General features: G+C 39.2%; 12 protein-coding genes across 12 annotated transcripts in view; 6 read left to right on the forward strand and 6 right to left on the reverse strand.

Annotated features, from left to right (window-relative positions):
* Window positions 1-13,287: 13,287 nt before the first annotated feature.
* LOC116205549 (ethylene-responsive transcription factor 3-like) lies at window positions 13,288-14,734 on the forward strand. The gene has a single exon (XM_031538177.1). It carries the CDS (start codon window positions 13,624-13,626, stop codon window positions 14,263-14,265), a length of 642 nt encoding a protein of 213 aa, XP_031394037.1. The 5' UTR covers window positions 13,288-13,623; the 3' UTR covers window positions 14,266-14,734.
* Window positions 14,735-17,737: 3,003 nt separating this feature from the next.
* LOC116204393 (triacylglycerol lipase 2-like) lies at window positions 17,738-20,697 on the forward strand. The gene is made up of 9 exons (XM_031536469.1): window positions 17,738-17,908; window positions 18,004-18,114; window positions 18,204-18,341; window positions 18,431-18,541; window positions 18,639-18,782; window positions 18,868-18,908; window positions 19,021-19,100; window positions 19,182-19,277; window positions 19,989-20,697. The coding sequence occupies exons 1-9, from the start codon at window positions 17,738-17,740 to the stop codon at window positions 20,306-20,308; spliced, it is 1,212 nt and encodes a 403-aa protein (XP_031392329.1). The 3' UTR covers window positions 20,309-20,697.
* Window positions 20,698-22,346: 1,649 nt separating this feature from the next.
* LOC116206067 (triacylglycerol lipase 2-like) lies at window positions 22,347-24,687 on the forward strand. The gene is made up of 9 exons (XM_031538807.1): window positions 22,347-22,504; window positions 22,598-22,708; window positions 22,806-22,946; window positions 23,036-23,146; window positions 23,236-23,379; window positions 23,464-23,504; window positions 23,616-23,695; window positions 23,779-23,874; window positions 24,352-24,687. The coding sequence occupies exons 1-9, from the start codon at window positions 22,403-22,405 to the stop codon at window positions 24,669-24,671; spliced, it is 1,146 nt and encodes a 381-aa protein (XP_031394667.1). The 5' UTR covers window positions 22,347-22,402; the 3' UTR covers window positions 24,672-24,687.
* Window positions 24,688-25,621: 934 nt separating this feature from the next.
* On the forward strand, window positions 25,622-28,402 carry LOC116205542 (triacylglycerol lipase 2-like). The gene is made up of 9 exons (XM_031538167.1): window positions 25,622-25,912; window positions 26,017-26,124; window positions 26,420-26,560; window positions 26,779-26,889; window positions 26,988-27,131; window positions 27,246-27,286; window positions 27,397-27,476; window positions 27,575-27,670; window positions 27,847-28,402. Exons 1-9 carry the CDS (start codon window positions 25,721-25,723, stop codon window positions 28,164-28,166), a joined length of 1,233 nt encoding a protein of 410 aa, XP_031394027.1. The 5' UTR covers window positions 25,622-25,720; the 3' UTR covers window positions 28,167-28,402.
* A 597-nt stretch (window positions 28,403-28,999) lies between these two features.
* Window positions 29,000-34,489, reverse strand: LOC116205541 (centromere/kinetochore protein zw10 homolog). The gene is made up of 14 exons (XM_031538166.1): window positions 33,823-34,489; window positions 33,364-33,501; window positions 32,951-33,124; window positions 32,561-32,722; window positions 31,638-31,871; window positions 31,407-31,556; window positions 31,157-31,249; window positions 30,748-30,843; window positions 30,438-30,566; window positions 30,233-30,310; window positions 29,949-30,107; window positions 29,713-29,863; window positions 29,542-29,624; window positions 29,000-29,465 (listed from the first exon to the last, which is right to left on the reverse strand). Exons 1-14 carry the CDS (start codon window positions 34,381-34,383, stop codon window positions 29,382-29,384), a joined length of 2,292 nt encoding a protein of 763 aa, XP_031394026.1. The 5' UTR covers window positions 34,384-34,489; the 3' UTR covers window positions 29,000-29,381.
* A 2,049-nt stretch (window positions 34,490-36,538) lies between these two features.
* On the reverse strand, window positions 36,539-37,120 carry LOC116204394. The gene has a single exon (XM_031536470.1). The coding sequence runs from the start codon at window positions 37,118-37,120 to the stop codon at window positions 36,539-36,541; it is 582 nt and encodes a 193-aa protein (XP_031392330.1).
* Window positions 37,121-39,370: 2,250 nt separating this feature from the next.
* LOC116202503 (GDSL esterase/lipase At2g04570-like) lies at window positions 39,371-42,271 on the reverse strand. The gene is made up of 3 exons (XM_031534081.1): window positions 41,855-42,271; window positions 41,236-41,728; window positions 39,371-39,836 (listed from the first exon to the last, which is right to left on the reverse strand). The coding sequence occupies exons 1-3, from the start codon at window positions 42,218-42,220 to the stop codon at window positions 39,640-39,642; spliced, it is 1,056 nt and encodes a 351-aa protein (XP_031389941.1). The 5' UTR covers window positions 42,221-42,271; the 3' UTR covers window positions 39,371-39,639.
* Window positions 42,272-49,476: 7,205 nt separating this feature from the next.
* On the reverse strand, window positions 49,477-51,790 carry LOC116202528 (GDSL esterase/lipase At4g26790-like). Its single transcript, XM_031534107.1, has 3 exons — window positions 51,286-51,790; window positions 50,419-50,935; window positions 49,477-49,913 (listed from the first exon to the last, which is right to left on the reverse strand). Exons 1-3 carry the CDS (start codon window positions 51,673-51,675, stop codon window positions 49,717-49,719), a joined length of 1,104 nt encoding a protein of 367 aa, XP_031389967.1. The 5' UTR covers window positions 51,676-51,790; the 3' UTR covers window positions 49,477-49,716.
* A 1,126-nt stretch (window positions 51,791-52,916) lies between these two features.
* Window positions 52,917-56,584, reverse strand: LOC116205840 (protein-tyrosine-phosphatase IBR5-like). The gene is made up of 5 exons (XM_031538516.1): window positions 56,054-56,584; window positions 54,567-54,666; window positions 54,268-54,325; window positions 54,040-54,146; window positions 52,917-53,472 (listed from the first exon to the last, which is right to left on the reverse strand). Exons 1-5 carry the CDS (start codon window positions 56,288-56,290, stop codon window positions 53,174-53,176), a joined length of 801 nt encoding a protein of 266 aa, XP_031394376.1. The 5' UTR covers window positions 56,291-56,584; the 3' UTR covers window positions 52,917-53,173.
* A 3,687-nt stretch (window positions 56,585-60,271) lies between these two features.
* Window positions 60,272-64,232, forward strand: LOC116206362. The gene is made up of 11 exons (XM_031539207.1): window positions 60,272-60,667; window positions 60,995-61,128; window positions 61,270-61,351; window positions 62,330-62,400; window positions 62,513-62,614; window positions 62,716-62,805; window positions 63,058-63,132; window positions 63,236-63,268; window positions 63,375-63,455; window positions 63,652-63,711; window positions 63,799-64,232. Exons 1-11 carry the CDS (start codon window positions 60,613-60,615, stop codon window positions 63,967-63,969), a joined length of 954 nt encoding a protein of 317 aa, XP_031395067.1. The 5' UTR covers window positions 60,272-60,612; the 3' UTR covers window positions 63,970-64,232.
* Window positions 64,233-65,289: 1,057 nt separating this feature from the next.
* Window positions 65,290-66,608, forward strand: LOC116205338 (eukaryotic translation initiation factor 1A). Its single transcript, XM_031537910.1, has 2 exons — window positions 65,290-65,447; window positions 65,944-66,608. The coding sequence occupies exon 2, from the start codon at window positions 65,955-65,957 to the stop codon at window positions 66,390-66,392; it is 438 nt and encodes a 145-aa protein (XP_031393770.1). The 5' UTR covers window positions 65,290-65,447; window positions 65,944-65,954; the 3' UTR covers window positions 66,393-66,608.
* Window positions 66,609-66,750: 142 nt separating this feature from the next.
* The window catches only part of LOC116205336 (protein IQ-DOMAIN 1), a 2,049-nt gene continuing 936 nt past the window's right edge, over window positions 66,751-67,863 (reverse strand). The window contains exons 3-6 of the mRNA XM_031537909.1: window positions 67,805-67,863; window positions 67,606-67,719; window positions 67,190-67,522; window positions 66,751-66,974 (exon numbers count right to left, since the gene is read on the reverse strand). The exon at window positions 67,805-67,863 is cut by the window's right edge and continues 163 nt beyond it. Of these exons, the coding sequence (XP_031393769.1) occupies window positions 66,870-66,974; window positions 67,190-67,522; window positions 67,606-67,719; window positions 67,805-67,863 (611 nt within the window). The 3' untranslated portion in view covers window positions 66,751-66,869. The remainder of the gene's footprint in view (window positions 66,975-67,189; window positions 67,523-67,605; window positions 67,720-67,804) is intronic.

Below are 67,863 nucleotides of genomic sequence, written 5' to 3' on the forward strand. Positions count from 1 at the left end.
TATTATTTACTTAATTGAACTAATAATGGTAATTGCTTGCATCTGATTCAACTATAAGTGACCACCATTGGCTGAAACCAGGCCTTATAATATTCTTTTTAGGTAACATTTTTATTGATGTCTTTACCTTTCCTTTTTTTTTTTTCAGTGAGTGAAATTAACCTTTGTTTTTTTCTTTATTAATATCTGGAATGCTTTTTATGTATTACCTGCTCGATTTAAGTGATAGAGGTGGATCAAGTGATAAGACATATGTTCTACTTTCACATGACAATTTTCGCGTAGTTTAAATTATAAAAGTTCAAATCACAGGCGTAATACAATTAAAAAATTACGTTTTTTATATGTATGGATTTTATATGCAACGTAGGAGTTAGAAGAACCCTCTTGACCTTAGTCACTAATGATCATTCAAAAATTTAAGAATATCTCCCGGTCTATGCGAATGAAATGTCTGGTAAAATTGAGCCAAAATAAAAAATAAAAAATTTGTAACTAAATTAATTAAAAAAGAGGAGACGGAATATATATATCCATTCTGATTCTATCGTCTCATCGAACTAAAAAAGACGGGAGGGGCTGTCGTTGTCAGGAGCACGTGGCGACAAAACTGACGTTACGAAGTCCCACCACCAAAATCTAAGCTGTGGTGTGGAACTATAGAATTCATATGATGTGTGGGGGAGGTCCCGGTATGGTATTGTGGTTTGAAGCATATTTTTAGGTGATTTCGTAATCAGAAGTCGACTTCAATTCTAATCACTTCACGCATTACTATTGTCAGCACCCAATTTCGGTCCATCGGCTCCAGAGGGGTAAAATTGTCATTTTTCTATTTTTCTATTTAATTAAAATTAATTAATTAATTAATAATAATAAAAAATATATATATATATATAATTATAAAAAAAAAAAAAGAAGGAAAGGAAAGAAAAAATCTCGGGCAGGGCCGGGCAAGGCCGGGCAGCGTTGACTGGCTGCCCGTGACCCGTCGGCCCTAATTTAAAAAAAAAAAATTCTGTTCTGGGCAGTCCGGGCAGGCCGGGCAGCGGCAACCGGCTGCCCGCGATCTGGCCGGCCGCCCAGAATAGGAAATCGCGGATTCCGCGATTTCCTCCCCAAATCGGCTGAAATCTCGACCGAAAATGGCAATTAAATGGGGAAAAACCTAATTCGGCGTAGAGACAACGGAACCCAGTGAAAAAAATCGCGAAATTCCTCTCGGATTGGGAGAATTGTGCAAATCGGAGCCCGATTGGAACCGCGCCGGAAAACCGTGAAATCTCCGCAATTCCGACCGTTCCGGCCACCGGTGAAGCCCAGATCGGAACCGGTGTCCCCAGGGCGGCGCTCAGAACACTCACCCGCTCCTCTTCGCGCCGTCGTTGCGGCGCCCAACGGCCAGAACCGCCGCCCTCAGCCGCTCGGCGCCGCCCGTGTTATCGTCCGACGAATCTGTCACTAACGGGCTTCGGCCCATTGCGTTCCCATTGCAGGTCCAGCCCAGCCCGTCATCCACAGCCCAACGCCTTTCGCGGCCCAAGCCTTTATTCGGCCCGAGTTGCTCCAGTCCAGCCCAACGCCCCTCCGGGCGGTTCCCTCCTTCGGATAGGCTGACCGATCCGATCCGACCCGACCCGTCCGTCCGGCAGTTTTCTTATATTACAGAAACGTCCCCAAACTTTCGGATTAGGTAAAAATCTCAACTTAGCGGCATGTTTAGGGCTTTATATTAAATATCATGCCTGCTTGAATGATGATGACATGAAATAATTGCTTGTTGGTTGCATAGATTATCAAAATTATGCCAAATCCGATTATTCTAATTTTCTGATTTGTTCCATTCTAGTCCTGCAACGAATTTTCTTTTTTTTTTTTTCAATCCTGCCCAAATTCCAAATCAATTTTAAACCAGTTCCATGACATTTTCGATATTTCCATCACGTCCATAATTTTTTTTAGAATCAAATACTGCTCCAGCAAACGTTTACATTTGTTTCAATTCAGTCCCTGGAGCATTTATTATTTTTTAAAATCAGCCCTAAATTTCAAAATTCATTTCAAACATACTCTGGGCTATTTCTTTATTTCTAGCACACCCTCCAAATTTTCTCAGGATTTTAAACCACCTCAGAAAAGTGTTTCCATTTGTTTCAATTCAGTCCCTGTGACATATATCCCTTTTAAAAAATCAGTCCAGAGCTCCAAAATTCTTTTCAAACGCATCCCGGGCTATTTCATTCTTTCCAGAACGTTCCCTGATTTTTTTTTTTTTTTTAGAATTTAAAATCGCTCCAGTAAACTTTTCAATTTGTTTCAATTAGTCCCTGCAACATTTATTCATTTTAAAACCAGCCCTGAATTTCAAAAAAAATTAATTTTAAATAAACCCTAGCCCATTTTATACTTTCCCGAACATTCTCCAAATTTTATAGAATTTAGAAAAATCATTCTCCAAATTTTTTGATTTGTTTCAGTTTAGTCCTTGAGACATTTTTCCGTTACTTCATCAGTCTTTATTATTCTACATTATGTTGTTCGATCCTTATGTAAATTTTTCGAGATGACTGGAAATTAGAGTTTATCGAGCGATATATTATTGATCGTTTCGACGGCTCGAAACCCAAAAAATAAAATAAAGCATTCAGCAGATTTTAATTAAACTTAATGATTTCACCAATCGGGTAAACGGGACGTTCATTTGACTGATTAATTCACTCGACCTTAATAATTTTGCATGAATTGGTAATTAATCGGGAATACGCGTCGATAAATTGCAAATACGTGTTGACGCCTTCTTTTCAAAATTCGCAAATTTCATACTAAAATCTGAGACTCGTGATCCGACGTGACATGGACGTCTGGGAAGAACTTGCATGTTTTGACTCGAGGCCTCCTAATTTTAGGTAATTCAAGTCGGGGTGTGGAAGTTCTTTTTAGATCACTTCCGGATAGATTGACTGTTTCTTTGACTTTTTGGGGTTCTCGCATAACCCTAGAAGAATCAGGGAATCAGTCAGCGCCGGTCACAGGCCGAGGTGGCCCGCATTGCGTATTCTCTCTCTTTCAAAAATAAATTTTCTATACAAAGGCAAAAAAGGCGTATTTACAATTTATTGTTATTTATGCATGATCTTGGGTAGTTAGATCGGGAATAACGGTTTAAGATACCAACATTTGACTTAATCGCATATTCGGCCTAATAGAAAACAGAATGGGGATAGCGGGCTAGGCACTAGGCTGTAGGATTCTCGTGTCAAAATCCACATTCTATAATAACCTATCATAATCAAAGTGTCACGATACATAACATTTTAAAATCAACCCACACATTCGAGACTTGATCACGGACACACACAGTCTGTCAGGTCCGGTAAATGATGCTGAATGCTACATGCCATTCCCGTCTTGCCTTTTACTTGTTTTAGGGTAGGATTTGTATGCCAAGATTTCTCGGTTAATAATCAATTAATCCACGTAAATTTGGTGATAATAAAACCCCATTGATTGTTTATTTGAACTTGCTTGTTACATCTTTTGCACTTGATTGTATTGCGGATCGAGCCCGATCCTTTAGGACTCGATTCACATTGGGTCCAACGCCCATAACCGACGATCATGGGGCCCAATGCCCTTATACACCGAGAGCGCATTTTAATTTCAATTTCAGTCTTTTCAAACTACACGGTGAGCATGAGTGGGATAATAACCGAAATGCGAACCGACCGGGATCCAATTGTTATAATTTGTATTTTATTTATTTGAGAGAACAATGTGAGGATTTATGTTGTATGTTTATTAATGTAAAAATCCCGGTCGGAGAGCAGACGGTCGGAGTGTTTCTTCGAATTTACGGTGTCAAAACGCGTGAGATGAGCGGAACTTAATTAAGCGGTAATTAAATAAAATGGCAAGCCTAGACAAGTTAGAGTACCGATAGGGCATGCGAGATATAGGCTCGCATGTAACAGAACCCCCGAATTCGGAACCTCGGGTTTCACAGACCATATGCCTTAGCAATTAGGTGTACCCCGTACCCCTAGACCCGGGTAACTTGCCAGCCCTCGACCTTCGGGTCGTAAAATGGCAAGTGGCGACTCCTTCTCACGTGCGTCCGTTGCGCGTCCCCGGGAAGGTGGATACTCCCAAGCCGCGTTGCATTTAGGCGCGCGCCTGCGTGCCCCGACGAGACGAAATTCGGGTGCGCACAACTATACTTGTTTAGGATTCTCGGGATTTCTGCATTGGATTTGGGCTTGATACAAAGATGGGATTGTTGAGATATTAGATTGCAAATTCAATGGACTTATTTTTTCGATTAATTATTCGTGTAATGGGGTAGTTAATGAATGAAAATCAAAAATTTGAATTTAATATATATATATATATGTTTATGTATAAATAATGGTAAAGTTGTTTTTGCCTTTGCCTAATGCGAAACAGTATCAATGATTGTGAGGAACACAGGCGATTATAATTTTGGGATGAACGGTCATTTGACTGAAATTTAAATTAATTAATTAATTTAAAAGTTTCTTTATGAGACATGTCATAAATAAAAGACACGTCTTTTGTTCCCGATGGTGCCCATTGAACATATATAAATAGAGGCTTTCGTGTCAAAAATCAGTATATTCGATTATTCGTAATATTTACAGAATATTGAGTGAGAGAGAGTTAGGGTGTTCTATGAGTTCGTTAATCCACATACAAATGCTTTATTGTATTCTCGAAGAGCCTTGTCAAAAACTCAATAGCAACTTCGCGGGGGGCGAATTACTCTTTGTGGAAAACGTTAACTCGTGTTTCAAAGTAATTATTCAACATCGAAAATCGTATTTGTCATCTTTTCGACTCCGAGTTCGGGATCAACATCGTCTTCTTCGACCGTCTCCGAAGTTCATTTTCTCCTAATCCGAGTTCGATTCCGTCTTCGTCTCCGAACCATTCGCCTTGAGGTACAAATCCCCAACAGGGTCTATATATATGGTTTTAGGAAATAACCAATACCAGTAACCATCTCCTCCATCATATAATTAAGCGATTGCCTGACTAGCAGACTCCAACAATCTCACTTTTTTCAGTTGCTAGAGAATTAGAATATGAGAAATAATATATATATATATATTTTGAGGTCAAGTTCACGACCATATATATTGTTACAGATCGAACATATGATTTCTGATATCTCGCCGTTGTGCCGAACTCTTAAGGCTGGACCAGATCCTAAATGGAGCGGTGGCCAGGAAAACTAAGGGGTAGGACAGGAGATATGGTATGTTGTCGAGCAATACAAATTGTTCAAAATCCCAAAAATCTTACATCGAAAAAAGTAAGGACCTAGGTTACGACCCTCGTGCCAGCGTACTGCTTAGGCGCCTAGTTTAACTTTGCTCTCACATAGGTCCGTGCGCCGCTTATGCAACACTCTGCGAACCCTACTTCACCCTATGTGAACGTGTTGAACTCACATCTCATATTACTCACGTCCATGTTGTGCGTGAGGGCACATATTGTAGATTCTAGAAATTCCAATCCTCTATCACGACAAGATTTCCTATTCAATATGAGGCTGACTACTTGTAACCGATCCAATGGGAATTTTAATCCAAACAATGATGAAGTGTCAATGGCTCTCTGCTGTATCGGGACAAGTGGCATCGTATGGAGTTAGGCGTGCGTGAAAAATACATCTATTGGCTCTCTTCGCTCCTAGTCATTCTCTTAACATGGTTTTTCAGAAGAAAAATTTTCATACCACTGCATTCATTAGGAAATTTTTTCTTTGACTTTTTTTTTTTGTAATTACCCTCCCTTCTGACATTAAAAGAAGATATCATTATATAAAAAATTTTAAAAATAATACAATAATACATGTCTTCACTCGATAATAAAAAAATTTTAGATTCGTCTCCACCGAAAAAAAAAAGAAAAGATTTCAGATTTGATACTCATTTGTAATATACTTATTTATTAAAACTTTTATTTCATTGAAATATATATATATACTTCTTCACTTGTAATCGAAAGAGAAAAAAAAAAAAAAACACCCATCATCGAGGAATTTAGACAAACAATGCTGTCTCCCTCCATAATTCAGATAAACCTCTGAATCCAAACAAGCCATCCAAGGTGCGGTTTTTTCAATGGGTATATAATTAGCCGCAATCATCTCTCAAAGTCAATCCTAATCTAATCTGCCATAAATGAAAAAAGTCAACCCAAATTTGGTGGGAAGTAAGTATTACCTTGAGCATGCTATTCCTAAGAGCCCCCACGCAAACTCTTATCCCTTTGCCCCCAATAATTGGTGCCAAGAAGACCGACCGTGATGAATATTGTTATCCGGGACGAAGAAGTCCGTCTCAGTAAAACGTAATAAATCTGAATTAAGCGTGTTCGTATATGACGTGCACGTAACCAAAAAGGACAGAAAGCCATAAAATGAATTTTATTGTCAGATTGAGTCATTCATGACCCAACAACTATTGACAAAGTAGGGAAACAGCGTTGTCCATATAATTACAAAATGGGGTTCATTGAAAATTTCCCCTCTTAAATTCCTAATGGTAGAAATAGAGTGAGAGAACTCTTCAAAGAGAAGATATAATGAATGAGACTTGATTCAAATAGTTTAATGTTTATTTTTTGAAATAAAATTTTGAGTTTAAGTTTTGTAAATAAAGAAAATTTACGTTAGGAGAGTTTTAGGAGGCGTTTGATTTCAGAGTTAAAGTAATTTTGATTTTGATTTTAATTTTGATTATGAAAAAAGATAAATGAGATGGTATTATAAATATGACTTGATAAATGTGTATTTTTGTTGTTTAGTTGGTAGAGTTAAAATCAAAATCATGATTCTAAAATCATTTCATGAAACCAAATAAGCCATTATTCTTTATATATATATATATATGTATGTATGTATATGGGCTATTGTATCCGTACAAGCAACAGCTATCATCAAATTCTATATAATATATGTATGTGTGTGTGAGCGCGCGCACACACAAACTTATTCAAGTTATTACGCTTGACGTAGAGTGCATGATTTTGGGAGTTGTCTCCTTGAATTGAACACCAACATTTGAAACTAGCTTAGAAGTGAAAAATAATAATAAAAAAGAAAAGAAAAGAAAACAGCTATGCCATTTTTTTCCCTTTATTTGTGTGTTTTAGGCAAAAAAAAAAAGGCTGAATTAGGATCAACCGTATAGCATTAAGAAAAAAGGTGTATGTGCATTTGGGCTTCGGCACCTAATTTACCCAAAGAAATAAGTATGCTTCTCTTGTTTCTCAAATTTTCTCATGTCTTATTCGATCTAGAATGACTCACCTTCTTCAAAACCGCAAATATCCTAAAACCCGAAAATGACTTGTCCTCAAAAACGATATAATTTAGAGACTGATTATCTCGTGAATATGACCTTTGCTTCCTTCCTTGCTTTCTGTAAGTGCTGTGTGCTCGTCTCGTGAATATGATTGCTTTTGCATTTTCATTTTGTGTTGTTTTGTGTTTTCTTTCTTTTTTTTCTATTTTTCTTTTTTTCGTGGTGTAGAGAAATTCTTGAACATGATTGTTAGTCGATATTATTGAACGTGAATGCATAAGTGCTGGAGCCCCGGAGACTACGGTAAGTTCGTGTGCCTCGGGTTGAGGCCCCGGCAGCCCAAGTTTTAGCCCATATGCGTCTTAAGCGCATGGTCTGGCGAGAAAGACCCAAACAGCCATCTAATTTGTCTGCTCCAATAATACGATTGGAAAAGGAACAAAAAATGTTCATTAAGTGGTCTTAAATCATAGGGATATATGAAAGAACATGACCATATCTAAAGAAATATGTGTTCTTCCAGTAATTTTAAAGGGATATCCGAAATTAGAGCACATGCCAATTTACAAGGTTCAATCATTGTTAGACGAATTCAAGTCAGTATAAAGGGAAAACATTTGGGCCTTCTTTGCCAGGCCGATGTGCTGAGGGCCACGGTCCACTTCATTCTTGGGCCTAGCACTAAAAATTGGAATAAAGTGTGCTTCTGTTTTTTCTTCTAAATAAGGAGATATTCGGATTACGCCTGACTGATCGCCACGGTTCATTGACGCACTTTGCAAGCCACTAAGCAGTAGAGTCCGCAGATAGGTCATGTAGGCGACCCATCATGAATTCTCTTGCATGAATTTACGATGACTCGAACTTAAAGTTTTACTAGGCGAGTCGTATATTCTGTATCAAAAACCAAGAGAGTTAGGGTGTGATTTTTCTTTGTCTTTTTTTTTTTGGTTTTTCCATAATGGAAAAATAGGCTGAGAAAATAATCTTTTCCGAACAAATGTTCATTGTGACTAATTTTTTTAGCCAAATAGCTGAAAATTCGAAAATGATCCGTTTCAATGTCTTTTCACGACAAAAATGGCAACGTGTTCGTCCGGAACCTGAGAATTGCATAAGCTTTTCTTCACATTCCCACAATTTTTTTTGAGGAGATGAAGATTCAACCGTTTGTGCAAAAATAATAATAATAATAATAATCTTTGTTGTATTTGTTTATTTATGTTAGGTTAATAAGGAATAATCAAATGAGATTTTTATTTTTAATAAATTAATTAAATTTAAAATATATAAATTTAAAAAAGCTGCTTAAGAAAAGCCAGCCCATATGGGCCCAAAGCAACACGCGGCGCACGAACCCCATGATGCCTCGAACAATGAACACCCAGTGGTCAAAAGCTTGGTTTTTTGTTTTCCCCTTTTCTTCTTAATAAATCAAAAACATAAATTAAAAAAAGAAAAAAGACACTCTGTAACCAATAAGAGAGGCCCATGGACACGTGGGACGCTATCATTGGTTTCTGGAAACGGTCGATCTACCTTTTGGCGTGGGTAGGAGAAAAGAAAAGCAGGAAGGTTTCCGGTCAGAGACGGCCGCCTTGGTCATGCGGATGCTTTGGACCGTCGATCGCTTTTAGCACTCCGGCCTCCCGGTCACTTTTATCGGGCAACCGGCTTGGTCCTGTAATTCGGACCATGGGCGGTATGCCGATGTTCTGCATAGCTAGTTCATAAGCCGAAACTTACCTTGTCAAGTGATATATTCTCGTCGGAAAAATGTCCGTTAAAAATAAGTCTGAGAATCCTCATCATAGATTGTTACCATAATAAAATAATTTTCGGAATTTGACCGCGAGACTCAATCAGAGATGGTACATGTTGAGGTCATTTCTGTTAATTATGAAAATTTGGGGTATCGACGTAATATTAGTGGAATCCCAAGAGGACGATGTCGTTTAAAGGACAAAACAAGATTCAAATTCTAGCTTGTCGAGAAGTTAGAGTCTCAAAGTGAACATGTGCATGGATATAGATTCTAAACCTGTGCATATTTTAGAATATGGGCCTAGACGACGCCGTCTGTGGATCGTAGTAGTTACGAGTTAAAGAAGAAAAGGATAATCCGACAAGATTGAGTCAAAGTTTTGAACAATCATCACGTGGAGATAAGATTACAGTTAAAGGTAGTTGGATAACTTTTAAATTCACGTTCTCAAAGCTATAGAGAGAGGATTCGTAATCGCCAAAAGGGGAGGAAAATCCATAAATATCAAAAGATCTCGCTGGACAATGAACATCTCTGAACATACAGAATCTCTGCAGATTTTATAGTTTCACTGAGCTACTTATCCTTAGAAGTAGGAAGTATCTCGAGATTGTAGCGGGTAATATGATCCCCTCAATGATTCAAGTTTAAAGTATGTGGCGATAAGATTATATCATTAACACGGCTACAGCTTTATCAGTTTGCTGACGGAAAGTCTCGCCTTAATTCCATAACCATTCACTCCCAGGGTCTCAACGTGATTGCAGTCATTCTTTGGTTTCTTAGGCGACCTCATCAGCCTAAGGGACCTCATCAGCTTCGTCAGTTTGCTTTGGTTTGAGTTTATCTATCTAGTTCTTTCCATTGTACTTTCATCATTTTATCAGACTTCTTCATTTAATGAAATATTCTCAGTTCATTCACTGTTCAATTAGTTTGAGTGAATGCACGTTGTCATTCTAAGGGAGGCATTAGCAAAAGAATCCACAACGGATTTGAAATGAAAAGAGGTTCACTGATTTTCTAGGAGTTGAAAAATTGAAAATGGCCTTTCTCCTTTCACCAAAATCCAAAAACATAGACTTGATTAATGTCTTAATAGTTTTTATAAACCATAAATTTAGGCTCGTAAATCCTTCTAAACACTTATTTGAATTTGGCTTCACAGTGAATCTTATGCTCTTGTAAAATCCTATGAGTACGCTCATGTTAATGTACGGATGTCTTATGTGTAATGTGTGAGTGGCGATAATAACACAAAGTGACTTGCTTATCAAAAGTCGACACGACACTCGTGCACGATGACATGTGAGAATTGTAAACATATTTGCTGATGGAACGATTTATTAGAAATTCTGTGCGTATTTCGGGTATAAACGAGTAAGTTTATATGAAGAACCAGCTATCTTGTATAATAGGGTTATGCATAGAAATAATTGTACCGTGTTCGGTCTAACCTGCTGATGGACACAAAAGTGATGATGGAGAGGGATGACACGCAGGACCGAGTCGCATTCATTCCAGGGGCAATTGCTCCCCTCACTGCCTCATGGATTTTGAGGATTTTTTAATATTTTTTTCCACAAATATAATTTTTTTTAAGACTTTGCTCTCTAAAAAGAATGTCGTATTATTATTTTGCCCCATTTTAAAAATGTATCTATGCGTTATGTATATGTCAAATTATTCCAGAAAGAAAATCCCCATTGCGTTCTTGATAACACAGATATTTAGTCCCGGACTCAAACCAATTATTTCAACTTGATATAAAAAAATCACATATACATATGCATTCATCAATTCTACTTCTTGGTAGTCCTTCACTGTGCTTGAATCTACCCTCCTGTCAACTATGCATTATACTTCATTTCACGTGCATTATGTAAAATATCCACTGGACTTATAATCGACTAAACGGTTCCCGATCTATTATAAGCCATTGTATACATTAATTGTATAGTGTATTTTTACCCAAAAAAAAAAAAGCCTAAACAAAAATATTTGAAATTGGAAGGGAATGACCATAAGAGTACGACTGACATATATATGGCTGAATTCCTCAATGCATACGATTACGATGACGATGAGCTCCAGTTTGTCTTGTCTTTTCCCCTGGCATTGGAACATCTCACTTGTCTTATTTCGCAAGTTAACATCTCAATTCACAATCATGCTATGTTTGAATCGCTCCTAATGATAGAATCAAGGGAAAGGTTGAAGGGGACAGCTTTACTACTCCTTGTTTACAAATTTGTTACAAAGATTAGATGCTCAGGGACAAGTACGAGATGCCGATCCTTAGAGATAATTGTTTCAAAAAGTGATGTTTTCGCGTTATACATGTCCCTTCAAGTACATTGAAAACTATAAGAAAATAGAGAATTACTTGTGTTAAATAAGTGTCAGAAATTACGTGTACAAATGCATGTACGAATATTCGGCAAAAATACTCATTCTTTGAATTGCATCTACATTTTTAAACCAAATTCTAGTAATCATATTATAAGCTTCGCTAGTTTGCCTAATTGGACGAGTTAATCACTTACCTTTCGTTTTTATTTAGTGAATACCGATGGATTTTGGTCCGATTGCATGAGCCATCGTGCGGGGGAAGTACAAGACACTGATCTTCTAGAGATAATCGAGTTGAAGTGATGTTTTGCGTCGTACTTGTCCCTTCAAGTACATTGGAAAACTATAAGAAAATTGAAAACTACTTGCGCTAGACAAGCGTCATAAATTACTTGTACGTAATAAGATATGTGTGCGTATATTCGTGTGAAAATACTTCTTCTTTGATTGCATTTACATTTGAAAACCAAATCTAGTAATCATATTATAAGCTTCGTTAATCTGCCTAATTGTACAAGTCTACTAATTGCTTACCTTTCGTTTTTATTTAGTGAATATCGACGGATTTTGCTCCGATTGCATGAGCCATTGCGTGGGAGAAGTACGAGACGTTGATCCTCTTGAGATAATCGACTCGAAGTGATGTTTTTGTGTCGTACTTGTCCTTTCAAGTACATTGGAAACTATGAGAAAATTGAAAACTAATTGCGCTAGAAAAGCGTCAGAATTTACTCGTACGTAAAAAGATACGCGTGACCAACATGAGTTGGTTCAAACGGTTCGATACTTAATTTGTTTAAGCAAAGTCTTGAGTTCGAATTCTTATGAATGCAAAAAATCTATGCTGGAAGAGTTTTATCTCTTAATAGTCCAACTTGACTAGATTGGATTAGTCGGGGTCCAATTAAACTTTTACATATCGAAAAAAAAGATACGCATACGTATATTTGTGCGAAAATACTTATTCTTTGATTGCATTTACACATTAAAACCAAATTCTAGCAATCATATCATAAGCTTGGTTAGTTTGCCTAATTGGATAAGTTAACTAATCGCTTACCTTTGGTTTCTATTTAGTGAATACCGACGGATTTTGCTCCGATTGCATGAGCCATTGCAGAAAGAGCCGATCATCCGTAATACAATTTTCGATATTCGGTAATTAGATCTTGGATTGGAATAACTCATACGCACATCACCTACGCTCCCTGAGATTGCCTTCAATAGAAGAGCGACCTTCAGGAAAAAGACCGTAGGCACTTGCATCTATTGGATCCCTAAATCAACAGTATCCATAAGACCGAAGAATGAAATATATCTTATGCTGAATTTTACCAAATTCCCTCTATACCCTTTCAAAACATTAGCCTCATTTTTATAATTCCTATTGCGACGGGTGAAATAAAAAAATATATATATTGAGATGAAAAGACATTTATGCCCCGCATTGCCTCCATGATGGTACCGGTTCATGTGTTGGACCGACGGTGATCTGAACGGCACAATGAATGACGATTTGACTGAATTAATCGGGTTCAATTTTGTTATTCCATTAGAGTCTCCATCAATTAATGGGAGGTTTCCTAATCCTTGGGGACTCGATTTATCTCCGTGTGAGTTCTTAAATGGAGATAGTTCATGTTTCATAGCTAGTCGGGGCCTCAATCAGGCCGTCATCCGCTGCGCCGTTCAAATCACCGAAAAGTACAGACCGGTCGGTCCAACACATGAACCGGTACCATCATGGAGGCAACGCGGGGCATAAATGTCTTTTCGTCTCAATATATATATTAATTTTTTTACCTTCTCCTTCGCAATAATACAATAATTCCATATATCGTCGTGGAGTCATTCAATTTCGCCCGTAGCCATAAACCCGAATCTCTCCTCTCTCTCTTATCATCCTCCACAACCCATCACCCAGACATAGAGAGAGCGAGAGGGGGAGGAGAGGGGCCATCGCAGAAGAAGAGGAAGAGGAAGGGGAAAGGGTAAAAAAAAAAAAAAAAAAATTGTAAGGGCAAAAAAATTGACACCACATTCTTTCTCTTTGGGGCGATTCCATTGCCTAATTTATCCCCAAGTTTCCATTTTCCGTTGGTTTCTCGTCCCTGCTGCTGTTGTTGATCTTCGATCTCGATCTTCACCTACCATCGCCCGAATCTCGTTGACCTCATGCCTCGGGGCAGAAGCAACCAGAAATCTGTAAACCCTGCAGCCCTGCCGGATTCCTCCGCAGCCGTCCGACCGCGGGCAGCCCAGATAGAGACCAGGTTCCGGGGCGTGAGGAAGCGGCCGTGGGGGCGGTTCGCGGCGGAGATCCGGGACCCCGGGAAGAAGACCCGGGTCTGGCTCGGGACCTACGACTCTGCCGAGGATGCCGCCCGCGCATACGATGAGGCCGCCCGGTCGCTCCGTGGTCCCAAGGCCAAGACCAACTTCCCCATCGACGGTGAGTCCTCCGGCCTCCTGATCCGGGCTCTCCCCGGGGACCGACTCCCCTACAGCCGCCCCACCAGCAGCAGCCTCAGCTCCACCGTGGAGTCCTTCAGCGGGCCCCGCGTCTCGGACCGCGCCGTCCCCGCCGCCCCGCCTCGAGAGAGCAGCCGCCGGAGTCGGAGACCGCCCCCCGCGAGGGAGATCCGGCCCGAGGATTGCCAGAGCGACTGCGACTCCTCTTCCTCCGTGGTGGATGACGTGGACGACTGCTGCGTCCTCACCTCGTCGTTCCAACAGAACGTCCTGCCGTTCGATCTGAACCTCCCGCCTCCGGATCTCGACGGCTTGGACCTGCCCGACACGGCCCTCCGCCTCTAATGGAATATTAGACAGTCCGACGGCGCTGGTGTCGACGCTGGTCTTGTAATATCTTGTCTTCTTCACCCCAACCCTTTTTTTTTTTTTTTTAATCTCATTTTCCGGGAAAAGAAATGATGAAAAGAGGAAGAATTTCGGGTACCCTTCTTCATGAATTTCCATAAACATAAGCTACTTTGGTCAGATTAATCAAAAGAAAATCATATGTAGATTAGTGTTGTAAGAGGGTTGGTCAGTTTGTCCTTAGGGTTTTCTGCAACCCCTCAAGCCTCAGGATAGACGATGAATGAAGAAAACAAGAAGACGACCATGGCGACGATGATGATGTCCTGTCTTGTGTCGTTGAAACCTAGAAGTTTCAATTTCGAAGAATTTCTGATCTGGGGTTCCTGATGACCCCCCCTTGATATGTATGTACAAAGATTAATTATCATCTTACTGAGAGAATAATTTCTCCAAAGTTTCCATCTTTCTTTTCTTTTTTTGTCACATTTTCTGGATTGCGTGCATGAATCTGAATCAGAACCCGTGTGCTGAGGCTGGCAAGTGTCTGCTCGTGAGGATGGAGCATATTTGGTAGTGTGATGATGTTATAGGAATCTAGAATAGAAACGAGTCTGGCTTTTTTTGGGATGGAGAAGCTGAGTAGGATCAGCATGAAACGATTCTTGGGTTTTATCTCTATATGTGCATTTGCCTTTTCATCTACCGAGCATTAGGCAGTTCTCATTTTCCCAGTCAGAAAATGGGAAGATGGTTTGGTGCTGCGCATCACTCTCGTCTCGGAAGAGCTCTTCCGCGATAGTGTTCAATTATCACCGATTGGACTATCGTATCGGGCTTTTCTTGTAACCGAGAAAACAAGGAAGTAGAAAAGGGAAATTCCTGCTCTTGTTTCTTGTTTTCTTCTTCTTTATTTGATCAAAGATGAATTGCTTTTGGAGATAAAAGCTCCATTGATGAGCAAGAAATGAGTTTGGTCTTTTGCTCATATTAACCTAACCCCTTTTCTTGCTGTTGGCTTCTTCAATTCGAAGCCAATCTGCAGCTTTTGAAAATAAAGGTGCATTATTAGCAATAAATGATTTTGGTCATGCCATTTAATCCCAATTTCCCTCCTTTCTATTCTTTCACCCCCCAAGAGAAATGGTTTTTTTGTTTTTGTTTCGGTTACCTTTTTCCTCCTCAATCAATGTTTTCTGGGTTGTAAGGCATGAACTGCAATCAGACTACATCATGAGCATGGCACATGGAAGAAGAAACTGTGGGCAGGCCTTTGTTTGCCTCGCAAAATTTTATTATTTTTCCGATCCGATCCGATTCGATTCGACGCAGAGGAAGAAGAACAATGTTCAATGAAAGAGATCACGTGTAGGGATAGGGTTGTGATAAGATCCATTTATTGCCCTTGTGATGGACGTGGAATGGATTATTGCAACCTTCACTGTATTATGTCTATGGCATCGGTGGTCACATAGCTCGAGGCACGATGCCATTCACCATTTCCAAGCCCTGAAAGCTTTTCTTGTTTTCTTGAAGGCCAAAGGTGAAGTGGAGGAAGAAAGAAGGATGGACGATGATGCAGCCATGAGCATGAGGCATGATGAGCCATGTGGTGGTGTCATGTCATGCTATGTGTGGCCATGTGCATATAATGGGAAAGCATGCAGCGTTAGCTGCGGAATATGAAAGTTTTTTGACAGTCTGTCTCTTAATTAAGGTCAATTATCTGCCGTAGTGTTGGATTCAATAAAATTGGCAAATTTGGTACTTTGCTTTGTCCATTGGATTCTCTTTCCTTCTCCCCATTGAAGTTGCATCGCGTCTTGAAAAATTTACTGCTTGGCGCACTTCGGGTTTGAATCGAGTGGTACGGATCGGGATCCTCTATAGCTGCCCTTCAGTTGTGTCGAGATCAAGTGATTACCTTTGACGATAACTTGCTTGTAGTAAATCGCGCGCTCAAAAATCGCTCCATATGACTATTAGCGCACGTGAGTTCCCCCTTATACTTTATCTTTTGCCAAATAACCAATGAGCATCCGCTGGTCGGATATTAGATGGAACGTTGGTACTATGAAATAGCAGGAGGAACATTGTCGGACTCAAGTCGCAGGAAATAACTTGTTTTATATGGATTTTCTTCTCGTTTAGTTAACTAGAGAACAAGAAGTGAAACTTTTGTTTTTCCCCGCTATGAGCAGACTCGCTTCGCAACAGTATGCCGATGTAAGAAACATTAATAGGAGGAAAGTCCATTCAGATGATTGCATAGCAGGAAAGTATATGATCTGGTGAACGTGGATGCTTTAGGAAAAATTTAGGAGGAAAGTACATCCAGATGATTGCGAATTCTTGTTTTTTTTTTTTTTTTATCTCCAAAACGTGTAAGACTTCTGCTTTGGTACGCATATCCCATGTTTTGGAAACGTATCACTTAGTAATTTGAAGATTTGATGTTGATAGGAAGTTCAGAAACAGAGAGAGAAAAATGTTGCTGCTGCTGATGGGAACCAAGGGGGTGTAATCGTTGAGAATTTTGATAAAACCTAGGAATGAAGTACGGCCGCGTATCGTTTCTGCTACGGAAACTGCAATGAAGCACATTTGTGGAGAGCTACTTTGCTGATGCGCCCAAGTAATGGTTTGTCATTTTGCTTTATTATCTCGTTGTAAGGACGGTTCAACAGCATTGTACTTAATAGGCACATTGTGAGTTTCCTTGTTTCGGGATCAGCATCTGCTGCATCGTAGTTTTAGAAGTATATTCCTTTAACCACCTTGTCCTCTTTTTTCCCCCATCACTATGCTGCTCTACTTGGTTTTCATCCCAGTAAAGGTTTGCTCGATTCGGAGCTATGAAGGTTTTCTTAGCAGTCGGATAAATTGCGGGATGACAGAGATGCTGGACATTTACAACCAGTACGTATCGCTGGCAGACACTAGTTCCATGTTCAATGATTTATCGGATCAGTTGCCTGTTTTGCAGAAAGCTGTAGTGCAAGTCGATAATTTCCTTATCAAATTACTGTCTGGACTCCCATTTGGTAATGTTTTCAAATGTCTTGTTTGACGTGTGAGAGCAATCGTTTGTAACGGATGTACTAGGAGTCAGGAGACTCGTACTGTCCTCTCTGAGGAGAGATCACAGATCCACGTTCCCTATGCTATCTGTGGATCTTTGTGTTCAGTGTCAGTGACAAAACCGAAGAACACTTATTTAACTTATTTGTCTGCAACAAACTATTTATGACATAAAATTCTCAGCTGCAGTTTATGGTTGCCTTCGAGAGGACAAAATGAACCTACAATCTCTGTCAGTTGCATATGAGAATTTTCAGGCATTTCATAAAGTAGATGAAGTTTCCGCTTTGTTCTTAATTTGTTTGCTGAGTCGTGTTTCATTTGGTTCTAGAATTTCATTCTAGACTCCGGGATTAAAAGAGTTGTTCACAAATCGAAACACATCAACATGGGGAACACTTTAATCTTAGCAATTTCAGTTGTTCTCTTGATCCTTTCATTCGGATCGGCGTATGGAATGAGAATAGAATTATTCTCAGACAAGGGACAGGACAAGTCCGATGATGGAATATGCAAATCGATGGCTGAGCCGCATAATTATGTCTGCGAGGAGCATACCGTAATAAATTTGCTTGCGGAAGAACTATCACTAATCTTTCAAGGCTACCGCATATGTTCTGTTAAGAGTAATGCGGTCTTTTAACTCGTTCATAGGTAAGGACAGGAGACGGTTATATCCTCGGCCTGCAGAGAATTCCTGTGGGACAATCTGGTGGGACCTCAAGGGACCGACCACCAGTTCTGTTGCAGCATGGAATCCTGGCGGTACTCTTTTTGAGTATCCGATATTTAAGTTGGTATCAATAAATTTCTTCTATTCCCGAGTTGAGAAAACATGGAAACTTTTATGATAGGACGGAACCACATGGATCCTACTCCCACCGGGGAAGTCGCTGGCGTTCCTACTCGCTGATAATGGATTTGATGTATGGATAGCTAACTCCCGAGGAACAGCATCCAGTGGGCATGTATCTCTCAGTCCCAGTGATGCAGTAACTCTCCTTTCTCAGAATTCCATTCCCGTATTTCGACTTCCTACTCTGTTTGAATTTCCAGATTGATCTACTCGTTATTCTGTCAGGCCTTCTGGGATTGGTCATGGGACAAACTGGCATCTTTCGATCTTCCTGCTGCATTTGCTTATGTGCACCAGCAAACAAAGCAGAGGGTCCATTATGTTGGTTACTCTCAGGTGATTTTATATTGTCTCCAGCTCATATTCTAAAGCGATCACTTGTCAAATTCGAAAACCGAATTCCTGAAAACTTCGTATGTTACTAATGTTATAGGGGAGTTTGATTGCTTTAGCTGCCTTATCGAAGAAGCACCTACTAAGCATGCTGAGATCGGCAGCATTGCTTAGCCCTATCTCTTACATGGGTCACATAAGCTCCCCGCTCGTGAGAGTTGCTGCTGAAAACTTCATGGCTGAAGTATAGTAGCTTATTCCCTTTTCCATGCTAACTTTTATGAGAAGGGAACAGATTCAAATCTCAAATCAGTTTCTTTTTCCAACAGAGACTTTACCAGTTGGGTCACAACGAGTTCAACCCGATAGGGTGAGAAAACCGAATATCCTTGCAAAATCTTCACATTGCTATAATGAAAAATGTGATTGCTAGGACGAGCAATATCGTCTTTTACAGTCTTGTGGTTCGTGATCAAATTCAGGGATGCTGCAACGAAGATGCTAAAGGATATATGCCAAAAGTCAGGAATTGACTGCAGCAAATTTCTCACAGCTTTCACAGGTATACCATGAACTGACTGATCCTAGCCCATCAACGCTTGCTGTTGATGCTGTAACTGAAGAAATTGCGACCGATTTACAGGCCAAAACTGCTGCATCAACAAGTCGATTGTGCAGGCTTTCCTCAACCACAAGCCTCAGTCAAGTTCCATGAAGAATATGGTCCATCTTTCACAGAGTAAGTCCCTTGACACCAACTGGAAGAAGTCTCCTGAGCATTAAGATGCTTGTCAGATATGGAGAATGGTCCCAGTCTTTCGGTTTCACGTCTGAAAGCTTGCTATTGCTGCATCTTTTCTTTGAACAGGTTTCTTCGCAACCATATTGAAGTTTTGTATATTTATCAGTAACCATGTACTGTTTACACTAATGTGCTGCATCATATCACTTTTTTCCTCGTTCTCAAGAAAAAGGAAAACAGATATAACACGAAAGATCAGAGTAGACTTGATCATGGGCAACCCCAGGCTCCACCGAGCCCAACGAGCAGATCTTAAATCACTCTAGCACCCGTTCGACTGAAAAATGTAAAACTCAAGCCTACCAAAAACCCAACCAGAATTGATAAATTTTCAAAACGAAATTAGTGAAGTCAATTGATAATATACAGTTAGTTCCACTAGAAAAACATTAGTTCCACCGAAAAAAAATAATTTATGGTTAAGTTCTAACAATATTTTCCTGATAGTGATGGACCAGGCAGGCCGGATTGGGTTTATATGTTGCAGGTCCTAGCTCGAATATTGGACCTGGCTCGTGTTTCTAAACTCAGCGCGCTTAGTTTGTCACCCAAGCTCACCCAGATTAGGGACAGACCATGAGAACAGAGATGGAATTGTCCTTGATGCTAGTTTTAGCTGATATACAACTCATGGATATGTTCCAACAGTGATGAGGAATGGAACCATCTCAATGTACAACTACGGAGAAAAAGACGAGAACATCCAACACTACGGGAAACCGAGGCCTCCATCGTACGACATGAAAAGCATCCCCAATGACGTACCTCTTTTCCTGAGCTACGGTGGGGCTGATGCTCTTTCGGATGTTAAGGATGTGAAGCTGTTGCTGAAGAGCCTCAGTGACCACGATGGGGACAAGCTTGTTATTCAGTACCAGGAAGATTATGCACACCTCGACTTTATTATGGCTGAGAATGCCAGGGAGATTGTGTACGATCCTCTAGTGGCATTTCTGACGCTTCAGTGAGGAACCTTGAGATCCAAGAAAGAACCATCTTTTCAGTTGGTTTTCCTTCGAGGTTGCTGCTGATCATCTTTTATGTGCAAAGAGATCAGACTGATGGAAAATTCTAAACTCGGTTAGAGATGGATTGATATTTGTAAATGTACCTATATACATGTGTGTGTCTGTGTGTGTGTATCAAGTTTGCAATGGTTCTCTATAGATAGGTTGTGAATAGATTTCGGAAAATAAAGGTGAGTTTGGTTTATGGAAGAGTGGCAATGAACTACGGGGTCAAGCTTTGTCCTTTTCGTAGTACTAATTCGAAACAAGCCCTTGATGACAAAATTTGAGAACAGGAATCAGCACATCTTTTCGTCTTGTCCACTTGTTCTGATTCCATGGCATGTTATTCCTAATTCCGAATAGTTGTTTGGTTGATTAGTTCTTATTTGTCCTAAGCCTCAGTCTGTAATGAAAGAATACTTTGGATCAATCACCGGGACAAAGTCAGACAAGATGTTCGAACTTAACAGACTCATGTCAAGCATTTGAAAACGGCTTAAATTACGATCCACATACACGATACTATGAATCAGATCTCATACTATATACAAGTTGAACTTTAAAAAAAAAAAAAAAGAGGGTTATTGGTTCAGCGGTCTCTGCTATGGTAGGACAAGTTCTATAACTTGAGGTATATCACTTCAGATTCATCTGCTCTGCAGCATATCAAGACATCGAGCTCTATCACGCCCCTCAAAGCAATTTGCATGGTCAAACATTTTCCGTAACAGCTCCAACGAAATAATAGTAATCAACGGGATAAATGATTGTAAGTTGTTTATAGTAAAAAAAATAAAAATAAATTTGTAAGTTGTCTCTGGAAAAGGAATGCAATTTTAATTCTTACCAGCACTTCCCTTTTGAAGCCTCCAAATATCACTTTCTTGTCATCTCATGTGCACATTGTTCCTCCTAATTCCTACTTCCTACTTCCTACTTCCTACTTTCGGTACGTAGGTTTGAAGTTTTGGAAATATCATCACTTGCTGATCGAAAATGACAAGCATTGCTGATGCTGACGAAATTAACGAGGGACGCAACTGATGGTTAAGAATTTTGATGAAACCTAGGAGTGGATATGCCCCTTTTCTAGTTCCTTGCAAGGGCATCGTTTCTGTTACAGAAACTGCAAGGAAGCACAATCGAGGACAGCTACTTCACTGATGCTGACAAGCAGTGGTTTGCCATTTTGCTTATCAACCCAGAGATAAAGACAATTAAATTGCACTGAAGTTCCTAGGCTCGTTGCGAGTTTTCCGTCTTCCAGGATCGGCATCTGCTGCATTTTAGTTTTAGAAGTACGTCCCTTTAATTACAATCTTGTACTTTTTTTCCCCTTCATTGTGCTGTTCTGCTATTCTGGTTTTCCTATTCTCAAAGGTTGCTCGGCTCCGTTTTGAAGAACTAGGAAAAGTTTTCTTAGCAGTCGGAAAAATCGGGGATGTTGTCTAAGAAATCGATGTAGGACATGTATAGCCATTATATCTCACTAGCAGACACGCGTTTCATGTTCAATGAGTAATCTCAGCATAATGTTGAGTCATTGACAAGTTTGATGTTTTCCTTATCAAGTTGCTGTCTAGTCTCATAAGGTTTCCCAACATCTTGCTCAATGTCTGAGAACAATTGTTTCCAATGAGTGTGTTTGTTTTCTTCGAGAGCGATTACAGGTCTTAGATCCCTATGCTATCTGGTGGAGCTTTGTGTTGAGGATTAGTGATGAGACCAAAGAAGACTTGCATATCTTATTGTCCGCAACAAACTATACTTGACAAAGGTTCTTGGCCTCAATTTCAAGTCGCTTCCAGCAGGACAAAATGATCTTATAATTTCCGACGAAGTGTTGCATATGCAGAATTTCATGCAGTTCCTAGGGAGAAGTTTCCGTCCGTTCTGGAATTGGATGCTGTGTTGTGTTTTATTTGGCCTCCTTTTCCTATATGTATTGTCTCCAAGTAGTTAAACTAATCGAAATACATCAACATGGCAGACATTTTGATCTCAGCAACTTCAATAGTTCTCTTGGTCCTTTTCTTTGGGACCATAAATGGAATGAGACCAAAGTTACCCTCGGACAAGGGACAGGACGAGTCTGATGACGGGATATGCAAATCGATGGTTGAGCCTCAGAACTATGTCTGCGAAGAGCATACCGTAATAATTTTGCTTGTGTAAAAAAAATATCACCGATTATTGAAACCTACTGCCTGTTTCCCGTGTAAAGGAACGTGGTTCTTTAACATATAGGTAACGACTGGAGACGGTTATATCCTCAGCCTGCAGAGAATTCCTGTCGGACGATCCGGTGGAACCTCTGTGGACCGACCACCGGTTCTGTTACAGCATGGACTCATGATGGTATTATTTTTGAGTAACCGGATATCCGATATTTAAGTTGGTACAAATAAATTTTCCACCAGCAGAATTAATGAAACGCAAATTTTTTTCATGATAGGACGGGAGCACATGGATGCTACTCCCCCCAGAGAAGTCACTGGCATTCCTTCTGGTAGATAATGGATTTGATGTGTGGATCGCTAACTCCCGAGGAACAAAATACAGTCGTGGACATGTATCTCTAAGTCCTGATGACGCAGTAATGCTTCTTTCTCGGCATTCTATTCCCGTATTTCGACTTCCCACTCTCTTTGAATTTTCAGATTGATTTCTTTGGTTTTCGGTCAGGCCTTCTGGGATTGGTCTTGGGATGAACTGGCATCTTCTGATCTTCCTGCTGCATTTGGGTACGTGCAAGACCAAACCAGGCAGAAGCTGCATTATGTTGGTCACTCTCAGGTGACTTATTCCGTATCATCTTCATGAGTTCACTCATCAACTTCAAAAAGCAAATTCCTGAGAACTCCAAATGTTACTTATCGGTATAGGGGACTTTGACTGCTTTAGCTGCCTTCTTGAAGGAGCAACTGCTGAGCATGTTGAGATCAGCTGCATTGCTTAGCCCAATCGCTTACTTGGGTCAGATGACCTCCCTGCTTGCGAGAAATGTTGCTGAAGGCTTCATAGCCGAAGTAAAGTGCCTTATTTTCTGTTCCATGTTAACCTTTCTATTGAGAGAACAGACTCAAATCTCAAGTTTGTTTCTTTTCCAACAGACTCTTTACTGGTTGGGTCTCAATGAGTTCAACCCGACAGGGTAAGAAAACGAATATCCTTGCAAATTCTCCGCGTTGCTATAACCCAAATTATGTTTTGTAGGACGTGCAATATCATTTTTCCCATTATTGTGGTTTGTGATCAAATTTAGGGATGCTGTAGCAAATATGCTTAAGGATATATGCCAAAAGACTGGGATTGACTGCAGCGACTTGCTGACATCTTTCACAGGTATGCTGTAAAATAACTGATCTCAGTCCATCGATGATTGATAATGACTTTTTGTTACTGACCAAATTATGACCGATTTATAGGCCAAAACTGCTGCACTAACTCCTCGGTCGTGGAGCTTCTCCTCGACCGCAAGCTACAGTCGAGTTCCATGAAGAATATGGTCCATCTCTCACAGAGTAAGTCCCTGACACCAACTCGAAGAAGTCTCCCAAGCAATAAGATGCTTGTCTGTTTATAAAGAATGGTTCCAGTCCTTCGGTTTCACGACTGAAATCTTGCTAGTTCTGCATCTTTTATTCGAACTGGATTTTCTGCAACCAAGTTCAGTTTTTCGTATTTTTACCTGTAGCCATGTTCCGCTTATTGTGATATATGCTGTGCATTTTATCATTGTTTTCCTCACTTCCGAGAGAAGGAAAAAGGAAAATATGGAATGAGCAGATTAGAGTAAGTCATGGCCAAGCCCATGCTGGCTTCCCCAGGCTCCACCAAGCCTGGCGGGCATGTCCAAAGTGCACCCAATCAAGAAGTATAAAGCTCAAGCCTACCCGAAATCCACTAGAACCACGTCCAGAACTGAGGCAGGACCATCCCATTTGCTAATTCTAGCTGATGTACAATTTGTGGATTTTGCATGTGATTTGTTTCAACAGTGGTCAGGGATGGAACCGTCTCGATGTATGACTACGAAGATGAAGCCGAGAACATCCAACAATATGGGCAACCCACACCTCCTTCATACAACATGACAAGCATCCCCAATGATATCCCTCTCTTCCTGAGCTACGGTGGGGCTGATGCCCTCTCGGATGTTGACGACGTGAAGCTGTTGCTGAGGAGCCTCAGGGACCATGATGGGGACAAGCTCGTGATTCAGTACCTGGACAATTACGCCCATGCTGACTTTGTCATGGCTGACAACGCCAGGGAGATTGTGTACAATCCTCTGATAGCATTCCTGCAGCTTCAGTGAGAAAGCTTGGGATCCAAGAAAGAGATGTCTTTTCGAATGGTCTTGTTTCAAGGTTGCTGATGATTACTTATTATGCGAAATGATGGAAGTTCTGGACTTCGTTTGAAATGGGTCAATAATTGTGAAGGTATATATTTTAAGCTTCGGAAAGTGTTCTTATGAATCGGTTGTGAACAGATTTTCTAAAACACGACAACAAATTAGGAAATTAGCGTGGGACTGATTCAAAACAAGCCCTTGATGACAAAACTTGAGAACAATAATCAGCACATCATTTGTCTTGTCCACTTGTTTTCGATTCCATTGTTTAGCTGATGAGTTCCATGTTGTCCTGTCTGTAATGAGAGAACGCTTATGGGTTAATCACCAGGACAAAGTCGGACAAGATGTTCACACTTGACATACTCACATTAAGCATTTGAATACAGATCAAACTACGTCCCACGTACACGATACTGATAATTAAATTTCATACTATCTACATGTCAAACTTTAAACTAAAAACGACAGCATGTTGGTCTATGGGTCTAGTATGATATGATAAGTTGTACTACTCGAGGTCGACAACTTCAGATCTAACGGTTGACTAGGCCAGTCAAACCGTTCATTCTGCTGCGTATCGGAATGTCGAGCTCGATTGTGCCCTCAAAGGCACTCTGCTTGGTCAAACATTATCCGTAGCAGCTCAAGCAAACAACAACGATAATAATAATCAATGGGCCAAATTATTCTTATTATGTCTCTGGAAATTGAATGGAGTTTTGACTTTTATCTGCACTTCACTTTCAAAGCCTCCAGATATCAGTTTCTTGTCATCTAATGTTCTCATTGTTCTTCCCACTGCCTAGTTTGAATATTCTGCTGATTCATTTATGCATTTTTTTTGTTTAATAATAATGATAGAAATCCGCTAATTTATCGTCCATGCGTAAGCTGTATGATAATAATGACATTCTAGGGATCGAAGGCAACGGAGTCCAAGAAGTGTATAAATCCAAGGCTGTGGAAGGGAAGAGTTGCAAACAAAGAGACTAATAACAAGTTCTCAAATGGCTCATAATCTCATCAACTTCACTGCTGCAGTTCTGTTATGTGTCGGTGTTTGCTCCGCTGCAGAAGCAAGGACCAGGTCGTACTCTGTCAGCAATGGAATCGGAAGGTCTCTGGTCTCCGAGTCCTCGAGCGACAGTATCTGCAACTCAATGGTGCAGCCACAGGGCTATGTCTGCCAGGAACATAAAGTAGTACTTAATTCTTTCATTAGAATCTATTTCTGCTTTTCGTGTTTCCACAGCGACCGTCCTTGGAAGATTCATGGTGGTTTTTATTTCGTGGGTGTTCTCAGGTGACAACAGAGGATGGTTATATTCTGACCATGCAGAGGATTCCAGTGAGCCGGTCCAGTAAGCGGGCTGATAAACCACCGGTTCTTCTGCAACATGGTTTAATGATGGTTAGTATATACTTGTAAAGTTACCTCGTGCGAGATATTGAACAGTTGTTTTCGCTGAGGAATCGGATGGCCTATAGAGGATGGGCAACATTTTGCAATCTGCAATTTTTTTTTTCACATTTTATTTTGGAAAATAAGGCCAAAGTTCTTCCTGCGGGTTGTCTTTGTTTGCTTCATTTTCTTCATATCAGCCTAAATGGCTGTGAATTTAGGAAGAAACCCGTCAGTAGAATCAGCCATGTCGCGATTTTCAAAGACGGATTTTATCAGAGTTCTCTTTACTCATGTGGTGCAGGATGCTGTGACTTGGGTTCTCAACTCACCAGACCAGTCCCTTGCATTCATCCTAGCCGATAACGGGTATGATGTTTGGCTTGCAAACTCCCGAGGAACTAACTCAAGTCTTGCCCACACCTCATTGAGTCCAAGTGACCCGGTATATGCTCCCATTCCAAAGCTTCTTTCAATCTAATTCAAAGCAATGAACTCCTTAAGATAGTATCCGTCAGGAACTGAAACTAAGAAATAATGCAACGGTCGAATCCTAGAACTAGAAGGGTGTCTATGACCATAATATTCTCCGGATCATTTTCACTTCTTTTTGTTTGAATGAAACCGAGTCATGATGTTTAAGTTTATGCGTGGAAATTACAGGCTTACTGGGAATGGTCCTGGGATGAACTAGTTGCCTATGATCTCCCTGCTATGTTCCAGCACATTCATGGTGCCACCGGTCAGAAATTCCATTATGTTGGGCACTCCTTGGTAAAATTTAATTGCTTCCAGTCGATATATTCGTTCTCACACTAAATTCAGCGTAGAAGTCGACAAGTGATATAACTTTGCATGTTTTTCCATATCAGGGAACTCTCATCGCTCTGGCAGCATTCTCAAAACAGGAGCTTTTTGGAATGTTGAGATCAGCAGCTTTGCTCAGCCCAATAGCCTATGTGAATCAGATTTCCTCGCCTCTCGCAAAAAGTGCTGCTGATATCTTCCTTGGAGAAGTAACCCGAAACAGACGAAAGAAAACTTATGATCTAATTTCTCTAATTGCTAGCTTATATAATGACTAGAACTAACTGAAATTTTGTTCTTCTTTGGCCTATTGGTCTTGACAGCAACTGTATTGGTTAGGTCTCCATGAATTTGAACCTAAAGGGTGCGAAGTTGATCATTCTAACTAGTTATGATAGATGATATCATTCGGATTCGAATGTACGAATAATATACAAAATGAAAAACATAATAAATGACACATATTTGTGACAGGGAGGCCGTGGGGAAACTTTTGAATGATTTCTGCAATCAACCGGGGATCAACTGTTCCAACCTAATGAACATCATGACAGGTAACTTTTAAAGTTACCTTGTTTTTCCGAGAGCTGTTCTATCATCTATCTTCTGGTCCCCATTCTGATTATCAGTGTAAATCATTGCTCTTCTTCAGGACCAAACTGCTGCATAAATTCCTCCACGATGAATGTTTTCCTGGAACACGAACCGCAGGCAACAGCAACAAAGAATATGATCCACCTCGCTCAGAGTAAGTCTCAGTCAAAGCTGGTTCAATGATATCGACCTTCATTTTCCGGTTTTCCATTTTTCTCATAAAATGAGGAAAACAATGGTACGACCATGTATCATCGCACTTTGAAAGACGTATAATTTAGAAAATTGCCCCCCTCCTTAACCGGGTCAGAGTATTGTCTACTTGAATAGTGATAAGGATGGGAACTGTAGCAATGTACGATTATGGGAATGAGGACGACAACATGAGCCACTACGGGCAGTCGACCCCACCAGCGTACAACATGACGAGCATCCCGAATGACTTTCCCCTTTACCTCAGCTACGGAGGGAAAGATGCGCTCTCCGATGTGAAGGATGTGCAGGTCCTGCTGAATTGCCTCAAGGACCACAATGGGGACAAGCTCGTGGTCCAGTACAGGGACGACTATGCTCACGCTGATTTCGTGTTCGGGTTTAACGCACACGAAGTTATCTATGATCCTCTCATGGCATTTTTCAGGCTCCACTGAAGGAAGTGCAACAAACAACTCTCTGTATTTTCTGCTCCCGGCAATGTACAGTTTAGGAATATTACAGGAGAAACCACTACTGAAATCAAGCCTCCATGTTCAATGGAAAATATGGTCATCTCGACAAGAAGACCATCCAGTAATCTTACAGACTGATCTGTGCAAAGTTCGAATTATTTTCCAGCTACTCAGATGTAGTATGTTCGGTCTGATAGTGAAGTGATTCTGGGCTGCTATATGAGCAGCCACAAATGGATCCAACTCGAACCAATGGCCCTTCTCTTGTCCTAGGTCTTGTTTCCTTTGGATGTAAAGAAGAGCTTGTCCCTGTGGACTACGATTGGAGTTGGGACAATCGAAGGTTCGTGACGATGATGGAAACAATCTACCATCTTAAACTTCCAAACATTCTCGATGAACTTCAAATGCTTCCCTGGCTTCTCTTCTGGTTTCATCCATCGTCCTCTCCCTCCAAGAAATCCAAAACTAGAAAGTTTGGAAACGCATTTCAAGAACGGCAACAGAAGAAATTTACGCAGGATAGCTCCATTGCCCTTGCCTCTGATTTCAGCACGCATCAAGCGAAGTCTTCATTAAGAAAGCAAACTATTAAAGAACCTTTTCGTTTTCGGTTTCAATTCAAAAGCCAATACTTTGAAAAGAGAAACACAAACGAGAAACACGGCTCCCGTATGATCTCCGGTGGATGATTCACATCCCCTGTGCATTCCATCATTGCCAAAACTAATGCGAGCATTCTGTTATCCTATCTACTGTTATTCTCCATATTGCGTAATTCCAGGCAATACAGAATAGGTGAGAGCAATCGAAAATGGTTTTAAGAGTTTGATCATGCTCCAATTGCTATCAAAACCGTCTTCTTCTGATCAATTTGTCTCATCAGAGATGAGAAAGTTCTAGCTTGAGGTATGTATCTTAATCTACAGGGAACAGTCCTCCGGGATTAGTAATATCTGCCCCTTTGGTACTCGAAGAGAAAAAGAACGAGAATGCTCAATATGAATATACAAGATCGGCTACTGGAATTCATCTTTCATCAGAGGTTACAGTGAGGTAATGTTACAGAGATGAAGCAGTGTGGAGCAATCTTCCTTGCAGCTGTATCGGCGGATAATTGATGCATTTAGAATTAATTCCTTGAAGGAATTTCACTCTCTTCTCCGTAAGACGTAATCCGGTATTGAGGTTGCATCCCTAGAAGCTGATGTTTTCGATCCTCCATAAGCATTCCTTTCTCAAAGGCGAATCAGTAAATATGGCTTTGATGAAATCTTTCACCTGTAAGATTGTTCGTCCATTTATGTCAATATTTTCATAATCACGACTAGACCCATTTACCATTGTGGATACGTACCTCGGTTAATGTGAAACCGCAACTGACCAGTTCTCCACTTTCCCAAGCAGCAGTGATTGATCTCAAAGGCATGTCCAGCAATTCTGAGAATGAGACATGGACGACAATGAAGTTCCAGTTGGAGAAGCAATATTAAACGAGTAAAACACAATATATTCTTGAAGAACATGCCTGCAAGTTTTCGGATCTTTCGCAAGGAAGGTATTAGATCATCAAGGGAGCACAGAGTTGTTCCCTGAGACTTCATCTCCTGTGTCACGGCACCTAAGGATCCCAGCAAAGAAGAAAGACCCTCCAGCATCAGGAGAATCAGTCTTTGGAGCTGTATTATGTTCCGAGTTAAGAGTTGTTCTGATAGAAACTGTTCAAAAGTTGAGCGATGCATATAATAGGGACTGAAAGATTACCTGCAATGTTTCTTCAGCAGCCATGTCATCTAAGAAGAGGATATCCCTAACGATTCTAGACAGTACAGAGTCTAAAACAGTGCCCATGCTCTTATAGTAGGTCGATGGCAGCAAAATCGGCTCCCATATAATTCGCACTTTCTCTAGAATAAAAACCACCTGGTTCCAAAGAAGGAAGAAATAAAGGGCATTAGTGATATCCGATTTGAACAAAATGTTAAACTTTGAAGGGTAAATGAAGAAGGAGCAGACAGAGATTTGTATCATATACAGCTTTTAGCTACCTGATCGATACTAAACTTAGCAGACTCGAATTGTTGCATCTGATGAGTATTCTGAAATCCATCGGCACCATCTATAGCCTGACAATTATTGATCACATCACAGAGCAATCAAATTCCTGCTAAATAAAATGTGCGAGATTCCAGTCTTCTCCAAAAATATCTTCAACGTTCATAATTTCACATTTAAAAAAAAAAAAAATTTTACCCCTTTCAAATTATATATAACGACTTGAATTTCCCTCTGCAATACTTCTTCTGCCTTCAAAAGGAATCTAGGAGCCAGATCAACGAAAACTGCACGTTCCTTGATGGAATCTGGAAATTCTGGCCAATACTGGAAGATCAAATTGACAGTTACGAGATTGTTAGGAATTCTGTTCTACTACAAGTCACATAAAATCAACTAAACCCAAGAAATTCGAGAGAAAATAAAAATTAACCAGTAAAAACTCCCTAGCCATAAGAAAATTTTCTTGGATATTTTACAGAAACTCACGGATTAAAGCATTGCCTACCTGAAAGGCGAGGCCAAGAATCTCCTGAGATAAATAGAGGAAGTCGTTGTGCATTAAAACAGCAACCTGGTTGATTCCATCTAGCTGCTTTTCTTGCTTCATCATGCAAAACAAAAGAGAAAGTTACTACATCACACAAAAGATAGATCCTCAGAGAGGTGAATAGGACAACAAAAGGGGAAAACCCTACTCTTCATAATCAACCATCCCTGGAACAGAAACATGAAGCGGCTATATTTTGAGCAGTTGTTTCTTTTATAAACACAAGACAACTACTATAATGCATCATTGCAGGGCTGAGAAATGTAATTTTATCTATTTGACTATTCCACTTTGTACCGATAATTTATTCGCGCAGATTGTATTTATCAAGGTTATATTATATTAACGCTGTAGCTGCTGTGCTAACCTTGACAGGAACAATAGCTTCATAAAGGAGAATAGCATCCCTGGCAGCATGATAGAGCTCCAAAGCAACTCTTGGGGATGACAAGCAAACATCCTGTAAAGGATCACCAGTAATAAATTTTTCCATTGCTCTGTTACTCAATTTTATTTTAAGAGGAAGAACTCTTTAACTATCTTAAACATTTTAAGAAACAATGGGAGTTGCGGCATCTATAGAAGACAAACTCCTATATGCGACAAAAGAAACTTACTTGGAGCGTTTGATGGACCAGCTTCATCAATTCTGAAGCTGCAGTGGAAACAAAACATCTATCCGAGAGAAAAAGCAGGTCGACGACATGATCAGATGAATCCTTGGCTATCCCGTCGCTCCTGCCCACTCCTCCTTTTCTAATATATTCCTGTTAAAAAAAAACAGTTCACTACAGAATTCAATGCTGTGAAAATTCAAAAATTAAAGCAACTAAATTCTACAGGCTGACCTGAGGTATGGCAAAGTCACAATGAAGGAGCACTTTTCTAGCTTTGGCTAGGATTTCTGTTTTCCTCTTGGCTGCAAAGTGAACCTCAACGTTTTCAGCAAAATTGCTTAACCTCTGCTCGGCACTATCAGAGGCTGATATGAATGACAAATCCTTCAAAGCTGTCTCAAATTCAGTAGTACGATCAATAATCTTCTGAAAGTTTGCAAGTTTAGATGCATCTTCTGGCACAACCTGAAAGAATAAATCTCTCAAAAATCATCTTCGCAAGCTAAGGACATTAAGTCAATGGATTCAAATGGGTGGGTGCACGCGCACTATTAGGACACAACATTGTGTTGGCACACCAGAGGCGGCCCTGTCTGGCTTTAGAAAATTTGTTTAACTCAACTCCACTTATCTTCAATTCAACAACAAAATTATTAGTTTTCCTTTTTCTTCAATTTTTTTAACCATTCAATTCAATTTTTAATACTAAATTCTCTCAACTATTCATTACTTTTTCCACAATTCAACAACACAATCATTACTTTTTCTCAATTTTTTCTCATAATTCAACAACACAATCATTACAAACCAACTAAAACCAAATCTCAACTCAACTCAACTCAACTCAACTCTAATACCAAACACAACCTAAAACTGTTAGCACCTGGCCATATGCCGAACATCAATATATTTCAGTATTGATTAAAAAAAAGGAATGTTCATTTTAGAATTGCAGACTGGCGATACCCAACATGAATATATTACTCCAGTAAAAACTGGATTATCAGCACAGAAGTAATGAATGATGCAAAACTATTGCAGACTCCGATTTACCCGAGCTTTCAAACAGATGAATGAGGAACAATGTGAATCAGTTCTCTTATGCAACTTTTACTCTACCTAGTTGCATCAGCTGAATAGTTCCAACAATTTACCTTGGAAAGAACATTCGAGATTATCATCTCTGATATCCTGGTCCAAGCCAGTCTCCCAAATGATTGAACCCAATGAGCATTTTGGAAGCAAATGCGTTCACACGTGAATTTGACAACCTGAACAATCTCTGAGAAGATTGTCTCACCATCCAGATTTCCTGTCTAAGAATTTAAAGAGAAGCATGTTAGCATGATAAGTAGTTCTCATTAATCAAGTTGATAGTCATACATATCATCCCTGAACCCCATAACATTCACAACTTCCAAGGAGCGACACCTGGAAATATATCCAATGGAAATGGAGAACAGGAAACCTTCTTAAGGAAGGGCCTTTTGAACAAAATTGCATTAATCCATAGAATATCACAAGAAATGTCCAAAGAGGTTTACCTCAGGAGCAGAAGACCGCTCTATCTTCAGAATTGCTTCTACTGTTTTTTCCGATTTTTTACTCAGTTCTTCTACAAAAGCAATTGGCGATCCAGAATTAATGACCGGAGTGATAATGTACTTGATCATCATATCAGCTACTCTAGCAAGTCCATAATCTAAAAGGCCAACCACCTAGAAATGAACACAACAAAGACAAAAGATCAACACATTGCATTTGCTTATGCAGCCAAGCCCACAATTTTATATTTATTTATGACAAAAAAAGAACTCAGGTAACAAAATCAAGCTTGCTTGACCCTGACTACACATAGACCTTTCTCCAACCACTCTGACATGCTATATAACACTTAAGTCAAGATATTGCAGCTTCGACTCATTTTGCAAGAAGAGCAAGGAAATAAGTGACTTACATCCAATGCTTCTAAGACTTCATGGAAATCGACTCCATCATTTCCATCGGAACTGAGCTGATACTTGACTTGGACTCTACTTAACTTCTGGTCATATCGAACTGCTTGGTCCACGAACTTCGAGAGCACTTCTTGCATCTACAAATCCAATACATCTAAAAAGCCAATCACAAACTAAACTATCAACAATTAACTACACGACAACATTGAATAAAATAAAGTAACAATTTGGCAAGCTTGTCCAAGCTGCTCGTGGTTATAGTTTGTGTCCGATTAACTCGCCGAGCTATAACAAAAACATATAGCCTAGTATATGGTATAAAAAATCACAATTGACGAATGAATCACAAATTTCAGGACCCTTGTAGCAGAATTGCTAACGGAAACACTCAAAAAGAAAACCTTATACTGCCCCAGCTTTCATGATGAAGAAGATACGAGGTAAATGGAAGACCTTACTTCTTCAAAGCTTTCATGCCACTCTTTCTTCAACAGTCCGTACACCAATGGCTCTCTTTCGTCCTGTTTATCCTCGCCATCACATAGCCTCACAGCCATTTTCAATTCACGAAGCTCCTGAGCTGCGAACTTCAGCTGTCCACTCCTCAGCGCCTCCTTGGCGGTCCTAAACCTCTCGGTCAACCCCCAGATTGCCCTCACCAATCCCAGCAGCTCCTTCTTCACCTTTACCTCCTTCATCCGCTCATCAATGTCGGACACGGCCTGGCGAATCTCGACATCAATGGGGCGGTCAGAGATCAATCTCAGGAGGTTGTGAAACTCTCCGGAGACATCATCGGTCCGGGAGACGAGGTCGCTGCAGAGGGAGAAGAGGGAGGAGAACTCGGGCTGGTGGGAGAGCAGGTAGGACCGCACCTGAGCCTTGATGCTCTGGGAGTGGGACTCGAGCCGGTTGATGAGGAGGCGGAGATCCGGCGCCGAGAGAGGAGAGCTGGGGTCGCTGAGATCGGTGGCCGAGAGGAGGTCCCGGACGTTGATCGTGTTGAACAGGACGTCCATGCTCGCGGACGCGGCCTGCGCTGGCGGTTGCTCGCAGCGGCGGTCTTTCCAGCGGAGGATTTTGGTTTCTGGGGAAGAAAGCGGACAAAGGTGGAAGATCGCCGGGGAAACGGCTAACGTCAGCCGGTTGAAGCGGCGGAGCTATTGGGCTTCTGGCCGTAATTGGGCTGATTTATGGTCCTGGGCCTTTATGCAGAAAGAACATTGGGTTTGGGCCATGTTACAGTGGGCCACTACTCCTAGAAGGTGCATCACGATATTGATGCACTCCAACATTTCATGCAACCATACAGCGGAAGAGCACGAAAGAGCAATTATCGGATACATATATGAAATCGAAAAACTCGATATCAACCAATAATGATTGATTTAAGTAGGTCGACGCTAGTTTCTTTTAAATAAGATTTTGGGTTCGAGTCCTGTGAATGGAGAAAATTATTGATTATGAGAGTTTTACCCCTTAATGAGTCGCCAAGGCTCGAACTGAATTAATTAGAACCGATTGAGCTTTTCGATACCATAATATACACCAAAAAAGAATTTGATATGAAAGGGCTGGCGCTGAGATGTAGCAGAAGCCGGGAGTAATTAATTAATGAAATTAACAGATGATATAACATGTCAAACTTATATGATATACTTTCTTTCGTGTATTTTGGGTTATCTTACAACTCTTTTGACCCGTTATTATAGTTTTCTTGGGCATAGATGGACAAAGGAGTTCGACAAGTCAATACTAGCTTATCGCGACCTTTATGATTATGAATTGACACCGAAGAATATAGTACTTTGAACCACTAGAAACGCTAAAAAAGAGAGGGTAACCGATTATGCAACTAATGGACCGATCATGAGATCAAGAGATATTAACTAAATCCAACAAAAAAAAAAGATGTATCGATTAAGGCTGATCTCGATTTAGTATCGACTTATTCCATCATAAGAAAAGAGTGAGTTTTCGATTGTGGATAGTTTGTCCATAAGCACTACAATTTAGTAGTTTACCGATTGGCCAAACCTCTATTAGAAGTATAGGGATCAACTTATCGAAGTGCTAAATCACCAAAAAAAAAAATTTGAGATTTTGTTTTAATCCAATTACAAGAAAATTATCAACATATATTAGTTCACCTAATTTAATGCTCTTTCCTAAGTAAAGTCTCAAATTCGAGTCCTATAAATAGAGAAAATCAATTGAAAGAATTTTAACTCTTAATGAATCTATTCCGCTTAAACCTAAATTAGGTAAGATACATTGGATGGTTTTTTTCGATTACAAAGGAGGCACAATGTCTAATGCAATGAAAGAGAAATTCTAAATAATTAATAAAGAGATATAGATAGTCCACTAAGTATCGAACGTGCGACCTCTAGATCAATAGACGAATACGTGCGCTACTGCGTTACATCTTTCTTTTGGGATTTTCATATTCACATAGAAAAAGAAAAATATAATGGTGGAAAACTCAAAAGATTGTTCGAGATAGCATAGCTCCCGGTCAACGGGTTAGTCAGCTGTGAGTATCTATCAAGTCAGACTTGCCCACCTGCCACTGCCAAGAGCTTTCGAGTCATCGGTTTGGTGGATACGATACGACATGTTACGGGTAAAAATATTGACCGTTGACTCCTTCAGACAACCAACAGCCAACTTTTTCAGACCAAAATCCAATAAGAGCTATTGTTTGATTCTTGAGACTAATTTTGTTCCTTAATTTAATTTTCATTTTTCTAATATCAAATTCATGAACTAAAATAAATAATGATAGAAAATCTAAAATTTTGAATTTTGAAGAATTATAACATATAAAAGTGGAAATTAATTTATTCAAAGGTATAAAATTCACCAATGAAATAAGTGCGTAGTATATTTAATTATAATAATCTCCAACTGCAATTAAATAAAAATTCTAATTTTTCTTACATGCGACATATATATTAGCTAGCTCGATGCTAAATAACCCTAATCTGTATATCTAGCATTTGTGATAACTAATAAACACATATCAACTATCAAGCATTAAGATATACTTAAATAATTCTCATCTCTTCTAAAGTCCCTCATATTCTTGGAAAAAAAAAGTCATATGAATGTACAAAGGAAACGTACCATCAAGAAAATACGGGGAAAAAAAGGAGAGCTAGCGAGTAATTTCTACACCCTAGTCCACGCACCCCAAATCTTCTCGCCGATAAAACCTATCGCCTTCCTTATTGACGATCCCTTCTCCGGCGATCCTACCTCGCTGTCTCCGCAGCCGCTCTCCGAAGCGCCACCTCCATTTCCTTTTCCGTCCGCCGGCTCAGTCGAGGAATGATCATGGTCGCCCACTTTGTTATTGCTCTTTCTCCTCTTCTTGGCCTTGGTTGATTTCTTCCGGGACAGCCCCTCCTCGTACGCTTCTATGATCTCGTGAATCAGGTCGCGGTTTGGGGATGCGTCCCACCTAGACCAGAAGCTGGTGTAGCACCGGAAGCAATTGCACCCGAACACCGGAGGATGGACACTAACATCACCATCATCATCGGTGCTGGTGGCGGATGCACTTTTGCCAACACTGGAGGAGTTGCTGTGGAAGGAGATGAGGTAGGCCAGCACCTCGGTGTCCTCGGGGGAGAGAGCAGCGGTGAGGGATAGGATAGCGGCCGGGAGGAGGAGGGCTAGGTGGCTGCGGTGGTCGTGGCCGGGGGGTGAAGATGGATGGACTTTGCTGGATTTCTTGATAGGCTTCGACATGATATGATATGATATACAAGGAGAGGGATTCTGATTCTCCGAGGTGTTTTGTTTTTGGCAATGGTTTTGGTCTGTTTGAAGCTTAATTATTAATGGTGCTTGGAGAATCTTTGTGGTATATATATTGGCTATGTGAACGACGACTTTGAACTGGTCTGGTTTGAAACACTCGTTTTTCGTATTATAATATTTTCTGTCTTTTTCGGGAAGTCGAGGACCATGGTTACGTGTTTGCAGTATGTATTGGGCTATTTACTGTATTTCTTTTCCGGTACAAGTAAGGCATATAAGCTTATTATAATAAAATAAAAATTTTAATAAGAGTGTTTGTAGCCCAAAAGTTAGGATAATTGCCTTCCAAGTAATAGACCTCGGTTCGATCGACTCCCGAGTCTCACTTATAATCAGAAGCAGATCAGCCTTTACTTAATGAAGTCAATTGACCCACTAATTTTTACAAATGTCATTTGGGCACTTATATTCACAAATATTTTCTTATTTTGATCCAATTAATGTTGAAAAATTCCAAAGAATTATGGTCTAAAGCGTAAATTGAACCCACTTTTCCTTTCTATCTCTCACATATGTGAAAATAAGTAAAAGTTTGGGGTCAATTTAAAGAAAAATCCCACAAATATCTCTTCAGAAGGGACTAAATGTGAGATGTTTTTATATGTGCACATTTGATTAAGTTGTTATTTAGCTTCTTATTGGCTCTACTCTAGCATTATTATGGAATAATTAATTATCTGGATAATACTTTTTAATACCAAAATAATTTTGTAATTTGCTCCAACTAGTTCTCCGGTCCTAGATCCGCCACTACTTATAACCGAAAAAATGAAATAAAAATATTAATAACTAATAAAGGGGTATGAGTAGTCCCGTTGAATATCAAATCTAAAAACTTTTGATTATTAGACGAAAACATGTATCACTGCGTTACGTTCTTTTTTATTTACCGTAACTTTTTAAATCCCAAATCTCTTAGTTTAAAAAATAAAGTTATGTAGCTGTGTGCTAATTACACCACCCCTCTATCAGTTTCTCTGCTATTCTTTATCCTTCAGTTACACGCTATTCTATTCTCAACTGGATAAAGAATAGCAATTGAGAATAGAATAGCGTCTAACTTAATTGCTATTCTTTATCCTTAGAAGTGGAGTGTTGACTATGGTTAAACTTAATTTAGCAATTGAGTCAAGTTGTTACGTGGCCCCGTTAATGAGAATCAGTCTCACTTCTGTATTAATTCTTGGTTTTTCATATATTTTAGAATTGTCTCAAAGTATTTTTATCAATCAATTAATAATTACTTTCTCTTGAAATAGAAAATGTGTTTTATAAATATGAATATTTTCTCATATAATTTTAACGCTAAATATTTTCTAGAATTAAAAAATTAAAAAGTCTATTGATGGTAATTTTAAGGCCGGAATGGCGTTCAGCAGAGCTCAACATAGATGGTGCTACGAAGGGCAATCCGGGCCTAGCTGGAGCTGGTGACATCATTCGGGATGATCGTGGATGTTAGATTAGAGGGTTCGTGCATAACCTGGGTTTCACTTCAGCCTTACGTGCCGAACTTTGAGCGGTTTATAGTGGTCTTGTATTAGCCTGGGACTCAGGTATATCCATAAACTCATCCTCAAGACAGATTCGGAGGTGGTGCTTCGATTTCTCATCTCGCATGACTATGATTCGAGACCGAATGGTGCTCTGTTATCGAATATATGAGGACTACTTTGTTGAGACTGGTCGGTTGAGATTAGACATATGCATCACTAGGGGAATGTTTGTGTTGTTTGGCTCTCGAATTACATTTCTTTCCCTTTGGATTTGGTTCGGTTAGATTCTTATCCGTTGGGGCTCTCGATACTTTACTCTTTTATGCTTGTTGTGGAATCGTTGGGGCTCGATATTTTACCCTTTTATGATTGTTGTGGAATCTCCATGCCTCGTTTAATTTCTTTTTAATGCATTTCGGGTTTTGGCTCATATATATTCTTAAAATAAATAAATAAGTCTATTGATAGTATTTATGAATATATCTCGAAATTAGAATGGGCGTTTACACGATAGAGAAAAATTTTTAAATAATAAAACGTTTGCAATGACGTCATTTTTTTTAATAAGTTCGTTTGCAATGACATCAACCAATCTATATATGTCGTATTATTTTATGAACATGTCTGATTACCTCACGATTCTTACTATTATCTGTAATCATAGTGAACGGATATACTGAGCTTATGCATCTAATCCGTCTATATATACACACATATTTATAAACAAACATCGAAACATACATATATAATGACAATGAGATGGAGTTCATACCCGCGGTGATAACAAAATTATGATCAAACGGCTAACACGACAGTCGATATATATTACATGCGTACACTCCATATATTGCATACTATATAATAATCGACAACCTAATAAGAATTCATCTAGAATAAACCGCACGCCCCAACTTAACCAGCCACAATATACTAAAGATGACTCGTATATATTTATGAACGGAACTGCGCAAGAGTGGTTTTCATCAGGTAATCGGCAATGATATGACTCGTCTTCTCGGTCGGGTGAAAAGCATCCCAGAACACGTATTTGTTCGCATCTTGACAGGTGAATGGATTATTCCGGCTGCAGGCGTAACCCATCTCGAACATCCCTGTGGAACAGCACGCTACTGATGCGACCTCGAATCCTGTACGAACATTAATATAATATCACCCACAGCTTTATTAGGCTAAAGTTCCTGATACGTGTGAAAATTTCGTGGTTGCGATATTTATTCACGACATATCTACCACGGCATGGGGTCGAACCCGCAGAGATGTCTTAAGTACATTACATGGCCACAAAAAGAATACCCGTTTGGTCCCAAAGTCATCCCAAGTCATGTGAATGTTCTTGAATGCGAGATCACAGTATAACTTGCCCGACCAACCAATTCATGAGCTGAGCAGTAAATCTAAAGGTAAACGTGTCGACTAAAGGATGCATAACAATTAATATGGGGGATGGACCAATAAGACTGGAGATGCAGTCGCCCCTAAATTTTTATGCTCTAGAAGAAATTTATACTTATATATTATACTTCCAAAAAAATTTATGTATTATATACACAAAAATATGTAAGAAATTATATATTTTCTTCGATTTTATATGAAACAGATACCCGCACTTTTTAATGAAGATTGTTTAACTTCATACTCGGAACCAAAGACCCTACCCCCTTGATCTAGATTTGACATCCGTCCCGACTTGATTGAAAATCATAAGGTATCAGAATTTTTAAGCATGATAACATGGATGACATGGATATAATATAACATGACGCACGCCCAAGCAATGCATGAGTTTTTCAAAATCAATACGATGAGCGGAAATTTGAATTGGTGTTACAGCAAATATCATAGCACGAGTTTTTAATTTTGATACGATGCGCCCCGAGATATGAATTGATACTACAATAAATATTAAGACAAAATGTTGATAAAAACTTATAGAAGATAATTTCCTACGTAAAATGATTGTTAATTTGCCTGACGCAGAAAATCATGTTGTTGTGAGTGCTTTATTCATTAGTGGGCCAACCCTACTCGACTAGATTAATTATGATCCAAATAAACTTTCGGATATCAGGTTTACACCCAAAAAAATATTAATTAAATGCATCGCCCGCATTACTCGATATCTTTCGATTTCTCTGTCAGTTGGCCATCACTTTAAAGTACAATTATTTTTTATAGTTTTTGAATGTGTATATAGATTTTTATATAAAGAATTATATGATTGATGAAATAATAAAATGTGGGAATTTTGACGGCAACATGCTCCTAGAAACTGGAAACAGGGACTGTGTAACTTGGGATAGAGACAAGACGAGTGTGTTTCCCTGGTGGCTTGGCTATATATACACCCTTTAAGAGACTATGATCAATTAGCAAGATTTTTGGTGCAACTAGGAGAGTTATATCTTCTTAGTATACCGATCCGATTCAAATTAAATTAGTCAGAACCCATTAAATTTTCAGATATTAAAGTGTACTCTGAAAAAAATAGATTCGTTACGTAGTTCACCGAAAAAATAGATTCATTACCGTGGGAGAGAGGTCTCCGGATGATGTGCATGAAAATGTAGTACGGATTGGAAAAGACCAACTTGACCCCGGGCAGCTCCTTGTTGAGCTTCATCACCATACCCTTCAGCTTCCCATTGAATTCCAACGCCAAGTCATTATAACTCTCAATGCAATCGTTCTGGAGCATGAAGTTCGTGGTCCGCTCAAGCGGGAGGCAGCCCATTGGAGGCAGCCCGCCGAGGGAGATCTTGCGGGCCCCGAGCCCGTGCAACTCCTTCAGGAACAAATACGCGATCCTGACCAGGAAGTCCTCATATTGCCCTATGCTGAACTGGGACTGGCGGCCCCCCGGGATCGCGTAGTAGTTCTCGAGGAAGTCGTTGGTTCCCATGCTGATCATGTACACTGCCTCGGAGATTACCTTGTTTGCCGCGGCATTGCCGAGGTGTGCTCGGAGCTTCCTCTGGTATTCCTTGTAGTACTCAAGTTCCTTCCATAGGGGTATCACTGACTGCAGGCATATGTAGGACACAATCAATATATTTCGTGTCAACTAGAAAAATTTATATGTAAATTCACTGGAAAATGTAAAAGAAAAAAAACTAAATAATTATTTAACGAAGATAAATAGGCTTACCAGAACATCGGACGTGGCATTGTCATAGCCAGTCCCAGCAGAGGCAAAGCTCACCCCAGTTGCAAAATCAGAAATGTTGTATGCCGGGTCCAAGTACGCAGGTATGCTCGGCTTGATGTGGAACGCCTCGGCGATGAAATCCGTCGGGATCTTCCCATTCGAGAACCGCCCAGTGGGGCGCCCGCCAGCGAAATCCCGACCGTAGGGCTCGAAGTTGCTCCTGGCAATCGTGGGGATGTAGTTATTGTTTCCGGCATCAACCGAGGAGTCCCCGAACACGATGATTGCGGGAACCTTGGCCCGGGTTTTGGCGACAAGGAGAAGGGCATGGAAGAGACAGACAATATAGTACTTCAAATGCTGCATTTTTTTGTTTTTTGGGTGTTTCTTAACTTGTGAAGTGTTTGTTTTTTTTGTCTCCCGTGCGTGAGAATAAATAGAGCCTAGCGGTTTGATTTAGGTGAACGGAGGGTCGTTGGGCGATTTTAAATGTTCCACCGGCTGTTTCTGTACGGACATATGAATTTTATGGTTATGAATGGGATGATTTGACTTTTATGCAGTTTGCAAGATAAATTGATGATGGATCTAGTCTCAGGCAAGTTTTCTATAGGCTTTATAATTGAACTCTGGAATTCGGGTCGATATATATCTAAGACGAGTTCCTTGTTCGTGATCTCGATATGTCAGAGTTCGATACGTACAAAACTATATACTAAGATCGCCTAATTGCATGGTGTTCCATTCGATTTCCGCATGTTCTATATATATTACATCAAAAGCGCGACAGTCTTAAGAGTAATTTCTTCCCACCCGTGGATTGGTGCACAGTCATATACATGTAACCATATCGATTTAGCTCAGTTGATAAAGTAAGGGACATGCGTGCATATATATTTGCCTACACTGTACATTCATTTTTTTATTTTTTTAGCGTGCATGCGATATCTGGGACTAATTTAGTTCGAGCTGAATCGAACCATTAAAGAATAAAGCTCTCGTCATCGTGAATTTTCTCAATTCACAAGACTCGAACTCGAGACTGTATTTAAGAGGAATAAACATCAAACCATTCAAATCAATCCATATTATTTGGGTTGCACATTCATGAAGTGATAACCAATAGATCGGTCTCTTATTTTTCAGCATGAGTATGATAGACGTGATTACGGCAATTTTGCCAATCACAAACTCATATAATTTCTTGAAAGGTCGTGTTTCCCCCACGTTCAACCCTATCGGTCTGTTCATGATACAAGAACTGTTCCCCAGAAAAAAAAAAGGCAAAAGGCAAAAGGAAGACCTGAAAAAATCCGACTCAACCCAAATCTTCGGGTTTTTAAGAACTTGGTTCCGTTCTAATGTCGGTTTACTTTTTTAGCTCGGATTTGGATACAATTTCGGGTTTTAGAGTTGAAAACCCGTTTTGTTCCGAACAGATCCGAATTTATGTTGTTTGTATAATTTTGTGTTCGATAAAGTCTTGACTCCTATAGACCCTTTTAGTTTTATCGAGTAATAGTGATGTTATTATGGTCTATAGAGTTTTATTTATCTCAGTGAAGTTATTATTGTTAAAGTTTTGAGTGATTAATCGAGAATTTATTTTATTTGTATTTTTATTGAATTTTTCTTTTAAATCTTTGTTGTATTTAAATTACCAGATAACCAACCCGAAAAACCCGATCCATGGAGGGTTGGTTTTTTTTTTTTTTTCTGGATTCAGTTCTCGGGAATAATTTTTAAAATAAAAAATTCAACCACTTCGCATCCCCGAAAATTTTCCCATAACCTCAACAAACCACCCCGTACACAGCCCTAAATATCTTATAAATCCTGATCATATCAATTTCCTCAACCTGACTGGACCAAAAAAAATTTAAAAAAAGAAATCCTCATCCTCACAAGTGAAGACATAGTATATTATATATGAGCCGTGAAGGCTCGAAATACCATGTCTTCAGTAAACTTCTCTGACCAAAAGTATATGATAATTACGAACACTCGAGTTTTCTCGTACGGCTACTTTGTGTCGCATTCACATGTTGAACTTATGCATCACGACTGTTACGTCTAATAAACATTCTCATTCGAGTTTCCTTTTCGATGAAAAGTTAGGAACCATCAATAAATCGGGCAAAAAAAGATAGGTGCGGGCACATCATGTTAGTAATCTTTTTACACCATTAATAGTCCTACTGGATTTGGTTGCATTTCTTGTCGTCGACGAAAGGGGTGAAGGAAAATCTGCCGCCCTTCCTATATTTTATGTGTGATTCGCTAAATTTGTGCTTGCAATTTTATGCCTTTATGGGGGCTAGCAATTACAATGCAACTGTCTAACCATTGTTATCAGAACCGGACCGGACCGGCGGGTTCGACCGGTCGGACCGGAAACCGGCACCAAGTCCGGTCCGGTTCGCCTAAAAACCGAAATGGCAGCTTTGAACCGCCGGACCCATTGAACCGGCCGGTTTTAAGCAAAATTTCATTAAACCGGTCGGTTCTATGAGTTTTTATGGGTTTCCTATTTAATGTAAAAATTGGTTGGTTGTGTAAAGATTTGAACTCATGACCTCTTACTTTTCATATTAGCATACTACCAACTAAGCCACCACCACTTTTTTGTTCTTTTAACTCTACTTTTAAGTACTTATTAAAATAAAATATTTATTTTGAAGTAAGAAATATTAAATATAGATACTTTCTTATACTATTGTTATATTTCTTTAAAATCATCATACTTTTATCTTAATTATCATAATTTTTTAATAATATGAATATTTATTTTATTTTAAATAAATGAGCGGTCCGACCCATCGAACCCCCGGTTGGACCCATAAACCCATGACCCCGTACCCCTTCCGGTTCATCATCCGGTCCGGTTCTGATAACACTGTGTCTAACATATAAAGATAGACTTATTATCTAGAAAATATATAACACAAAGCTTTTCCCAAATTAACAAATTTTCAAATTGTGCAAAACAAATATATGTTTTTCAATAAATTATTACTTTTGAAATAAAGAGACTTGGATTCTACTCTTCGAAATAATAATAGGCGATATTGTATCGGCACATATCGCAAGAAAAAAATCAATAAAATTGAAGAAAATGGCTGAAAATGCTCATTATTACATCTGAAATGAGTCATAAATTTGTCTAATGATTTTTATTTATTATTTTTTCCTCGCCACGTTGTTATGAAAAATAATAATTTAATATTTTCTCACTAGATTCACGAATATCCCCTTATAAATCAAAAATTTTAAATGTATATATATAAATATATATGTGTGTGTTTCTTTTTGGTGAGAAGAGAAAACCATATACGTTTTTATTAAATGAAGTTTTTGTAAATTCTGTCCAAACTCCAAAGTGTACATGGAAAAAAAAAATTCTGTCCCAAAGTGTTTGATGCGTTTTGTCTAACTGACACCAAAGATATTGAAAGCAATCAATTGGATTTGGAGGCAAAATTTTCTGCCCGCACGAAACAAAGAATACTCGCAGCATTTAATTGTAGGGACACGGATTTGATTTGTTTTTCATAGAAAAAGAAAATAATTCACCAGTTTATTATAACATATCGAGCATCAAGTATTACGATAATTACGTGCTAGCAAAATTAGACACCAATGAATACAAGGGATACACTGCGATAGCTCAACGTGCCCCGACATCCTGTTACTTGTATATATGGTTATATAAATATAGAACACGAACAGAATACAGACCGAGCATCGAACACCATGCTGCCCTAATTTCAAAAGATAATTTTTTTTGTGCATAAATATAAATTTTTATTATTATTTTTCTACAAATATTTTCCCAGGAAATTAATGTATATGGCAGGTTGGGAAGGGAGGAGACAGAACGAAAAGGAGTCTTTTTTTTTGTCAGTGTCCACCACCCAGAATAAGAAAGTAATGGGCTCTCATTAAGAAACAAAATTGATTCACTAAAAAAACAAAAAAAAATTAATCGTGAATTTCTTCATTTTTAAATATGAAATCTAAAGAAAATAAACACTGATCCGTAAGAACGAACCACCTTTGGTCGATGGAGTCTTATTAATGGCACTCGCGACCCTGGGATGGGAGTGGTTGAGACAGCCGCCGTGAAAACGACTCCGCATTGAATGCGTTGGCTTCTCCCAACAGAAATTGAGGTGCTTTACTGCTTGGGCTCTTCATTTATAACATAAACTTTTTATTTATGTCAATGCAAGTTATCGTCACTCACTCCAAAATCCATCACAATTTCGGCGATTTTTCCCATTTTAGAACAACAATTTGCAGCAGCCACGGGTCTCTGATTCGACATCGTTAGATTTTTTTGGTGTGTCGCGCTGTACACTTACAACAATTCAATCGTCATTTCGAATCTATGGTGCGCTACCATAAAAATTATATCGAAAATTGATATTTTTTATGGGGAAAAAACACCAAGTCGTCGCACGTTTTATCAAGAAATGTATCGGTAATGTCATCTCAATGTGTTCCTCATCTACCCCAATTTCTAACAAACATTACATCAATATAAATGAGTTTTCTCCTTCATTCCACGAAGCAAATCGAAAATTGTTGGTTGAGAAAGTTGCAAGAATCTGTATCGTCCCGTCACTTTCCGATAAATGACATTTGTAGCATGATCTTCTATTGCATCAAAAGATTTCTCCTTCATTGTCAGTTTCATCGTATACTAATCCTGTTTTGCTCCTTCCGTAAGATTGCATCAAAAGATTTCCCCTTTATCAAGCGGCTATACATGAAATTTTCACTGGACCTATTAAGTAATTGGACCCGACTTCAACTTAAAACTTTAAGTTAATAAATGATGATATCTAAATCTCATATAAACATTTGGATCCTCTTCTTTTTGGTCGGTGTGTGCTCTTTTCTTTTTTCTTTTTTCTTTTGCCACGGTTGGTGTGTACTCTCAAAAGCAACTTTTTTTTTCATGAATTTACACTATAATTCTTAAATAGGTAATTATTATTTTCTTCGGTAGGTAGCTAATTATTATTTATTTCTTTTAAATTATTGCCCTTTCCTTCTTAACAAGCAGCTTAATTCGCAAAATTAAAAACTAATTGAGCTTTTAGATCCGTTGGCCATGTAACTCTCAGTGATAGAGAATTGACTGATGACGGCGGAGCCCCGAAATGGCGAAATGGGCCGGACTTAACCAATGACAAAGCCCACATTGTTCCCCTACGAGATTTCAAGGCCCAAACTTCCCTGCTTCTTTATTATTGCTAGTCATGAAGCCCGTGCATCGCACGAAATTAAACGTAATTTTTTTGCTAAATTTGTTATACAAAGTGTGTGCTACAAATTTTTAAAAATAGTAATTTACAATCAATAAAAATATATTATTAGACATATAAAAGTAATGATAATGAGATAAGTAAAATTTACATAACGGAAGAGAACTCAATCTAAGTCTTGAAAAATCCAACATTGTCAAGATTATGCATAAAAAACAAAAGAAAGTTCCAATCATGGCAAGATGAATTTTTATCTTTAACATTATCAAAATTTAATACTTAAACCACATACACAAAATTGAAGAACCCTAAAATTCTACAAAAGTCTGTGTTAGAAAATGCAAAAAGTTGAACGTGGCGTTTGGTAATGGAGTGAGATGGAGTGAAGAAACTCACTCCATTCCAAATATTAATATATATATTTAAGTGAGGTTGTAATGATAGTTGAGAAAAAGTATGTATGAGAATTTATTCTTAGATAAGAGAAAAGATAAAAAAAAATAATGATTATGTTGTTGAATTAATAGAAAAATAGAGTAGAGTTGGAAAATTTATTATTAAAGAAGAAGAAGAAGATAAAAAGTAATAATTGTGTTGTTGAATTGAGAAAAAAGTACTGAATAGTTTGGAGGATTCAATATTAAAAAATTAATTGTAATAATGGTTAATAAAAAGTGTGCGAGATAATTTATTATTAATTTAAAGAAAAGATAAAAAAAAAGTAATAATTGTGTTGTTGAATTGAGGAAAAAGTAAAGTGAAATTAAGTGAAGTATAATTGAATTCCATAAACAAACAAAGCACAAAATTTAACTGTATACGTACTTAAAATCAACCTGCGTGCGAAAATTTGAAAAAAATTCCAATTGTGTCCTTAATCATATGGCTATTATTAATTAGTCTTATATTTCTAAGGTTTTTTCAGAAAGTGAAAATTAAGCGAAAATTTGCTTCTGACTTTATAATAGTATAGATAAAGAAAAAAAATACACTTTTGGTGCTTAATCTTTGGCGCTTTTGGTACTTTGATCCCTTTTCTTTCTGCCATTTTTATCCTCAAACCTTTTACATTTTGTCATTTTGATCTTACTGTCACTTTTTCTGTGAATGTAGCTGACGTAGAATTTAATTTTAATTTCTAAATTCTATAAATAAAAAATTATTTTCAAAAATGAAAGAAGGGACTGACTCGAGTGAGTTGTGAAAGGAAGGGACAGAGAGGGAAAGAGGGTTTGGGCCCGACAATTAGTGCCTCGACCCCACCTCCGAGGTCACCGGTGCCCCCATAGGACACCAAAAACCTGGGAGGTGGGGTTGGGGCCTTTAGATGACATCCCCATCCCTGAATCGATAAAGATTTCAAAATTGAGATCTCAACCAATTTGGGGACTAGAGGTGTTAAATAGCGGCCCTAACTCCATCTCCGAGGTTATTGGCACTTGAGTTAGGGAGTTGTTCAGCAGCCCCGACCCCTCTGCCTTTTCTAGCGACTCTTCTCCTTTACAAGCCTCCAAATTCTTTTTTTTTTTTTTGAAAATTTCATTTCATTTTTAAAATACTAAAATCAACTTACTTGTGACACGTTGCTTCCTTTTTATTGGCTTGCAAATCCACATTAGCATCTAGTACCGGAAAAGATTATGGAATCACAGTGGCGAAAAGGGCAAATGTTGAGAATAAAAATGAAAAAAAAATTTTAGAATTAAAGTGATAAAAACGTTAAAAGTTGAGGACTAATGTGTCTTTTTCCCTATAAAAGAAGGACAAATTTTATTCTATTTTCGTTTCCGATTTTATCCATATAATAATTTCAATTTTTGAAATTCTTCAAGAAACTCTTTATTTTATATCGTTTTAAATTTCACTTGCATGTATCTATATGAGTGACTCTTAATACTTTATATTTTAAATTCTACACATTGAATTGTACATATAATATGAGAAATTATTTGTTATTTGTGTAAATTAACTATAATAGTCATTTTGTTAATTGTAATATTTATTTTTATTAATAGCATTTTTTAATATTTTAATTATGCATGTGGAATATATATAATATACGACAATTTTTTTATTGTATAATATATTTATTCAACTAACTATACTGTTTATTTTTAGATTATTAGTAGCATTTATTACCTGGTGTACCTTGTTGTACTATGTGTATAAATAGATTGTATAATGCATTACACTCTATCACCTAAAATTTACAGGATATGAGTTTGATTTCTCTCGGTAGAACTTCTCGTATGATTTTATTCTTCTTACTTCCCTATTAGTTCCATAGGCCCTTGCTGTAATCAAATCAAAAATTATTTTTCCTACAAAACTGAAATTAAAATAAGCGTGTAAATGTAATTAAATTGTAACTCCAGCACTGACCTCAATAAATCGTAATACATACAAGCCATCCAACAAAAGTCGAGAGATTGTGCAAATTATCGACGAAGAAACAAGAAAGAAAGAAAATTGACATTTTTTATGGCTACAGATTCATCTCCATGCTAGGTAGCTCGATCAATCACGAACTACATCCTAAGTTTCTGTCCAAAATCGATAAGCGAAATGCCTTTTCCTTTAACGGGTTAATTAAGAAAAGGTCGGTAGGAGGAGGCTCTTGATCAGATATTCGGCGAGTATCTGGCTCGTTTTCTCGGTGGGGTGGAAGGAATCCCAGAACACATATTTGCTGGCGTCCGTGCACGTAAACGGACTTTGCCTGTTGCAAAGGTAGCTCATCTCGTACAGCCCGGTGGCACAGCATGCAACGCTAACAACGTCAAATCCTGTCCCGAGAACAACATATACACGCCTCATGTCGTAAGTAACGGAATTTCTTTGGTCCAAAGAAACGGCTCGAAATAATGAAAATCAACCGGTAAATTATTGAAAAAATAGTTACTAAGTCTCTTTTTGATGGAAAACAGTGTTCAGCAGTCAGTAAATTCATTCATTATTGATGAATAAATGCACCACAGAAGAAATTTAATAATTTTCTACCTTTTTTTTTTTTTGCCTGGATACAATAATTTCTTACTGAAGGAAAAAGGCCTGCCACCTACCCCCCTCTTAATTGCCATTTCAACTTATTACATTAGATCCTACAGGGCTAATCGCTTATAAGGAGCTCAGCATCTCAGAAGATTTTTCTTTTCGCTAGATTCGAATTACACGACTCATAATTGTTTCATTGTACTTAAAATATCATCGGGTTGTCTTAGAACACGAATGATTAGTTAGCTGGATGGAGATTATATGTAGTAAGTAAGAAGCTGTTATGAGTGGACTTACCAAAAGCGGAAGGCTTATTGATGATCTCGTAAAATTTGTCGTACGGGTTGGAGAAGACCATCCTTAGCCTCGGTAGCTCCCGGTTCATCCGATCCACCATGGCCCCAAGCTTCCCATTGAAGTCCTTGGCCACGGCGTTATACTCCTCCATGCACTCGTGCTGGCCCATGAAGTTGGTGGTCCGCTCGAGGGGCAAGCACCCCATTGGCGGGATCCCAGTAAAGGAGATCTTACGAGCCCCGAGTCTGTGCAGCTCCCTGATGAAGCCCTCGGCAAGCAGCATGAGAAAGTCCTCGAACTGCCCCACCACGGGGAACTGGGCCCGACGGCCGCCCCCGTTGGTGCCAGGGATGGGGAAAGAGGAGTAGTAGTTCTCGAGGAAGTCATTTGTCCCGAGGCTGACGATGTAGAGGGCCTCGGAGATGATCTTATAGGCCTTCTTACCCCCCAGGTAAGACCTCAGTTTCTGCTGGTACTCCGTGTAGTACTCGAGCTCTTTCCACATCGGAATCACATTCTGCGAATAATTTACAACAGGGACTCGATCATCAGACGTTAATCTTCGGGCAAAAAATTTGCCCACATATCGAGCAATTGAACGTAAAATGAATGGATGACAATGTCAAAATTAGATGTACATATCTAACATTATCCCACCAAATTATATATATGCTAATAACTGCTAGTACTAGAAATGAACATTTAAATTAACTGCCAGTCTATATGTTTGGTAGAATTTAAAAAAGAAAAGCCATAGATATATAAATATATATATTATCTTTTTGCATGGGGTCATATTGTGGAAAAGAAAAAAGAAGGGGATGTGTAAGCTGTATAGAGACTAGTAGGTTGGTTTTGGGGCCTTACAAGCACATTGGAGGTCTCATTGTCATAGCCGGTTCCGGCGGAGGCGAAGCAAACCCCGATGGCAAAGTCGGAGATGTTGTACATAGGGTCCAGGTAGGCCGGCACGAAAGGCCTGAGCCCGAACGCCTCAGAGATGAAGTCTGGAGGGATCCGCCCGTTCGAGAACCGGCCCGTCGGCCGGGCATCAAAGAAGTCCCGGCCATAAGGCTCGAAGTTGCTCTTGAGGACGGTGGAGATCACGTTGTTGTTCCCGGCATCAACCGACGAGTCCCCAAAGACTATGACCGCGGGAACCTTGGCACTGCATCTGGTGGGAATTAACAAGAGGAGCTGGGAGATTGCTGCTGCTGCCATTAGCAGGAGGGAAGAGGAACATGTGCATGGAGCCATATTTTTTTCCTTCTACTGAGGATTTTGTGTCTGTTTCTTGGCTGGAGCCTGGATGGGAAGATTATTGGGGAGGTGTGGGGAAGGCAGAGACAGGCCTATGTAATTAAATAGGATGAAGGGTTCTGGTCTTGGGAGCATTAGTTATAATTAATTTATGGGTGGAAGAGTTTGGTGTGGATTATTAATGGCTTCTTCTTCTTCTTTTTATTTCTCTTTGGTTTGCTGCATTTGCATTGCATGGGGAGTGGTTTTCTTTTTTTTTCTTTTTTTCAATAAATGATGTAAAGGGTTTTGTGGGTGCCTCTCTCCCTCCTTGAAATTGAGGATGAAACTAAAGAATCGTGTCTCCATTTTTATTTTTTAATAATTAGGAAGACTCATGAAATCAATAGGGACATAAGAAAATAATACAATGAGATAAATAAAATCATATTAATAAGAGTCGAATTCAAAACATGTTAGTTTTAGCTAAAAGTTCACTGCCACCTGAGTTTGTTTAAGGATTGCATTGGGGTATGGGCAGAACTTAAAAGAAGGTGGATAAGACGGGTCAAAATATTGAGATTGGTGGGCATGCCCACTGTAAGCTAGCATGACTTACTAATTTCATCATTCTAGACAGACGGAATGGTTAGTATCTTAGGATCGGCTAGTTCTTGAATTAAGACATCCTGGAACATCATGGTGAGATTCTATATAGTTGTGTTCGTAAAGATGCATCCTGGATTCAGGACTAGGGAGAGAAGCCGATGATGCAACCGATGACTGTATGAGGCGAAAAGAACTCTTTTAAGGAAGTGTTATAGTCTTGCAGGAAGAGTCAGATCAGTAGTTGGCTTTACTTATGATCGATAACCATCACCCGCTCCACTAATTAGGAGGTAAGGCGATGCACCTTTCTTCGGGTTATCGCCTCAAAGTGTCTCGAATCAGCCAATCGACAGAACTAGCAACTTGGAGCCAGATAATCAACCACTCCTCGCGAAGTTTCTGATTGAGATAGCAGAATATGATTGTAAAGAAAGCATTTAAGGCTTGAGAAAAATGGACCAAAGTTCCACCTAAGAATGCGACTCTATCTTTCATAAACTATGTACGTTTGGCCGTTGGCCCCAGCCACCATAACTAATCAGATCATCTCAGGCCCCGCTGATCTCGCGCCTTCATTGTGTTGGTACTTAGTTACTGTACTTAGTTATTGAAGGGCAGCTCCTATGACTATATTGTAAGTAGCCTTGAAGTAGTAATATTATTGTGAGTAGTAATATTATTGTGAGGATGAGAGAGAAGAAAAAAATCAACCATATGGTACAAAGCGTCGATGAGAAAGTGAAAAGAAAAGGTCAACCTTCCCACGGTAAAACCAGAAAGTTTCACTTCTTCATTCCTCCTTTACATCAGAAGATCAGATCGAGAAAACTTCACCGGTTAAATCTAAATCGGACTTCGGGGAGCCGCTTGTTTGTGCAGAGTAAGAAGGACAAAGAAGACAGAAATATCAAGAGCTGTCCATCTGTACATCGCTGCTGCTATTTGAATTATGGCAAGTGTTGTTGTTCTGGGACAACCCCGCTCCAAAAGTGAACTCCTGAGGCGGACCTTCAAAGTTTGGTCGGGAGAAAATGGAGGTGGCAGCGATGTTGTTGAAGGCGGGCATTGGGACCTGATCGTCCGTCTTTGGGAAGCCGAAGCTGAATGGTTGCACGTCCAGAGAAGGGAAGACCGGGGTAGAAGAGTCCGGGCCATCCGTGGACCCAAAGAGCTTCCTCTCATATTCCTGCAGTTGCTGATACACGGCTGGAATTCATTGCAATAATGTCAAAAAGGTCATACTTAAGCCGCTTCTCATGTCATGACGAGAAACTAGGTCTCAGAAAGCCCAATGGAAATCAACATGGAATTGTTGTAGTCCTTTTTACTGAACCCGAAAAGGCAAACTATATATCCTCTATTCATTTACACATTATTGGTGTGATATTATTCTTCCAGTTCTCCATAAAACAAAGTAAAGTTCTCATGGCTTCGGGCCCATTATTGCCTTGTCGTTGCTTCTGTCGAAAACTGGAAATGCTTTATGTTATCAAATGGGTTCTTAAATGTGGTTGTTTCCATTTTCTGTCTTTCCAAATGAAACAAGTCATACAAAAGAAATACGGGAACTCTGCCTAGCATTTGGAGCTGTAGAGTTCCAATTTTCTTAGATTTAATGTGTTCCGTCACAAGTACGTCCAACCAACAAAGGATGAGGACCAATCGAAGTGCATTAAATAATGGGACTTTCCCAAAATTTGACCTATGGTAAAGCACCATAACTCATGCTCACGCATCATGGGCTAAACAAGAAAAATCAGTGAACAAGAGTACCTTCAGCCAAGTCAATAGAGGGTCTCCGCTCCTTCACCCACTGATGACTCCGCTCGAGCCTCCACCCTTTTGACTTCATCAGATACGCAATTACGATAGCTGGTGACCTGAGGGAGGAAGCACAGGATGTTCCTCAAGAAGCTCTCAAAATTCAACCCAAATATTTTCCTATAACACTTCCAAGTTGGAGCCTGTGAGAAGTTAGAAAGCTAAAATGTCTATCCTCACCTGCTTTTTCCAGACATGCAATGCACGAGAACACGGGCCTTGTCTCTCTCACAATTTTCTGCAAGAAAGAAATCCATCACATTCCCTATGAGACCAGGGAACATCATGCTCAACAATAAAGTGCCTCACAGCTTAGCAAAACTCAATTATCATAGGTAACAACAAGAGGATCCTGACGAGATATTTGGCTATTTGATAATAGCATGCTAGCCTCTTCAAGAGGGAAGAATGTGAATGAGGAAAGATACATCAAGAAGTCCAAAAAGAATAAGGAAAGATATATCAAGAAGTGCACAAACCTAAAAACTGGTTGGCGTCATCAAATGATAAACTTTTGTCATCTTGCAGGCAGTGATAGGTGAAGGAATTCTTGTAAAGATTTTGACATGCAGGAACTGTCTGCAAGAAATAAGAATGCCCATAAGTCAGACTCGTGATTCGCACATATGAGGATCAGCATCAATAAATGACGAGATAACAAAGAGGAAGTAAAAAGACCAAACAAAAGAAGATGTGTAATTGGTACACAACAGATTTTCCACTCCACTATGATTTGAACAGGTACAATGATCCTCTTTTCCCCCATCAAAAACAGAAGCAATGAGGGCTCAATCTATGTCCTATAACACATGGCTCAAGCAGATGCTTGAAGAAAGTACATACTCCTAATGAGGCAGCTTGAGGGAAAAATAAGTGGTCATTTCCATTGTCATTACACAAAGTCCATACTTTCGCTTTCACCCTTCAAAGGACCATTTTTAGCATAAGTCTGAGATCCTACAATAGTTTTGAACAGGTCCATAGCAAAGATCCAAATTATTTCCTCAAAGGGTCATCTGACGAGATGCTATGGACAAGAACAAACTCATACATACATATATATACATCTATATATGAAACATATAGAATCTAATCTAGATGACCAGACATGACCAAACGATCTTAGCTTATTTCCCTTCTCAATAATATACCTTGGCTGCATGCTTAGTCTGTTACTTCCTACTGGATGAAACACCACGGGCATGAGGAATCCACGCGACCATGTCCCTGAAAGACTTTTCTCAACTAGAGTCTACATCAACCTATGAAATTGCTCACTCTTTAGACGAGTCCTATTCTAATGCCGATCACAAAGAATCATCATTGAACACCTTTGCCAGACGGTCAAATTGGTTCTCTCAACTATTAATATTCATAACGAAACTTTACAAATGAGCAACAGGGTCCAGTATGTATCACTCAAAACTTAAAGTATCCAAGTTTTATAGAAGTACACAGAGAACAATGAAAAGCTTGCGAAGGAATAACTGCTCAATAACTTATATACCATATTCCTTGCATATATGGATGTCAAATCTAGCACAATCCATCACAAAATTGGACATTGTCATTGCCAGCTAACTATATTCATTGGGAACCTCCAACGACTTCAACGTGCATAGCTGAGGAACACGATTTAACTTCCTCGGCAGCAAACTCTTCACTGACATTACAAACTCCCCATTCATTAAGAACCAAAGCCGAGTAACACTAAGACAGGCATGCCATATTCTTCGCACTAAGACATGCCACAGCTCGGAACCGATGACTGCCCGCACCAACCCTATGTTCCGATGTTTGAACGAAGTCATGGAACCGTCTAAGACTAATGCAGCCGCAAGAAGCATGACAGATGGAAATCAAACATAGCATGATCCAATCACAGATGCCCATCGCATAATCTCGAGTAGGCATCGCCCAAGGACGAGAAAAGAGGAGAAATTGGGAGCATTAAGTAAACACTCACATTGAGGACACGGGAAATCCCTTGAGTCTTGAGGAGCTCCGACCGAGACGCGTTGTCGTAGCTCCCGAGGTAGAGGAACTGCGGCAGAATCTCAGAAGGGAAGGCGCTGAAGTGAACGGAGGCCTTCTCGGATGTGGCCAGCATCCGGTGACCGCAAGTCTCGCAGACCTCGCCCTCCTCGTACTTGTGGTAGTGTCCGCAGACCCCGCACGGGTTCTCTCTCTCCCTCTTCCTCATGCCGATGCTTGACGACGACGACGACGATGATCCCCACCGACCCAGATGAGAGAATCCGAGCCTGACGCCGACCCAGATCAGAAGGTCGGATCTTTTCTCTCCCTGTCGTATATATTGACCCGTCAAGATTTCTTGAGCCGTAATGGAACAAGGTGGCGTGAGAACGTGGGAAAAATTGTAGTCTTCTTGCTGGGTTTCGATAGACTGACCGACTGATTGATCGACCGACTACCAAAGGGGATTTTAATTCTGGCCGAGGAATGTGAAAACCGAGCTGCCCTGCTTGTCTTCTTCTCCTACCGTGACAGTTGTGATTATCCGTAGAGGAAGGATATTTTTATTACCTTTTTATTAAAAAAGAAATAATAATATCTTTCCTCCTTTTTCCCCCCTTTTAATCGAAGAAGAGCGTTGGGATATATTGAAGTAAGTCGGAACTCAAGGACCCGATGATGAAAAAATCAGGTGAAATATTATTTATTATATGATTTCTTATATCCTCATAATCCATCCAAAAGAAATAATATTTTAGCAAGAGATATTCCAACTCGATACATTCTTTTGACGTCTACAGATAGGGTCTTGTAGGTGCATTGATGCCCCAGAACCTGGGTTTGGGGTTAATGCGAGAGAGTTTGGAATTACAAGTTGTTGATGGTCGATTCAGAGTGAGAGGATGGAGAGAATTGAGAGATCGAATTTTAACAAAAACACTTTGGATTCGCTTGGGAGTGTATTCAACTCCCCCAAATGTCATTTCCCCAAACGCTATTTTTTATAAGCAATGTTTGATACTACTTTTCTTTAATGCGTTTCCAACCGTCACGTTGAGGAAACATGAAAATCCCTTAGCAGGATATTTTTTGGTATGCAATTCACGACGGATCATCGTGATTCTACTTTCCTAGCCTTTTCCTATTTTAACCCCTCGTAGTTTTCAAATTTCACTCTCACCTATATTTTGTTTTACAAATCTGAACATTGTTTATTTATTCCGAGTAAATTGCACTAGTGATCCAAAAAGTTTTACAAATATTTCAATGTTGTACAAAAAGTTTTTTTTTGCTACTTGATGGTACAAAACATTTAGAAGTTGTTTCAGTATAGTACAAACTGTCATCTCGCTATTAAAACAGTCAAGTCGTCATTTATAAGATTTATAAATTTTACACCATCATGTAACTTACGTAAAATAATTTTTACTATTAAGTTACAACTTCAAAATATTTTGCACCATCACGTAACGTCTCACAAAAACTGGTTTTGCACCATCAGAGTTGATTTAACTGCGTCAATGACGAGATGACGGTTTGTACTATACTGAAACAACTTTGAAATATTTTGTACCATCAAGTAGTAAAAAAAACTTTTGTACCATATTGAAATATTTGTAAAAATTTTTGGACCATCAGTGTAATTTATCCATTTATTCTTCAAGACGCATCAAAGTTGTAGAACCTTCTCCATCAAGAAAACTCTCTCGAGTACATCTCTCTCCATAGTACTCGGTGAATATTATCATATTTTTTAATCACCCTCCCCACCCTTTTTAAATTATTATATCATTGTAGAAGTTTAGAACATCATGGAATTGAAAACACAATTATAATTCAAAAGAGTCATTGCAGTAAAATTCATATTTAACAGTAAACTCAAGATATTGAATTTTAAAACAAAAACCCAAGAATTCCTTCAAGGAGTAGTCTCTTCCACAATACTTTGCTTCAAATCAATTGATCAAAGTGACGACTCAAAAATCAGACTCTCTCCAGGACTCTCTAGGTTAAAAGAATGATAAAAGATAGCTAAAAAGCGGTCTCACAATCTTGTCATAATGAGTATTTATATTCAAAATGAAAAAAGATTTTCGAAAGATATAGACTGACTTCAAATTACGCAAAATTCCTTAATATTGCTCGTAATTCCATATAAGTTCTTAAAAACCTACAATATCAAACTACACATACACATAATTAAGCACCAACTTCTTATAATTTCTATAAAATTAATAATAATTTAACATGAATTACACAATAAAATATGAATATAATATGCCCTTATCAATATACTTCATAAAAATTCTTAATCCATGTGCTCATCTATATATCATAATAATGTCCCTCATCCATCACGGAAACCGACTTCAAATTTTCACCTTTTATGTTTTTTTTTATTGTTATTGTGTGTGACTTCTATTGAACTTGGTTTTAGTCCATGATGATTATCAATAGTGAAGTTTCGAACATATCAAAGCAATACTGAACCTTCACAATGAATCAAATAGTTATATTCGTTCAATTATTCATATGAGTAGGATATGTATAGATTATTTTTCTAATTATACTCGTTTAGTTATTTAGATGGCAAGCAAAAAAACTCTCGTCCTTCGAATGATACAAATGAATCAAGAGGGAAAGCTCAATGGGATAATCATATCACAGAACTTTTCATCGATGCATGTATAGTAGAGGTGGAAGTGGGTAATCGCCCTACCTCCCACTTTAATAAGATTGGGTGGGGTAATTTGATTGCCAACTTTAATAAAGCGGCAAATAATGATTACAATAAAACCCAACTAAAAAATAAGTGGAATGAACTCAATAAGAAGTGGAAGTTATGGAGACAACTTTTAGGAAAAGAAACAAAGTCATGGCTGGGACTCGTCGAAACAAGTCTTGCTGCATCTCCTGAGCGGTGAGAAGAAAGATTGAAGGTGCTTTCTAAAATTAGTTTGTAATATTTTCCCATTACCATTATAATTTTTAATTTTACTAATTACTATTTTTTATGAAAAATGAACTTGCAGGAGGTACTCAAGGTAGCAAAATTGCGCATTCGAGGACTAGAATTTGCTGAAAAATTACATCTACATTGATCATTAATTATCACACTATCGAGTTTCACGTGACTTGATTATTAATTGACAGTTTATTTTATTAATGTACTTATATGTCATTTTAACTTTTTTCAATAACCGCAAAAGTAGTTTCCCAAATATTTGTAAACACCAAACTGCTTTTGAGAATAATTAATTATTTTTTAGCAGTTATATTTCAGCACTTTTCTTTCAGCAGCAACACTCTCATACTGAGACTTAATTGCTCCTAACATAATGCAAGGTTCTTCAAACAATTTTACTTCGAGACAATGACCTTGCCCATTTGGATTTTGTGAAAGTAAATGTAAAACGAAACTTTTGTACTCACATTCAGTTTGCATTCGGTTTCAGAGTAAAGTTATTACTCTATTTAACTCCACTCCACTTTAAAAAAATGAAGACAAAAGGGGTAAGGAAATTTACTTTTAAAAAATTGATTGTACTAATTATTAAAAAATGTATGTGAGAAAATGTATTATAAAATTAGAGAAAAAGACGAAAAAGTATTGAATAGTTGAAATAATTTAGTATAGAAAAATTAGTTGTTATAATGATTAAGAAAAAATTCATGAGAAAATTTATTATTAAATTAAAGAAAAATATAAAAAAAAGTTATGAATATGTCGTTGAATTAAGAGAAAAATAGAATAAAGTTGAATGGAGTGAAATTTTAATTTGAAAAACAAACAAAACCTAGTACACTGACAGCTAGCTCATGTTAGGCCAATAGCTCATGCCATGTTGAAGCCCATCTCCATGTTAGCAAGGTCTACATGAAATCATATCCAAATTTCTTTGAGGTGATGCGGCGACTCCGAACATAGTTTGATCGAGCCAAATGTTGATCCAATCATTGTCTCAAGGCTCTCAACAATAACGAATATGGTACCGACATGTTCGTCTTCATTGAATTTTGCCTAAGGATGATTAAATGGAGACCGAAAGTTTGATGGGACAATAAAAATTAAATATAAAAGAGAAAATAAAACTATTTTCTTAACTACTCAAAAATGAAAAATCGTTTTCTGAATTTTTCTTCCCAATGCCTTCCCCTTTTCTTCTCTTCTTTTCTCCTTTTCCTTTTTCAATCTTCAAACTTCTTCCCTTTATTACCGTCGGGTTAAAACATATCCTGGTTTTTCTCAGGGTGAAACTTTACCTACGTCCACTTAACCGCCGTCTACTTGCCGCGGTCAATACTTAACGGCCGTCTCAACTTTAACAAAGCTTACGCCCTCCGTCTCTCTTCTTCTTATTCTTCTTCTTCAGGCTGAGGCGGCGGAAACCAACCGGAGCCGTTCAAACTTCACGCCGGAAGGCTCCGCAGCCCGCTCGTACCCAACGCCATCCCGTCGGAGTGCCGCCACCGTGCCGCAGACCTCCTTCAGCCAACTCCGTACTTTCGAGTCCGCCACCGTGACCGGAAAGTCGACAACCTTCCGGTATGGCGTTGCAGACTGGGGTTTCCACCTCCAAAGTTCTAATCCTCGCCGGTGCAGGTCAGAAAATCATTTTTTTTGGACGGATTAGGCTCTAATTTCCCGTATGCAATGCTCGTCGTAGCTCTAAGGCGGTTGAGCTCGATATGTCATTGTGGTTATGCAGTTCAAGCTGAGAACCAGGTTTAGGATAATCGGTAATTGGACTGAACTGTAATGCTCCGAAGGTTCTCCATTTGTAGTACGTTGAGCATTTCTTCATCGTGTTCTCGATGGGGCTGTAGCTTTTATGTTCGCGAAGAAGAGGATAGACTCTTGTTGTCTATGTGCCTTGCAATGGCTGCTGATCATGCTTTGTTATTTTCTGTTCCTGTGGGAGACAAACAGGTCTCACTGGTTCGATTATTTTAAGAAGCGGGCGACTGTCTGAGCTCGTCGCCCAGCTTCAAGAATTGCTGAAGGGGGTGGATGAAGTTGAAATCTCATCTAATAAATTCGACACTGCTGCTCTTGCGGCACAGGTATTGCATATTTCTTGGTATTCTTAATTGTCCAACTGGGAAATATCTTCTTGCTGATAACTGGAATGATAATTGATTTGCCAATGCTAATATTAAAGACAAGTTTGAACTTACATAAGAATATGTTCTCGCTTCCTTTAGATCAGGCAATTGGCTCAGGAGATCAAGGAGTTATCTTTATCCAATCCCATAACCATATATAACGGGAGCTCCTCCTCTAGTGGTATGAATATTCAATCTTCTTGCTTGTACATATACAAGAATTGCAGTTCTTTGTGATCTCAAACGCTTGGCTGTTTCAGGCTCTGTAACATTCTAATGGAAAATTCTCTTACCAGTTCATCTTTTATTGAACAATTGTTCCACGAAGCTGGCATCGTGATTCCTGATCATGATGTGCTTATGGTTGATGTAGATAAAGCAATAGCTTTCAGACTTTGCCTTGTGCAGGGGAAAATGTCTAGTGAGCGTAGTTCTATCCGTAGCATGATGCCATTGACAGAAAGTTGGGCAGAAAATTATTAGTGAAGCATGTGTCTTTATTTAATACAGACTACTATATGGGGAACTGAACATAAAACAGATGATGAAACATTAAAATAACCTGTAGATAACATTGCACATTGTATCATCGAGGGTATATTTCTTCCATCATACTCTTGTAGAAACTGTATTCTTTGCAGGCTCAAATAATTTTGCTGTGGAGATTAGCTGATAGATAAACTAGCATCACTCTTTACCTTGTGTGGGGAAAGCAGAAACTGAAACATTATACTAACCAACAGATAATATTGCACACTTGTGTGTTGTATTTTGAGGAAATATTACTTCTGTCTAGATAAATTTGTTGGAGATTTGAAGTGACATCGCCTGCCATTAATTATATGTACCTATAATGTCAGTAGCTGAGGTTAAATCAAATATGACAATGGTTTCCACGCAATTGTTTTCTCCATTGCAAATACTTTTTGAAGCCACAATATCCTAAAGTATTGTCTCGGTTTCACTAGTATATCACATGAAATCTATCAATTTTTACTTTGTTCAATCTCTGGGTATTTTGAAGCATTGAGATAGTATCCAAATAATAGAAATAGAATAAAGCTAATAATTCTGTATTTTTATAGTTTGAATAAACCACGTACACGTTTCCTATTACTTGTATGCTGTCAAAAATACCGATGATGTTCTGTTCTTACAGGGAGCTATTCTTCTTACTTAGTGCCAGCTGCTGCTCTTGGAGCTATGGGATATTGTTACATGTGGTGGAAGGTAATACTAGTGGATTATGCTCGCATTTTTGCTGCTGAGCATGCTGACCCATTCTTGCGCCTTCTTTGCAAACTCTTCTTTAATAATTAATTGCCCTTGAAACTCTTTGCAGGGCTGGTCATTTTCTGATGTCATGTTTGTTACAAGGCAAAACATGGCAAATGCTGTTGCAACTGTATCAAAACAGCTTGAGAATGTCTCTGAGACATTGGCAGTAAGTGATTCTGTTTGACAACTCACTATCAGGGCTTCTCCAAGAACTTTGGGTTTGAAATATTCTCTGGTTGTTAACTATTATAGAGCTTAATTTTTCAGTCAACAAAAAGGCATCTGTCAAAAAGGCTGGAGAATTTGGACTGGAAGCTTGAAGAGCAGAAAGAGATATCTGAGATTATTGTAAATAATGTGAGGAGAATTATCTCTTTTAACTTTAAGTGTTTCCATTCAGTGTAATTCATGTATCTGCACATTTCTTGCACAAATATTTCCTCTCTTTTCTGCAGTCAACCTTAGATGCATTTTAGGTCGAATAGCGCGACTTACAATCTGCCAATGGATCCTTCCTCCTTTGGGATTTAGGTTTGCTTCTAAGGAATTTTAAATTGAGAGCTTGTAAGTCTTAGCACAACTTGTATCCCGCAATTTTCATCCATGCAGGTGAATGAGGTGAAGTCAAACCTGGCTCAAATAGGATTTGATGTTGAAACTATTCATAGAATGGTTTCTGGGATGGTAAGTTGCGTTTTGCCTTAATATTTTCAGATAGTATATGGATCCTCTGAGGGGCTTCTAAATGACCAGCTGACGAGTCCTTTCCTTTGCTTAAATTTGACAGGAAGGAAAGATCGAGTTGCTTGAGGCCAAACAAGTAAAGATCCTTCATCTGTTGTTCTTCACAATGAGTTTCATTCCTAAAAAGATTACTTTAAGATTTGAATATAGGCTAACTTTATCTGCTGTATTAATTACTGCAGGATGTCACGAACTCTGGTCTGTGGCATCTTTGCCAACTAGCTGGGGGTCTTCAAGGTGGACAAGATGCCATTAAATTTAAGGTTTGACTCCTTCTGTATGAAATGTTGTTTGATTCATTCTAAATTTCTTGTTGTGGCAAGAGAGAGAGAGACTTGAAATCATAATATGTTGTTCCTCAGTTCATTCTTGTTTATTCTTGTTGTGGCGAGGGAGAAACTAGCAAGCTTCTATGTGGCTTTAGTCAATCATAGCTAATACATCATTCTACTTTGGCAGGATGCAAGTGGTAAGGTAGCTAATCATTTGAGGGTGACATACAAGGAAAATCCCGTGAAGGTCATCTTGAAACTCGGTCCTCTTTTCACTATTTGATGATCCCTTCATTCATAAACTTATATGACACAGCTAATGAAAACATTTCAGGGGCTTCAATTCATTTCTGATAGTAGTGAATTCAATAAGATTGAAGATTCAATCACGAAGACAGAGAAGAACAGTGCGGAGAAAGTCTCAGGCAAAAATGTCCCCATTACGAGGAGAAGAATACACAGGTCATATCCCGTTGGGATTTCTTTGGCTCAGGATATTATCTGAAGTTACAAAGGTATTTCTTGTAGCTTGACATTATCCGAGCTGATTCAATTCATATACTCTTATTATATTTTGGGATTTTCACCAATTTGTTTCGGGCGTGGGAACATCTTTACGGGTCAGATAATTTCTGGTGAAAGTAGGTGGTTACTGCTCTTGGTGTACCATGTACCATAAGCTTCATTTGTTGTGTTGTATGTTACTGTAAATGAAGAGAACAAAGTGAAAGTTATGTTGAGGTGTGAAATAGGCCTCTCTTGGAACAACTTCCCTTTATTCAGGGCAAAGCAGAACTAATAATCGATTTCATACCCGCTTCTTGATAAAAGCATCCGAGCAAAACCAAGGATGGATGAGAATAACTGTTTCAGTTCTAGAAGAGTTAATGCCACGCAAAATATTCAAGTGGCTCGACATACTTCTTGCAGGATGCCGGCGTGTGATCCGTCAATCCATGACATACGTAAAACCAAAGTAATTTCCTCCTCGAGTCTTTTCAGTATACTTGCACCTAGTAACGCCTGTAAAAAACGCATAGTGTACTGTATCTTTTTCAGAGTCGAATATCGAGAAATCATTGCAGGTCTTGGTGATCTCGATCTTCGCCGGACGAACTAAGGATGTTTGAGTTCGAGTACCTTGCATTTTTCACGATATCCGAACCCTATCTTATAAGGAACAGATTCTAGGATTTTGGAATCGGATCCTATTATGTTGAGTTTTGGAACCGGAATTTGTATTATATATCAAGTTCCGGGTACTCTGTTGGAACCTATAAATTTTTTTTGTCCCACTAAATAAAATTGAAAATGTCTCATTTATAATTAGTAATTACACAAAACAGAATGTTCATATAGATTTAGATTAATCTGCAATACAACAAAGAGTAATATGTCTCATCAATCCATCTACAAAATTAAACATCCGTAATACGATCAGGTCTCACCGAGGAACAACTATCGTCGTCGAATTGAAGCTGTCGACAATAAGGAATGCGAAGTTTCCATCGAGAGAGACAGAGAAGGGAAGAGGGTAAAGTAAAATGGAGAAATATATTTGAATATAACTAGGAAAAATTATTATCGAGTCTAATTACCGGTTCCGGTTTCAGTTCTGGTACCCTATATGCAGGAACCGCAAGAACTGGAACCAGAATCTGTTTTCGCCGGTTTCTAATTTTAATACCCGGATCCTACCCTATTTTCCATACGAGTTACCCGGAGTCCATTTAAATATAAGCCCAAGAAAGTTGGGCCGAGTCAGCATCCTTAGAAAGTGGGCCCAACAGAAGGCCCAATACTCAGACCTGCCCATCGCCACCGCCTTGACATTTCAGTTTCGAGAAAATATAAAGCTAGGGTTGGAGACACCTGCGAAACTCTCTCTCCTCAGAATTCGGATTGATTCCTCCTCTCCGATCAGACCTTCCTCGGCTGCTTCGGTTTCCCTTGCGTTCGTCTCCATCTGCAGCGTAACCGAAGGTACAGGATATATCGATCTCTCGTTTCGTTATTCCGAGCTGAAACCGTGCTGATATCGAGTTCAGTTTGACCGATTAGCTCGAAGATGGTTGCTTGTCTAGGTTTTCGTCAATTTCGTGTTGGAACACGCAACGTTTGATTCTTTTTCTCTGGAAATGTTAGTCCGCTCATCCGGCTTTCTCTTCGGAACACTTATCTGTTGTGATCGTTGATTGCGTTATCGAGATAGTTGTCTTTGTTAATTTTTCCTCTATTTTGTACTTCTTGCACCTTAATTCTGCCGAACCTGTCCGTGTTCTTCAGGATCCGTAATCCGTAATTTGTAATTAAACTTCATCTGTTACAGTTCATCGTGTTAAAAAGCCTATTTTTGCTGTGGTTAGATTCCAAAATTGTTTTTTGATTAGTTGGGTGGGTTCGATAATAGCGATTCTTGATGTGCAGTTAAGGTTTTAGGTTATTGAGTGTCTTTTCGTTATCTGTGTGTTTTGACCAGAGCTCGTAACCATGCCGAAGAACAAGGGTAAGGGAGGAAAGAACAGGAAGAGAGGAAAGAACGAAGCCGATGACGAAAAGCGTGAGCTCGTCTTCAAGGAAGACGGGCAGGAGTATGCCCAGGTCCTTCGTATGCTCGGAAATGGGCGCTGTGAAGCCATGTGCATTGACGGCACCAAGCGTCTCTGCCACATCCGAGGGAAGATGCACAAGAAGGTTTGGATTGCTGCCGGGGATATCATCCTTGTTGGCCTCCGTGACTATCAGGACGACAAGGCTGATGTGATCCTCAAGTACATGCCCGATGAGGCCAGGCTTCTCAAGGCATATGGGGAGCTGCCCGAGAACACACGTCTCAATGAGGGTATTGCTGGCGGTCTCGACGAGGAGGATGAAGGGCCCAACGACGACTACGTTGAGTTCGAGGACGAAGATATTGATAAGATCTAAATACTAGGTTTTTCGATAAATCTCTTACTGCACTTGAAATTTAGCTGTAATGTTTCAACCTATTGCACTGTGCTTGGTGATACTGAACCCGCGGAAATTCCGGGTTTCGCGGTATATATTTGGATTGCTGGATGACAATGATGAGGTCCTGGCGTTTCATGTAGTACTACTCGTTCTCTACCCTTTGATCCTTCATAAATCTGCCATTTTGCGGAATTTCTCGAATCCAATTATGTTTGCTTGGGTTCTATTCTATGAATCCTTTATTTGTCATTCGAATTAGAGTGGCTGCATCAACAGCTGGAATCGATTTAGAGTTTATGTGGTAGAAAATGGAAGTTGCTTGATTTCAAAGCAATATACTAACAGCTGCACCGGTATGATGCATTTTATGTAGGGTCAAGCAACTTATGCCGGAGAATATTTGGTTACTGGCAGGATGAATGGCCGGAGCCACTCTTATGGCATATTTTAAGATTATGCATCCTTGCATTCGTTCTCATTCTTCCCTTCCGTTAGCTTTTGCTTGTGCTTCTTATCGATCCCGGTTCCCATGTTCTTTCGGGAATCTTTCTTGCTTACCTGTGGCAATAGTGTCCGTTCAACATGTTAGTGAGTTCCAGTGACAGAGAAAGCATGTATAGAAAAAGCTAGCGTACGGTTGCCCCATTTTATGAGAAAGGTCTTGATCCTCCGAGTTAATTGCTGTTTCTTTTAGTTGAAGCTAGGTGTTGTGCAATTCGATCATTATTCGTAAATGTATTACAGGGTAACTGAGGTTCTAGCTGGGCATGCACCTTTCGAGATTGTCGCCCCGGCGAGGTTTTATGATTTGTCATGTTTTTGGTGCTTTTATTCCCGTTGATGCCTGGTTTCGAGCAGTCTCTATCTTCTGCTGCTGTCAGTGAAACGGAATCAAAATGAACAGACACTTCATTAGATCCGCAGCTTTCCTTTTCTTCCCCTGCCAGATCAAGCAATCTTTTCCCGACTATGAATCTCTGATTGCCTGGACCGGCAGCTATGGAGCTTTCGCGGGTCGCCATCCACCTCTCCAGCCAGCTCCAACCCATGTCCGGTTCTGTGCCATCGGATGTTTTCGTTTGCCTCTTCTTGGAACAGACCCTGAGCTGCAAAATCAAGTTGGGTGAGCTCGACAATTTATTTTCCCCCTTGTATCAGGGTCCCGGCGGTTGTGTTGCACGAGGTATACCTGTTGTGAGAACGCATATGCTAGAGCTCTCTCGCGCCGGGTCAGTGCTTCGAGTCTGTGCTGAACTCTCATCCTTGATATGTTGCTGTTCACTGTGCTGTGATCCCAGTCTTCCTGCAAAATCAGCAATGCTTCTAATTCTCTAACGGCCTTGGCCTCAATGTCGAGGAACCGACCTCGACTATCTTAGTGGTCTTACCTTTGACTTCATGACTTGAGTAGTTCGAGCCTTATGCTGCATCCGGTTGCCTATAACCA

Source organism: Punica granatum, chromosome 4, assembly GCF_007655135.1.
Source record: "Punica granatum isolate Tunisia-2019 chromosome 4, ASM765513v2, whole genome shotgun sequence".
NCBI lineage: Eukaryota > Viridiplantae > Streptophyta > Magnoliopsida > Myrtales > Lythraceae > Punica > Punica granatum.

Bases quoted from the DNA above. Each gene is read 5' to 3' on its own strand.
- LOC116204394 (XM_031536470.1), bottom strand. From the start codon at position 37,120: ATGTCGAAGCCTATCAAGAAATCCAGCAAAGTCCATCCATCTTCACCC.
- LOC116202503 (XM_031534081.1), bottom strand. From the start codon at position 42,220: ATGCAGCATTTGAAGTACTATATTGTCTGTCTCTTCCATGCCCTTCTC. The intron at 41,729-41,854 runs GTAAGCCTATTT...ATATGCCTGCAG, and splicing joins ATGCCACGTCCGATGTTCTG to TCAGTGATACCCCTATGGAA. The intron at 39,837-41,235 runs GTAATGAATCTA...ATGTTCGTACAG, and splicing joins CCGGAGACCTCTCTCCCACG to GATTCGAGGTCGCATCAGTA.
- LOC116205542 (XM_031538167.1), top strand. From the start codon at position 25,721: ATGGCTCATAATCTCATCAACTTCACTGCTGCAGTTCTGTTATGTGTC. The intron at 26,890-26,987 runs GTAAAATTTAAT...TTTCCATATCAG, and splicing joins ATTATGTTGGGCACTCCTTG to GGAACTCTCATCGCTCTGGC. The intron at 27,287-27,396 runs GTGCGAAGTTGA...TATTTGTGACAG, and splicing joins CATGAATTTGAACCTAAAGG to GGAGGCCGTGGGGAAACTTT.
- LOC116205338 (XM_031537910.1), top strand. From the start codon at position 65,955: ATGCCGAAGAACAAGGGTAAGGGAGGAAAGAACAGGAAGAGAGGAAAG.
- LOC116204393 (XM_031536469.1), top strand. From the start codon at position 17,738: ATGGGGAACACTTTAATCTTAGCAATTTCAGTTGTTCTCTTGATCCTT. The intron at 18,115-18,203 runs GTACTCTTTTTG...CTTTTATGATAG, and splicing joins TGCAGCATGGAATCCTGGCG to GACGGAACCACATGGATCCT. The intron at 19,101-19,181 runs GTATACCATGAA...ACCGATTTACAG, and splicing joins ATTTCTCACAGCTTTCACAG to GCCAAAACTGCTGCATCAAC.
- LOC116205549 (XM_031538177.1), top strand. From the start codon at position 13,624: ATGCCTCGGGGCAGAAGCAACCAGAAATCTGTAAACCCTGCAGCCCTG.
- LOC116202528 (XM_031534107.1), bottom strand. From the start codon at position 51,675: ATGGCTCCATGCACATGTTCCTCTTCCCTCCTGCTAATGGCAGCAGCA. The intron at 50,936-51,285 runs GTAAGGCCCCAA...AATTATTCGCAG, and splicing joins ATGAGACCTCCAATGTGCTT to AATGTGATTCCGATGTGGAA. The intron at 49,914-50,418 runs GTAAGTCCACTC...TTCTCGGGACAG, and splicing joins CAATAAGCCTTCCGCTTTTG to GATTTGACGTTGTTAGCGTT.
- LOC116205541 (XM_031538166.1), bottom strand. From the start codon at position 34,383: ATGGACGTCCTGTTCAACACGATCAACGTCCGGGACCTCCTCTCGGCC. The intron at 33,125-33,363 runs GTAAGTCACTTA...GTTCATTTCTAG, and splicing joins AAGTCTTAGAAGCATTGGAT to GTGGTTGGCCTTTTAGATTA. The intron at 30,108-30,232 runs GTAGCTAAAAGC...CTTTGGAACCAG, and splicing joins CTAAGTTTAGTATCGATCAG to GTGGTTTTTATTCTAGAGAA.
- LOC116206362 (XM_031539207.1), top strand. From the start codon at position 60,613: ATGGCGTTGCAGACTGGGGTTTCCACCTCCAAAGTTCTAATCCTCGCC. The intron at 62,615-62,715 runs GTAAGTGATTCT...TTAATTTTTCAG, and splicing joins ATGTCTCTGAGACATTGGCA to TCAACAAAAAGGCATCTGTC. The intron at 63,269-63,374 runs GTAAAGATCCTT...TAATTACTGCAG, and splicing joins AGTTGCTTGAGGCCAAACAA to GATGTCACGAACTCTGGTCT.
- LOC116206067 (XM_031538807.1), top strand. From the start codon at position 22,403: ATGAGACCAAAGTTACCCTCGGACAAGGGACAGGACGAGTCTGATGAC. The intron at 22,709-22,805 runs GTATTATTTTTG...TTTTCATGATAG, and splicing joins TACAGCATGGACTCATGATG to GACGGGAGCACATGGATGCT. The intron at 23,875-24,351 runs GTAAGTCCCTGA...TTGTTTCAACAG, and splicing joins TATGGTCCATCTCTCACAGA to TGGTCAGGGATGGAACCGTC.
- LOC116205840 (XM_031538516.1), bottom strand. From the start codon at position 56,290: ATGAGGAAGAGGGAGAGAGAGAACCCGTGCGGGGTCTGCGGACACTAC. The intron at 54,326-54,566 runs GTTTGTGCACTT...TCTTTCTTGCAG, and splicing joins TGACGCCAACCAGTTTTTAG to AAAATTGTGAGAGAGACAAG. The intron at 54,147-54,267 runs GTGAGGATAGAC...TTCCTCCCTCAG, and splicing joins TGCATGTCTGGAAAAAGCAG to GTCACCAGCTATCGTAATTG.